General features: G+C 44.5%; 2 protein-coding genes across 4 annotated transcripts; one reads left to right on the top strand and one right to left on the bottom strand.

The window, feature by feature from the left end:
- Nucleotides 1–1,713: 1,713 nt before the first annotated feature.
- NELFA (negative elongation factor complex member A) lies at nt 1,714–31,201 on the bottom strand. Of its 2 annotated transcripts, XR_013986400.1 has the most exons (12): nt 30,857–31,201; nt 20,639–20,810; nt 18,466–18,627; nt 17,734–17,823; nt 13,786–13,916; nt 13,338–13,407; nt 11,512–11,600; nt 11,248–11,362; nt 8,240–8,469; nt 6,651–6,750; nt 4,371–5,797; nt 1,714–2,388 (listed from the first exon to the last, which is right to left on the bottom strand). XR_013986400.1 is itself a non-coding variant. In XM_081005573.1 (11 exons), the coding sequence occupies exons 1-11, from the start codon at nt 31,109–31,111 to the stop codon at nt 5,613–5,615; spliced, it is 1,599 nt and encodes a 532-aa protein (XP_080861699.1). In that variant the 5' UTR covers nt 31,112–31,201; the 3' UTR covers nt 1,714–5,612. The 2 variants fall into 2 exon arrangements, 1 of the variants encoding a protein (XP_080861699.1); XM_081005573.1 differs by having other exon boundaries at nt 1,714–5,797.
- A 5,607-nt stretch (nt 31,202–36,808) lies between these two features.
- On the top strand, nt 36,809–51,221 carry NICOL1 (NELL2 interacting cell ontogeny regulator 1). Of its 2 annotated transcripts, none has more exons than XM_081005792.1 (4): nt 36,809–36,915; nt 39,170–39,316; nt 46,031–46,119; nt 51,071–51,221. In XM_081005792.1, exons 1-4 carry the CDS (start codon nt 36,852–36,854, stop codon nt 51,140–51,142), a joined length of 372 nt encoding a protein of 123 aa, XP_080861918.1. In that variant the 5' UTR covers nt 36,809–36,851; the 3' UTR covers nt 51,143–51,221. The 2 variants fall into 2 exon arrangements, with proteins under 2 accessions (XP_080861918.1, XP_080861919.1); XM_081005793.1 differs by having other exon boundaries at nt 36,850–36,899; nt 39,175–39,316.
- The last annotated feature ends 10,896 nt before the right edge of the window (nt 51,222–62,117 follow it).

Here is a 62,117-nt window from a genome sequence, read left to right as displayed (position 1 = left end):
ACCGTATTTTTCGTTCTATAAGACGCACCAGACCACAAGACGCACCTAGTTTTTGGAGGAGGAAAACAAGAAAAAAAATATTCTGAATCTCAGAAGCCAGAACAGCATGAGGGATCGCTGCGCAGTGAAAGCAGCAATCCCTCTTGCTGTTCTGGCTTTTGGGATAGCTGTGCAGCCTGCATTCGCTCCATAAGACGCACACACATTTTCCCTTACTTTTTAGGAGGGAAAAAGCGAGTCTAATTGAGCAAAAAATACGGTATAGATGATACCTAACACCATGGAAGCTGGCACAGATACACCCAGAAACTTCCATCTAAATGCTGGAGAGATTGAAACACAATAGGCACATAACGTACCTCCACATGTGGGAATGGCCCCAAATCCAATCCTTCTGGATATTGGTGCTGCAGGAAATTTCCAAAATAGCAAAACAGACAATAGAAGCCACTCCAGAACTTGCCCGATTAAATATCTTCCAGGACAACAACACAAGTACAGTACAAGGAACTCGTAAGTCACTCTCGGCAGCTAGAAATATCATAACTACATGCTGGAAGGACCTATCGGGAGTGAACACTGGTACCAAAACGTATGAGAAACCGCTGTACAGTGGTACCTCGGGTTAAGAACTTAATTCGTTCTGGAGGTCCGTTCTTAACCTGAAACTGTTCTTAACCAGAAGCACCACTTTAGCTAATGGGGCCTCCTGCTACCGCCGCCACGCAATTTCTGTTCTTATCCTGAAGCAAAGTTCTTAACCCGTGGTACTATTTCTGGGTTAGAGGAGTCTGTAACCTGAAGCGTCTGTAACCCAAGGTACCACTGTACTAGAAAAGTTAACCAACAAACTCAAACTAGCACGGGGACAAGCTACAGAGGATGCCTTCACCCCAGTGGTAAAGGGAAAGGGACCCCTGACCATTAGGTCCAGTCATGGCTGACTCTGGGGTTGCGGCGCTCATCTCGCTTTATTGGCCGAGAGAGCCGGCGTACAGCTTCCGGGTCATATGGCCAGCATGACTAAGCCACTTCTGGCGAACCAGAGCAGCGTGCGGAAATGCCGTTTACCTTCCCGCTGGAGTGGTACCTATTTATCTACTTGCACTGTGTGCTTTCGAACTGCTAGGTTGGCAGGAGCAGGGACTGAGCAACGGGAGCTCACCCCATCGCAGGATTTGAACTGTCGACCTTCTGATTGGCAAGTCCTAGGGTCTGTGGTTTAACCCACAGCGCCACCCGCGTCCCTCACCCCAGTGAGGTTCCCCTTTATTGCACATGCAGGACAATTACCTACCCCCCCCCCACAACAGCATACAAATCAATATGGCTAACCTGACCCAACAACCCTCACACAAATAAGACACAATGCAATCGACTAAACACAACCAACCAAGCTCGGGAACCCCAACTTCTCACAATATCAATAAAAAATACACAAAGGACACCACCCAGTGATGCTGACAACACGCCCCCTCTAAAGAATAGGCAATAGAACAAAAGAACAATACCCCCCATCTCCCCCTCCCCTTCCCCCAATTGTAAGATATCTATGACAAAAATGTCTCAACAAATGTAAACCGTGAAAAAGACTACGAATTGAAAGTGGAGACAACAAAACAAACAGGTACAGGGAGCAGTGTAACACAAAGAACCCAACAGAATCAAATTAGAAAGAATAGCTGCACATTATCATGCTACAAGAAGGAAAGATTATTAGAAAAATCTGAACTTTATTATACATACTATATTATGCTGAAAATATGTACCCAAGGACATGAGGTTTTGAATTTACATCTGTACAAACACAAAATAGATTAGAAAACATGCAACATTTTACAAAACATTGCTTGTTATAAAGGTACCAGTTTCCCAGAGGGCTCCGACTTAAAACTTTTGCCTGGTCTTAAAACATTTCTCCGATGTCAGATTTTGCTGTGAAAATGCAATTCCAAGCTACAGTATCAAAGTACCTTCGATAAGTTTGGCAAGTGTCACTTCAACATGATCCGTGGGGAAAAGAGTTGTGTGGTTACCAAAGGCAAGAGCCAAAGCTGAATTTTTCAAAGTGCAGTTAACCCTTTAGGGTCAAGGTCTGCATTAAAGCTTTGTCAATGGAACCGGTGGGCTTCAATTGCTCTTGATAACCAGGCAAAAAGAAACTGAAATTTTGTGACAGCCGTTCGCGTCTGGCTTCTTTCATCACTCAGACTGAAGATCCAGGATGGATGAGCAGAACGATCTTGCCAGCGATGAAAGGAGTGGCCTCTTTGTCTTGCTATGTCTGGCAGTGGTGATCTTCGTTGCATCACAACTGGGTCGCACATTTTAGATTGTATTCGCCTGTTGTAGATCTCCCCCTCTGAAGAGACTTAGCAATTTCTCTCCCTAATGAGAGGGTTCATATATTATTTTGAAACCGGCAAGAAGTCTTCCCACGTTAATGATGGGTGACAAAAAAGAATTGGGAATGGTTATCACATGTAAAAAGCATGTTCTCAAGACCCTCTGGAGACACCCCTACCTTCAAATTGTAACATGAATTGGCTTCCTCGTACCACGAAACAAGGTGCTCAGCTTTGGCTACGTATGTCAACAGGTTACAAAAGATGGGAGGTTTCACACAAAAAATCTCTTTACAGAGCATATTGCCTCTTAAGCACCTCAACTGGTGGTGTTTAGCTAATGTAGTTTCACTTCTAGCTTCCTTCCAGCAAATTTAAACATCACCAGACCCCCCAGTAAGCATTTTTGTACCCACTAAATGAACTAAACATCAGAAAAGGGAATGCAAACTTCCATTTGCCAAGATGTGTGGCATATTGTGGCTAATACAATATGCTATCGTGTTGAAACTAGTGTGTGCTTTGCTTACTGTTATTCATTGTCTGCCCTGGCAAGCACACCTGTATTTCAAACATCTGTACTGTTATTTCCAAAATATTCACAGACATTCAAATGCTTACTTTATCCTCACTTCTAGAACTGTCTGATCATGTTCTCAATGTTTAATTATCGTGGCGTGCAGAACTTTTGATCCATTGGTTTATATCATTTTAACCTTTACAAGATTAAACCTGCAACTTGTAGCTTATGTTTTAAACAACATTCCCATCTGAATAATTTGCCATTAACATTCATGCCATACTCAAAACTGACCAAAAAAAAAAGGAACAAGATAAACATGTCAAAATAATTAACATTTTAAAAAACAATCACATTGATTGTGGTAGCTGCTAAACCTTTTTTAAAAATCTTATGTCCTAAACACTTGGCCTTCCTATCATAGCTGAAATTTAGATGTGAGAGAACTAGAATAGAGGTCAGGTCTCTTACATCTTGCCAGCTGCCATTTTAAAACGCTCAACATACTAACCTTTTCGTAGCTTCTAATTTCAAAAATATAAAAACTATAAAAGATTCTGAATTAAAGGCTAGCCAAACTGATAGTTATGTTTTGGGGGTTTTCTGTGAAACCAAAACAAATGGCCAAAAAAACCCCCCACCATCCTGTTTTTAATCCGTATTACTTCATAGTCTAGCATTAAAGGTAAAGGTAAAGGTACCCCTGCCCGTACGGGCCAGTCTTGACAGACTCTAGGGTTGTGCGCCCATCTCACTCAAGAGGCCGGGGGCCAGCGCTGTCCGGAGACACTTCCGGGTCACATGGCCAGCGTGACAAGCTGCATCTGGCGAGCCAGCGCAGCACACGGAAACGCCGTTTACCTTCCCGCTAGTAAGCGGTCCCTATTTATCTACTTGCACCCGGGGGTGCTTTCGAACTGCTAGGTTGGCAGGCGCTGGGACCGAGCAACGGGAGGGCACCCCGCCGTGGGGATTCGAACCGCCGACCTTTCGATCGGCAAGCCCTAGGCGCTGAGGCTTTTACCCACAGCGCCACCCGTGTCCCAGTCTAGCATTAGCTGTTTACAAAATTAAATATGTGACCTTATCTGGAACCCTTCCTGAAACCTTACATTTGCTACTGATCCCTAATAATCGTTTGGCTGAGGAGCAATTTTTTCCCTCCCAGAACAAAGGTTATTCTATTGTCAATACACATTCCCACCCTTCAAGTTCGGGGCAAGTAACATCAAACCAGAGACCACTGAGACACAGCTTGGTTACATCAGGATATAATGTAAAATAAGACCTTGTCTCTTTTCCTAGCTTTAGATTCTCTTAAGTGGATTCTCTGATCAGGTGCAGTTTGATAAATGCCAATATAAGCCTGGCTTAAAAGCTAGCATCTAGTTTGCTCCAATTTAAAGCCCGGGCTGACACAAAGCTCTCTTGTATCTTACACTGCGAATGATCTGTGCCTCTCTTCGACATCGGCTTTATTTATTTTTTAAAAAAACTGTACCCACCATTTCTTGTGGAAATGCCAGTTGTAAGATTCCTTCTATATTATCGTCCAAGCATAAACTGTTGAAATGATCAAGTTGCGAAAGCACGGCAGTTAGGAAACTGCTCCGAAGGCAGTCTCCTCCATTTCTCCCTCTGAGAGTCTTTTGCAACAGGACCGCTGCTAAAAGGTGCTCTCCGGTCTCGCGAAGCTGCAGGTAACATCCGTGTGAATGGGGGGGGGGGGAATTCCGAAGGATGCCATTCCTTGATAAATCCATCTTCAGCAACGGTAGCTAAATTAACCCTGGAAAAATCAGAGGTGTGCCAGCCAATTGCCAATATGACTCGTATTTAACACAATCCAACATGGACACAGGGATGCTGTTCCAAAGTAACTTCATGCCATGACATTCACAGACACTGTTTTGAAGGCCAGTCTTTGGTAGATTCAAAAGGTACCAGCTGGGGGGGGGGGGAAAGCGGGAGGGAGAAGGGCTGGTTCCAACATAAAAGCAACATGCTTCAGTTTCTCAGAACTTAGTTAAGTGACCCTGAAGCAGAGCTGAACCTTTAAAGAGGGCAAATCAAGAGTCCTGCATTTCCACACAGAAGAAATTAGGTGCCATCCAGACCAAAACAAACCCCTTAACCTTTTGGTCTTTAGTGCTACTTTACATTTTTTAAAATGTATACATGTAAAAAAAGGTAGCCCGTTTACAGGACAGATGCATGTAAGTTGACGTATCTGCCATTACGCAGTCCTATGAATCGACTGTGCTGTTGGGCTTTACACAAACAAACAAACAAACAAACAGCGTTACCCTTCATGTTTTCACAATCACTATGGGGGGGGGGGTATCCAACACGTCCTAAGCCAAAGAAGAGAAATGCAGCCGTGCCCATTTTAAACGCAGAACCTAGAGTCAAACTAGGCCTCGCTGCTGCAAAGAATGGTCTCAACTGGAAGGCAATTCCTCTCATGACATTTGAACATAAATCTTTCTGCAAAAGGTAGAAGCATTTCAGCTCTTCAATCTGCTGCAATCGCTGCACACGCTCACACACCCACACACCCGGGACTCTTAGACAAGAATAATAAAGACAAGCATTGCCGTTTTGCTCTTTTTCTTCCTGCTTCCGGAACTGATCGCCGCGAGTACAATGAGGCCTAAACAGGAATGTTGTTCTGCCTAGTCAACACACTATGTACAATGCTGGCTTTTTCTATGGTCTGTTTGGTCTATACTTTATTACTGAATTGTTTAAGAAACGTTAGTTATTGGTTTGTATTTCTTCAGTCTGGTCCACTGGCCAGTGGCGTAGTTCATTTCAAAAACCGTGTCCACCAGCATCGTGGTGCTTCCTGTGCCATCAGCCTTTGGCAGCAGTTCCGTGTGTTCGCTCAGTTTGATCTGAATTATGTCGCCCTGTTCTTGACAAGGGTTTTCTGCGGAAGCAACAAGAGACACACGTCACAGGCGGGAGTTTAGCAAACGGAAAACGGTTCAGGCCAGGAGCAATGCAGAAAACAAGATCTGCCCTGGTACACACCAGCAGCACCCTCATATACTTATTTCCAAGTCTGTGCTGCTATTCTGAAATAATTGCACCTACGACATTCAAGGATAGCTTTGTATCTCAGTGCACACAGATCCCCTACGCCACCCACAAGAGGAAGGTCACTGCAATGCCTCTGGGATCATTAAGCAGCCTTTTGCATCCAAGGCCTCTGCATAAGATGTCTTCATCTGACATTGCCAGTTATTCCTGATCCTGCCAGCCACAATATCTGAGAGATCTGTATTGGCTCCCACTACGTTTCCGAGCACAATTCAAAGTTGGTGCTGACCTTTAAAGCCCTAAACAGCCTCGGTCCTGTATACCTGAAGGAGCATCTCCACCCCCATCGTTCAGCCTGGACACTGAGATCCAGCGCCGAGGGCCTTCTGGCGGTTCCCTCGCTGCGAGGCTATAGGGAACCAGGCAGAGGGCCTTCTCAGCAGTGGCACCTGCCCTGTGGAACGCCCTCCCAGCAGATGTCAAGGCAATAAACAACTATTTTACTTTTAGAAGACAACTGAAGGCAGCCCTCTTTAGGGAAGTTTTTAATGTCTAATGCTTTATTGTTTTTAATATTCAGTTGGAAGCTGCCCAGAGTGGCTGGGGAAACCCAGCCAGATGGGCGGGGTATAAATAAATTATTATTATTATTATTATTATTATTATTATTATTATTATTATTATATCCAGGCACCTGGCTTTGATATTCAAGGCACAGAAATACAGTTCGGAATACATGCCTCTGGATCCAGCCATGAACCCAAGGATGAGAGCCTTCTCTGGCCTCGTGACTTTGTTTGCTGTCTTGAACATTTCTTGCGCTGCGTACATTTGTTCCTTCTGCAAGGAAGAGTCAGTAAGATTTTATTTCAGGAGAGGAAATGATCGGGAGAACAGAAAATAACTTAAGCATCCAGCCTCATTGTTTCTCAATTGGCAAATCCCTTATCTTGTGCTGGAACAGAAAAAGCATCAGCGCCCCTCGATAGAACCTCAGAGCTTTCATTCTAATCTATTTTTCATATAGTCAAGAGCGGTACGTTGGCCAGAGCTCTTCATATTCTTGCAGCTGATATTCTCTCTGTGTGTGTGTGTCTTAAATCTACTATTATATTCCAAGATAGAGGTACAGAGTAGGCCATCACTTGGGTATCTTTCTGGGTTTTTTTGGCCAAGTACCCAAATAGAAAGGTAAATGAATGCAAAGCCCTCTGGGAGATACACGGAAGCCCCAACCATCAGCCAATTGTTGGGGTTTAAAGGGCTCACCGAGAGCACCGAAAATCAGCTGAACTCCCTGGTGTAACCAAGGGGGCCTGGAGGAGTCAACCTGGATTCTAGCTGCTCCCCCCAGTGCTCTAGGAATCCAAGCTGCTTCCTCTGGAGAGTACAAAGTGCCCCACTTCAAAATGTAGTTATTATTTTTCTGGGGGAAGACCCTTGAATCCAAACAGCTCTTTCTGTGGAAGGGAAAATCTCTGCTTTTTAAGAGCATGCCCCCCCGCCCCAAAGAGACTTCAAAGGAGTTGCAGCATCTTTGATGGCACATCTTCAAAGGAGCTTGCTGCAACCACCACTCAGCTGAAGGGCTGTTGCAGCAACCTCTCCTTCAAGCCCTTGGCAGGTCTCAATGACCTGAAGCCATTATGACATCTGGTAACTGACAGGTGAGCGGTCTCACCCACTTCTCAAAACTGGCTCATGGGCACGGGTGGAAGATGGGTTGTCACAACATAAAAACACAAAGTACGTAATAAAAATAAAAACTAGAACAACCCAATAACCCCACCAACACATTTCAAAGACCTTGTTAAAGAAGAACATTTTTGCCTGGCGTCTAAAGGTGTATAATGAAGGTGCCACCTGAACCTCCTTAGTGGGTCAGAAGTTGTACAGGCAGGGCACACATCAGTTCTCATCAGTATTGAGGTCTATTTGTAATCAAAGAAAATCCTGAAAGTGTTCTTAAAGAGCTACAAGGTAGGGCTGCCATACATTCGGATTTTCCCAGACATTACCAGGATTTCAAAGGCAGAATTGACATTGGGGAGGGGGTGGATTTCCGAAAGGCGGTGCTTTGCTCTGGATCTTAGGCAAGTCAATTGAAAAATCAACAACTTTCAGGGCATCATGGTTTTTACTTTTTGAAATGTGGCAGCAAGGTTATTAGCATCCATACCCTGGAATGTTAGCGGTCTTATGGTTTAGTACTACCCAGATCTGCATATTCATAAACAAGATTGCAAACGCCTGGCTATTTCTGTAGAAGCAACGGAAAGGATCCAAGCGAATCGTCTATATACATGGTGAGAGAGTTCTCTTAGCTTACTGTTAGAGAGAGGTTCTTCTTGGGCGGCGCTTGCTGAGGAGGAGCTGCCGGTGGCGCCTGCACGGCTGGAGGGGCGGCGGGAGGAGTCACAGGAGAGGTAGGCGTCGCTGCAGCTGTGTTTGCGTTGCTGTTATACATGGGTGTCCTTTGCTTAAACTGAGTCGGGACAGCAGTGCCAGGGGGCGTCGCAGGCTCTTCTTTCGCTTGCAAGGGTTCCCGGACAGAGCCAGCTGTTTGCAGCAAAAGATGTCATCAGCAACAACAAAATGGCGTTCGTACCGTTTACTCTCATTACAAATTTTAACGCCTCCCTACTTTTCACTAAAGGATAACATGTAGCTTAGCAAAAAGGTCCCCCTCCGACAGGCAGTGACAGTCTCTCAACCTTCTTCCTGATGCCCTGCCTTCATTACCTAAAGCCTCGCTTTTGCTTGTCTGCTTTTCTGTCTTCCTTGCTTGCCGCCACAGCACAGGGAAAACAGGTGATTGCAGAAACCCAGAATTCCTCAGGCCAAACGTGAAATTAAAATCCTGAGTGCTGCGGGGGCTTGAAAGACACCATTTGGGTACAAACTGAGATTATTCAACTGAAGCCTTTCCCCAGAAAGAGAAACAGCGCACCTGCTTCCTGTCAGATATGAACTCGCCAATCGCTGCTTGAAGCTTATGTTTGTTTCTCTCAGATCTGAAACCTTTTCTCACATCCCTCCCTACACACACTCACAACTCTAATTTCAAAAAGGTAGATTCTAAATATTACAAAGGCAAAAATGGATGCACAAAGGTTATGCACAGAGGGTAACGTGAAGAACTTGGGATACCACGCCATGCTTCCCAGATACAGGGGGAAATGTTCTCATGACACTTCCTCTGGGTAAAAAAAAGATATATATATAAAATAGCACCACACAAAGGGAAGATCCTATAAAATTAATGTTACGTGCTTCAGTCCAGTCATGGGACACGAGCAGGGGAGGAAGGCATGACCCCAAAGGAAAGCCACATTTGGGCAACTTACAGCCCTCAGCTACTCTTCCAAAGCCCCACAAGCCCAGTCACTTTCCAGGAACACCCATCAGCCATCAAGTGGGCAGCAGCGAAAAGATGCCTCGACTAAGCAGGATGGAGGCAGAGATGTTGTCTGGTTGGGAGCCCTGTGAAGTGGAGGTTTCAACCTTCTCCTCCCCTCCATGCTCCTGAGGCAGCTACCCAGTAACATCTGTGCTGAGGGTGTGCTGGAAGAAGCTGAGGTGAGAGAGAGGGTGTGCAAGTGTGGAATCACCCTGCCCATTGTGCCGTAAAGGTAAAGGGACCCCTGACCGTTAGGTCCAGTCGTGGACGACTCTGGGGTTGCGGCGCTCATCTCGCTTTATTGGCCAAGGGAGCCGGCGTACAGCTTCCGGGTCATGTGGCCAGCATGACTAAGCCGCTTCTGGCGAACCAGAGCAGCGCACGGAAACGCCGTTTACCTTCCCACCGCAGCGGTACCTATATATCTACTTGCACTCTGATGTGCTTTCGAACTGCTAGGTTGGCAGGGGCAGGGACTGAGCAACGGGAGCTCACTCCGTCGCAGGGATTCGAACCGCCGACCTTCTGATTGGCAAGTCCTAGGCTCTGTGGTTTAGACCACAGCGCCACCCATGTCCTATACAGCGCCACATTGTGCCATGCAGCCACCAAATGCCTCCCCACCGCCAGATGTGGATTTTGAGGACAAAAACGTTAACACCCCTCCTTTATGCCATCTGGTATCTGTTTCCTCTGAAATGCTTATATTCTGGTTTGCTTCAGAAGTTTCTGCAGGATCTGGTTTAAACGTGACACCCGAAACCCGGTAATCTTTGAGATTCTCCCAGGAGTTCTGACAACTGCCTGGAGTTGAAATATCAACAGCCACATCCCTCTTTTTTACTCAATCCTTTATGAAACTGCTTTGAGGTTTTATTACAATCAAGCAGCCTAATAAATGCTGCGAAATGTAATAAATAAAGAAGCACAAAGTGACCAAGTGTACTTCGTTGCTACACAAATTTCCTCAGTGCTTTTCCAAGAAGCTTTGAGGAGCCTGATTTTTGCATCCTGGGATGTTAACTGAGAGAAGCCTGTCATTTTACAGAAATGAGTGGATGTGGCAATTAGGGCAGAAGCTGACATAACTAACCTAAAGGAAGATGAAACTTCCTCCATCCATCACTGGCCAAGCAAGGTCTCTACATGATAGCACACAAACCATGCCCAGAAAGGATTCAAGGTCTCAGTAAGTATTATTCACAACAAGTTTGATACTGCTTCATACATTTGCATTGTAACTTTAGTACAGACTAGGGAATCTCCAGTTTGCAGGCCTAATCTGGCACACCAGGCCTCCCCATTTGGCCCAGGGAGGATGCTTCTAGCAAGCCATGCCCATCTGCCCTACACCTGATGTCATACATGTGGGTCAGGTGGTGGGGCCTCCCTCGAAGTGGCTTAGCAGGCACGGCTGAGAACCACCTGCAACCCTATGCACAGGGCTTCCCAGCGGCTTGCAAGGCCTTTGCGCAGGGCTTCTGGAGCACCAGGCAACCAGCTGGTTGGGAAACACTGACGAACTGACTCTGACAGGTGCCAATCAACTGCTGTTGGATGATTGGCAGGTGAGTTGTTCCTTCCACCTGCCGGTGTGTGTGTGTGTGTGTAGATAAGGATTGCGCTTACTGAGCCAAAAATGTTTCCCACCTCAGCTCCAGGCAATATTGTTATTATCTTTGGGCTTATTATAGAAACCGAAGCCCTGCACATCTTCCTTGAATTCAGGTATTTTTGGCTGTTTGAATGCAGAACAGATTCAAAGCTTGTTGCAGGCGATGTGTCCTCATTTGACTTGCCCCCTGCGCACTGTTTTAAAACATTATTCTGATGAAAGTACTTGCCATAGCCTTTTGAGTGTCGCCGTTTTTACAATGTGGAACATATCAGTAACAAACATATTCAGAAGTGTAGTAATGGGAAACTGTGTCACTTACTGGGCTGCGTGGTGTCGGAACTTGGAACATAAGAGGAAGATGGAACGACACTGGGTGCTGCGGGCAGATAGCTTGTAGAAGCTAGGGCAGGGTCATTGTTCAAAGAGGCAATTTTCTGTAAAACAGCACATGCATCCTTAAACTATTTCAAAAATAATTTTGACAATTCAGGGTACATTGTTTGTGCCTGTGATTGGAGAGCAGAGACCTGCATGGATGAGGCTTAGAAAGCAGCCCAAAATACAATACCGTTCTAAGTCCTACCTGAGTAGATACGAGACCAGCGGCATAGTCCGGAGTAGCATTTTCGACGACTGTCTCTTCTTTTGCTTGCTTTTCCACCACTTCTGTATCTACACCAATAACAAACATAGAAGCTACTTAGCCATAACTGCTACCTTGTTTTGGTTACCCAAATAAAGAATTTTTAAAAATACTTCCGAATCTTGAATTCTCTTTACAAGCACCGATTCCACAGGGGAATGGTACAAGAAACAGCTGGAAGTCAAGTCTGGGCTGCAGGAACTCAGAACGGACATAACCGCTCTCACGTCCTCAAGAACCAACAAAATGATTAACGTGTGCAAAATGACAGCATCAATATGAAATAATATCCATTATGTCTCATGACAATAGAAATTCAGAAAGCTTTTACTCTATTGGCATCTGTCTCGAGAGACAATGGAATGTGCCTCCAGGGGTGAAGTCAAACTGCTGCGTTTGTAGCACCAAAGTAACTTCCTTGGGGTGCAAGCCTGGGCAGTGTGTATGGAGGTCCTGGACTGCCCAGACAAAATATTAATAATAATAATAATAATAATAATAATAATAATAATAATAATATTTGTACCCCTCCCACCACCTGGCTAATAATAATAATAATAATAATAATAATAATAATAATAATAATATTTGTACCCCTCCCACCATCTGGCTAATAATAATAATAATAATATTTGTACTCCTCCCATCTGGCTGGGTTTTGCAGCCACTCTGGGTGGCTTCCAACAAAATATTAAAATACAATAGACCATCAAACATGAAAAGCTTCCCTAAACAGATGTCTTCTAAAAGTCTGGTAGTTGTTTTTCTCTTTGACATCTGGTGGGAGGGCGTTCCACAGGGCAGGTGCCACTACCGAGAAGGCCCTCTGCCTGGTTCCCTTGCACTTGGCTTCTCGCAGTGAGGGAACCGCCAGAAGGCCCTTGGTGCCGGGCTGAATAATAGGGGTGGAGACGCTCCTTCAGGTATACTGGGCCGAGGCCATTTAGGGCTTAAAAGGTCAGCACCAACACTTTGAATTGTGCCCGGAAATGTACTGGGAGCCAATGTAGGTCTTTCAAGACTGGTGTTATGTGGTTTCGGCGGCCCTCCTCACTGATGTGGTCCAAAGGAAAGCAGACAAATAATGCTGGGCACCAGCTCAGCTGCAGTTGCCGGAAAGAGGCGTACTAGGCACCATTCACTCTGGATTTGTGCAGGGTTAGCCTTTCCTATTTCATGTACTGTATTCATTCTCATGTACTAATCTTAACTACCACCTGTGCACCTTTATGGAAATTTTAATGTTCTGTATGTTGTTTTATTCTGCTGTGGCCCATGGCTATTCTATTCTATTCATTTTGCTAACTCTCAGATCCAGCCAAATTTGTGTACAAATACAACAGAACAATTCAATTTGCCTCCCTAGGTGAGTCCAAGCGCATGGCAGCCTTCATATAGTAGTTTTTCTTTATTAATGAAAACAGATTTAGATAGATGAATCACTAATGATTTAAATATTCCCTTTTGTTTCCCTGCATATATTTTTCAAATTATGTGTGTTACTATTTTCCAAACCTCTCCACTGGTCCGCAAGCAGGTGCCCGATTGTGAATTGTTCACTCTCTCAAGCCTATCACAAGTTAACACAGACAATTATTCCATATTATCAAATCTCAACTCCCTATAATTCCACAGCAGCTTTAATAAGTGGCAAATGAACAGGGAAGCAAACAATTATCCTTTAGCTCTAAATTTAATTTGACAGATTAAGTACAAAAGACTTTGTACTTAACCCTATATACCAGTTTGTAACCCTATATACTAACCTAAGGTCTTTCTTCTCCTTTTGGCTTCCCGGCCAGCACCAACCGTATCCAATTCCGAGATGTCGAGTAACTACAAATACACCAAACGAACACTTACTTTCACATTTATTGCAGAGTTTACTAGCTTCTGATGCATGGATTGCCCTGTCTACCTTTTACATACATGCATCATGTTAGAGCTACTTCCCTTATACAATATTAACAGGGGGGAAGCGAATTTAGTATATGTATCCATACTGTGCCTCACAATACCAAAGAGTACTGTGTGATTTTTTTAATTAAAAATCAAAACAAAACTGCGTAAACACAACAGGAATGAAATAATGAAATAACACCCAAGCTAGTTGGACAAATACACAGGGCTGTTGTTTTTTAACTTTGAAAAGACTGAATATTCAGAAGGCAAGGGAGAGTGTCAAGGAAAGAACACTTGAAACTGCATAAATACCTTTACTCCTCTCTCTTTGCGCAGAGGAGTTCTCGAGGGTGGAATCGGAGTTCTGTTTCCGGCAGGGCTAAATACACTCGGGGTAGTGGGATTCCTGAAAGGTGCTTGTTTAGGTATCCCTTTGAGTGGAGCTATACAAAAACAAAAGGGGGAAAAATCACCAAACTGAACACAGCGGTAAGACTCCTACTGAAGACGAAAACATTTCAAAACAATACTGATTATACATACAGATGAATTCACAAATGTAGTCCAGAGGACATTAGTGCTGTGAAGCAACACATACAAGATGCGTGCCTTTTTAAATGTCCTTTTCCCCTTTGCTTACTTCCATAATCTGACTTCAGTCAACACAGTACTCATTCTACTCCATTAATTCTCAAACACTGTTAACGCACTTCTGTAAAAATTGGGAAAATATGGCTATTACTTTGGCAACCCATGAATGCTTAGGGGAAGGAAGGCATTTTTAAGACACCAAGTATGGAAATGGGCGATTCCTCACTATTAGAAGTTAACATATAAACGAAGTAGCTCTCAGAAGGTATCGGAGTACACAACATTACCAAATTTTACCATCTCTTATGGGAGGCAGCAGGTGGGGTGCTATAGTGGTTAGAGTGTCAGACCTAAGGGGACAAGGGTTCAGATTCCCCAGCCATGAATTTTACTGGGTGACCTTGGGCCAGTCACTGCATCTCAACCTAACCTACCTCAGAGGGCTGTTGTGGAGCATGGGTAGGCAAACTAAGGCCCGGGGACCAGATCCGGCCCAATCGCCTTCTCAATCCGGCCTGCGGACGGTCCAGGAATCAGTGTGTTTTTACGTGAGTAGAATGTGTCCTTTTATTTAAAATGCATCTCTGGGTTATTTGTGGGGCATAGGAATTCGTTCATTTATTTCTTTTTCAAAATATAGTCCGGCCCCCCACAAGGTCTGAGGGACAGTGGATCGGCCCCCTGCTGAAAAAGCTTGCTGACCCCTGTTGTGGAGATTAAATGAGGAGAGGGAGAACCATGTACACTACTTGGAGCTCCTTGGAGGAAAGCTGAGGTATAAATGGACTGAATGAATGAATGAATGAACAAAGCAACTTTGCTTTTTCCTGGAATCAACACAGCCAGTGCCTATTCCATTTGGAGAGCCCAAGTATAAAGAGATCTGAGAAGAATGCACCCTGCAACCCCTTGAGGCAATACAACAATATATTCCAGCATGTGGATAGGCTACTTCGTTCAAAAAGAGAGGATGTGGCAGGATTCTCTGTAATGCAGCCTTCAGTACAGCTATAAGCATCTACAGTGCCCAGAGATCATGGTAGCTGGGCAAAGGGGAGGCAGGATGCTTGGAAGCAGATTACCTGTAGTTGTACAGTGGTACCTTGGCTCTCAAACACCTTGGTTCTCAAACACCTTGGAACCCAAACACTGCAAACCCAGAAGTAAATGTTCCGGTGTGCGAACGTTTTTCGGAAGGCAAACTTGCTCCGATTTGAGTGCCACACTTCCGTTTGGAGTGTTACGCTGACAATTTGAGTGCCATACTTCCATTTTGAGTGCCACACTTTCGTTTGGAGTGTTATGCTGAGGTTTGTCTGTTTTTGCTATTTATTTTGTGTTTTTGTGGCTCTTTTTTGGTGTGTGACAGCAGTACATTGTTTATTGCTTTCATTTTATGGACCAATGGTCTTGTTAGATAGGAAAATTCATGTGGAATTGCTGCTTTAGGGGTTGTTTTTAAAAGTCTGGAACGGATGGATCCATTTTGCATTACTTTCTATGGGAAAGCGCCCCTTGGTTTTGGAACGCTTTGGTTTTGGAACGGACTTCTGGAATGGATTAAGTTTGAGAACAAGGTACCATTGTAATGGCAATGCTTGCTCATTATTCTGTATACGTAAGAGTGAAATATGCTCATCAGTGAAGGGGGGGGTATGACTGTGCCCTAGATATCAAGATCTCAGAAAGTTCAGTCCCCAGTATAGAGACAGGACAGTCAGTATTCAGACTGTTATTACTGAAATCACAACATGCAGCTGTGAGCCAAATCCCAGGCAACCAGAGATAGGCTGAGCGATCATGGCTGGCTTAATTAAGCAAGTGAAATGGTCCATAAAGGAAAGATGACATTTCACCTCTAGTGGAGTTGCTGGCTAATCTTGTCTATGGGGAAAAATTCTTCCCAGGTTGTAACACTGCAGCTTATGGCTGGAATTGTTCTTCTGTGAGAGAAGCAGCAGCAATAGTAATTTCTGCTGCAGTAAAAGAAGAGTTAGAGAGAGAGAGAGAGAGAGAGAGAGAGAGAGAGAGAAAGGGGCAAGAATCACAGAGGAACCGCAGCAATGAAAATACATGGACTGAGTATGGGGAGAAAGGAATAAGCTGCAGAGATACAGAGCACCTGTCTAGGTAAATATGGTTGATGCCTGGATTGCATGAAAAGATGTTGCCATGAAATATAAAACAGAAAAATTCAGAAAGAAAAGGTAACAGAAGGCAAGGAAATGTGAAAAGAGGAATTCCTTTTCTGGGAATAGCCAATTACACTTAATACTATTGCCAGAACCACAAAAGCACAAGTAGGATTCCTGAACATTAACTTGCATGAAAAGCTTTCACCAAGCTACATTCCTCATCCTCCCCTCCCATACTTTTAGACAACCCAACTTTTATTTTAAATCTACTTTTAGGACAGCATTTAATCTGAGTAGCCGGACAGTTAATTGCTCTTTCACCTTTGGAGATAAAAACGCTAAAACCTCCAATTGCATGTTTGCCTACAGTACCTTCTAGGAGACAGGATATGATTCTTGAAAAGAAGCATATGTGATTTATTTCAATATTCTGTGGAACACTTGTAGAACGCTAATGCAGAACTTGGTTTTCCAGTATTCCAAAACCTCACATGGCTATTTATCTCTCTTAATAACAGAGAGCCAGTGTGGTGTAGTGGTTAAGAGCGGTAGTCTCGTAATCTGGGTAACCGGGTTCGCGTCTCCGCTCCTCCACATGCAGCTGCTGGGTGACCTTGGGCTAGTCACACTTCTCTGAAGTCTCTCAGCCCCACTCACCTCACAGAGTGTTTGTTGTGGGGGAGGAAGGGAAAGGAGAATGTTAGCCGCTTTGAGACTCCTTAAAGGGAGTGAAAGGCGGGATATCAAATCCAAACTCTTCTTCTTCTTCTTCTTCTTCTAATATACCACTGAATGACAAAATGCTACTGAAAAACCCAATTTGGTGACACTATCAACACCCAGAGGCAGCAACATTTTTCACAGGGGGCCCCCAAGAAAGTTTGTTAACCATTTTCAGGCTTACCTGCAAGGCCTAGAAACAGTGCTTGGCAAATTACCCTTCTTGAAAAAGGTATCTCAGACGCCAAAAGTATCTCTTTGCTATCAGAATTCTTCTATGAATATTGAGGCACAAGATCGCTTGGTGCCACCAATATATGCAAACTTCTGGCTCATCTAAGACTTTATAGAACTTAATATTCAATAATGATTTAACTCACATGTGGAGAATACTTTTATTTTTTATATATCTTTATTATTTTATAAGGGAATCTTTGAATGACTTAATACTTTATTATCCCTGTGCTGTATCTTTGCACTTTTGTCCTTCTAGACTGCAAAGTTTTATGTTTTCGCATTTTTTTATTCTTTATCTTCTTTCTTTTTGTTATCTTTGCACTTTTTAAAAATAAGTCAATAAAATATTTTAGAAGAACAAGAAATACCTAGCATTGATTAAATAAAAATGTGGGAATTTCAATGTTCTAAGATAACACAAAGGTATTATTCAAGAAAGGGGGGGTGTGTGACTGCAAGATTAAATACTCATTCTATCTATCTATCTATCTCTTTATATATATATCCTTCAAAATAGCTGTTTCATGCTTTGCATATATACGTGTCTCTTAGATCTAAAAGAAAATTAAAATCCTACTTGTTGTATCGATCTTTTTGACTAGCCCTCTTCCTTTGGCATGGAAAGGCACTCCAGCTGTCTTCTTGAGCTGCTGTGCAGTTTCAGTAGCTACAAAAAATAATTCTAATTAATACTCCACCAGGAAAACATATCAAGTCATTCTTAAACAGGGCTCTTCATGGAACAATTAAAACTTGACCCTCTCCGGAAAGAAATCATACCGCTCAATAGTGCACAGACTGGATTTACATACAGACCTTCCCCCTTTTTAGTGCTATACCTGGAACTGGAAGAACCCCTGGTCCTAGGGTACCTGCACACTTTTCATTCTAAAATATGTTGATATTGATCAATGCCACCAGCTCTCAGCCCACCCATTCCAAAGGACCTTTTGTATTGTGCATGCCTGCCTTTTCCCTTCACACACATGACATGATTCTTGCCCCTTTAAACAACTCTGTAGAACAAAGGGAAATTTTAAGGTGTGCAGCCTGAAAATCAGAAGCGAAAGAAGAAAAACGTAAAGCTGTCAAAATTCACTGTTCTACATTTATCTTTTTTAAAGAGAGAGAGATTGGGTAGGGGGAGAATGGTGGGGCTCAAAGTTCTAGACTACAAAGCATCAAGACTTCCTCCAAGACTGGTTTCAGCATCTCAAATTCTACTGTGCATGTTGCATCTTTTTCAAATACTGTACAATATTGAGGCTATTCCTCTGGTGTTTTTCTTAACAGGTGCCTTGATACTTACACTTCTGCAGCAGCTCTGCTCGGAGAGTAGCGCTTTTTGGTTTACGTTTCAGCTGGAAGTGCTTCACCGGAGGAGTAAGTGGTCCAGCCAACGTGGTCAAGGCGTTCTTATTTAAGTACTGGCACTCCAGCGGCAGCATAGCTGACGATTCACATTCACTCACTATGTAATCAGAAAACACACAGGAAATGAGTTCCTGTAAGAACCAACATTAAGAAAAGCGTTGGTCCTTTGGGCAGACAACTACATCTTCCTCCCAACTTGGAAGACCAAACGTTTTCTCCATTTCCTCAAGTTATTTTGCCCATCACGTTCCCCATGGGGAGCTCACTTGCACAGCTAATCCAGCAGGCATGGACTACTGATGGCCCATGACTTCATCCCAGCTTTCTCCAGAGATCGGCTGAGTTCCCCACGTGTAATTCAGCTGTGCAGCTGAGCCGGCTTTGTCTTGCACCAGAGGTCACATATAGGGACAGGAGTGCATGGCTTGGGGAAAACGGCTTCCTGTGATACTTGCGCTGGGTGAACTTTGGACCATGGGGCAGAGGCTCCCTACCCTGATTTACACTCATCAATTCAGGCAACTTGTTGTGCAAAGAGATTTATATTTTGGAACAGCCCTCCCCCAATGTGTAAGCTGCAGGAGAGGCTCATCAAGCAGTGAAACAGAACTGTGCTGCCCCCCTGCCAGCAATGGGCTTCTCTCACCTGTGTTGTGGCAGCGCCCCCAAAGCACTGGCTTCCAGTGGGATCTCACTGAAATCTCGTGATATTTCAGTGCTGCTGCCAACGCCCCTTTTCCACTGGCGGGTCTCTCACCTTGCCTCGTAAGTGGGCCAGGTCTGATAAGCTGACCAGGTATGGGGTTTTAGCCTCCTTTTCAGTCTCAAGGAAAAGTGGCAAGCGCACAGGCTATATTAATAAATAATAATAATAATTTTTATTTATACCCCGCCCTCCCAGCCAAGGCTGGGCTCAGGGCGGCTAACAAGCAATAATAAAAACAAGTTGAATGAATACAACTTAAAAACAAGATTAAAATACAACATTAAAATATTAAAATGCAGCCTCATCACAGGAGGAGAAAGGAAAAAGGAAAAAGAAAAAAGAAAGAGGGGGAGGGAATCAAATTGGCTCCAAGCCAAAGGCCAGGCGGAAAGAAATCAGATCCTGCAGGGCCCTGGTCTCATGAGGCAGAGCGTTCCACCAGGCTGGAGCCAGTTTTGAAAAGGCCCTGGCTCTGGTTGAAGCTAATCTAACTTCCTTAGGGCCCGGGACCTCTAGGGCGTTGCTATTTATGGACCTTGAGGCTCTCCGTGGGGCATACCGGGAGAGGCGGTCCCATAGGTATGAGGGTCCTAGGCCGTGAAGGGCTTTAAAGGTCAAAACCAGCACCTTAAATTTGACCCTTAAATATTAGCACCATCTCACATCCCTTGGGCTTTACCCGTCAGACATATCTTGAGGCATAACTGAGCCAGCAGAACATGAGACCCTTAATCTCAGGGTTGTGGGTTCGAACCCCACGTTGGGTGAAATATTCCTGCATTGCAGGGGGTTGGACTAGATCAGGGGTCGGCAAGGTTTACCTCGCCTGGGCCAGTTCACTCCGGCGGAGATCCTTCTGTGGCCGGATTGCGCGTGCGTGTGCGTGTGCGTGAGCGTACGCGTCCGCAATTTCCGATGTCTGCATCTGCGCAGATGCAATTTACGGCGTCTGCGCAGACGCGATTTCCAGCGCCGCAGAAGAAAGTCCCCACGCCACACCGTGCCGGTTTAGCGCAGCACGCAGCGACTCAGCAAGCAGGTGACTCAGTTCAGGGGCGGCTTGTGGGCCAGTTAAACAACTCCCGTGGGCTGCTTCTGGCCCATGGGCCTTAGGTTGCCTACTCCTGGACTAGATGATACTCATGGTCCCTTCCAACTCTGCAATCATGCTCTGCCCCTCGGGTGGGTGACATTTTCTGTCAAATGCTCCCTTTGAACTCCCCTAAGGTTCCACCTCCAAAAATCTTTCCTCTGAGCCTCAGACCCAGAACACCTGGCAATCCTACTCCTACAGCCTGAGAAACACAGGATTAATCTATTAATCTAAACATAGCCCAATCCACAATTTACCAAGCAAACGCAATACAACAATTTCACAGGAATTTACATGAAATTTACCTACCTTTTTCTCGCAGTTCTCCTAAAATATCCTGAACATTGGGATTCTGCTCTTCCAGATCAAGGTTCAGGGAACCTATATCGGGAAATGATTTCAAGATATCGGCCACCATTAAGACCCAGGGGTCCGGATCCAAGGTCGCAAGCTGGATGATTTCTGTCAGCGCATTTTTCATCTAACAAAAATGAAGAGAGAAGGCAAATCAAGAGTGGAATGTTCAAAGCACATTAAGAGCTGCTTTCTCAAAACTTTACTGAATAGACCAAACCTGTAGCTCACATTCGCTGGGGTAAAAGATGTAGAGTAAGGAGTAGGGAATACAGAGGCAAATTTGCCCATCCCTACATCTGTACACTGACCACTGAAGGAAAATGGGTGGCAGCACTTCTACAGCCCTCTGTCCAAGGCAGATGCCCTTCCTTACAGCGAGGCTGCCCCCCAAATGTGCCTGTTTAAAATTTAGTACGAGTAAACTGTGAAACTTTAAACAGTATTTGTCACAAATGGCAAAGGCACAGGTGCTCTCTGGTCATCTCACCCACAATTTCTCTCCCTGTGAAGAAGGACACTTCCTCACAAGTAAGAGAGTCTCAAAGAGTCTAGGAATGCCCACGCTGCTGCCCCAAATGCAGTGGCAAAATTTTTCTATAGCAGGTCTCAGAAGCAGGCATGAGTGCACAGGGGGAGGTCTCAGATAGCAAAACGTTTTGAGCCAGCCCCAGCCACACCCTGATATCACTTAAATAGCAATGAGGTCTTCTATTTTTTTCTGAACAACAGAGGTTAAATAATACTTTGTTGCACAGTGAGGAACGATTTTCCTCTACTTAAACAGAATACAAACCATTTAAACTAAATGTTACTCCAACACGGTCCATTTTATAAAAAATAAAAAAAACACGGTCCATTATACAGTCATACCTCGGGTTAAAGTAGCTTCGGGTTGAGCGTTTTCAGGTTGTATTCCGTAGGCGACCCAGAAGTAACAGAACGGGTTACTTCTGGGTTCTGCCGCTCGCGCATGCACAGACGCTCAAAATGACGTCACGTGCATGCGCAGAAGCGGTGAATCGTGACCCGCGCATGCGCAGACACCGGTTGCATTCTGCTCAGGATGCGAACGGGGCTCCAGAACGGATTCCGTTCGCATCCAGAGGTACCACTGTACAGCGATACCTAGGGTTAAGTACTTAATTCATTCCGGAGGTCCGTTCTTAACCTGAAACTGTTCTTAACCTGAAGCACCACTTTAGCTAATGGGGCCTCCCGCTGCAGCACGATTTCTGTTCTCATCCTGAAGCAAAGTTCTTAACCCGAGGTACTATTTCTGGGTTAGCGGAGTCTGTAACCTGAAGCGTATGTAACCTGAGGTACCACTGTATAGGGTACTGCGATGACAGATATTTGTGGGTTTTTTTTTAATGATATTTATTAAAATTTCAAAAACAAAAAATTACATAATTAAAGAAAAAAGATACAAGGAAAAATATATAAAAAAGAGAGAAAAACATACAAAATACAAAGTACAGAAAAAATGTAAGAAAGAAAGACTTAAAAACAAATTAATCCTTCCGTATCTTACATTTCATTTCCTTGCTTCTCTGACCTCCTCTCACCTCCCTTTTTTGTATTCCAGTTCAATTGGTTAATTCAGCAATTCCTTTCCCTCTTTGTTTATATCTTAGTCCTTTAACTTAATATTTTATAACTTTAGATTCTCACCAGTAACCCCATTTTTACATACACCTTTATGACATTGCTACTAGAACCACTTAATTTCATTCTAGCATCATCTAACATTCATTAATTTTACAATATTTCTGTAAATAGTCTTTAAATTTCTTCCAATCTTCTTCCACCGACTCTTCTCCCTGGTCTCGGATTCTGCCAGTCATTTCCGCCAATTCCATGTAGTCCATCACCTTCATCTGCCATTCTTCCAGAGTGGGTAGATCTTGTGTCTTCCAATACTTTGCAATAAGTATTCTTGCTGCTGTTGTGGCATACATAAAGAAAGTTCTATCCTTCTTTAACACCAATTGGCCGACTATGCCCAGGAGAAAGGCCTCTGGTTTCTTCAAGAAGGTATATTTAAATACCTTTTTCAATTCATTATAGATCATCTCCCAGAAAGCCTTAATCCTTGGGCACGTCCACCAAAGGTGAAAGAATGTACCTTCTGTTTCTTTACATTTCCAACATTTATTATCGGGCAAATGATAGATTTTTGCAAGCTTGACTGGTGTCATGTACCACCTGTATATCATTTTCATAATATTCTCTCTTAAGGCATTGCATGCCGTAAACTTCATACCTGTGGTCCATATCTGTTCCCAGTCAGCCATCATTATGTTATGTCCAACGTCTTGTGCCCATTTAATCATAACAGATTTCACCGTTTCATCCTGAGTATTCCATTTCAACAGCAAGTTATACATCTTTGATAAAGTCTTAGTTTTGGGTTCTAACAGTTCTGTTTCTAATTTTGATTTTTCCACCCGGAAGCCAATTTTCTTGTCGGAATTATATGCCTCCATTATCTGATAATAATGAAACCAATCTCGCACTTTGTTTTTTAGTTTCTCAAAACTCTGCAGTTTCAATCTGTCTCCCTCTTGTTCCAGAATTTCCCAATATTTCGGCCATTTGGCCTCCATATTGAGCTTTTTCAGTGCTTTCGCTTCCATCGGTGACAACCACCTTGGGGTTTTATTTTCCAATAAATCCTTATATCTTATCCAGACATTAAACAATGCTTTCCTGACAATATGATTCTTAAATGCTTTATGTGCTTTGACTTTGTCATACCACAAATATGCATGCCATCCAAATACATTATTGAAACCTTCTAAGTCCAAAATGTCTGTGTTTTCAAGAAGCAGCCATTCTTTCAGCCAGCAAAAAGCTGCTGATTCATAATAGAGTTTAAGGTCTGGCAGGGCAAATCCACCTCTTTCCTTTGCATCCGTTAATATTTTGAATTTTATTCTGGGCTTCTTGCCCTGCCAGACAAATCTAGAAATATCTCTCTGCCACTTCTTGAAACAGTCCATTTTGTCCAAAACTTGCAATGTTTGAAACAAAAACAACATTCTAGGCAATACATTCATTTTTATCGCAGCAATACGGCCTAACAGTGAAAGCTTCAGGTTTGACCAAATTTCTAAATCTTTTTTCACTTCAGCCCAACATTTTTCATAATTGTCTTTAAATAGATTCCCATTTTTAGCTGTCATGTTAATCCCCAGGTATTTCACTTTCTGCAATGACAGATATTTGAAAGACACATTAAAAAAAAAAAAGCTACGGATTTGCTTTTTAAAAGTCAGAGCAGGAAGAATCACAATTATTACAACATAGCTCCAATTTAGAACAAAAACAAGCTTGATTAGAAAAATGAAATATATGATAAAATCCTGTTAAGGACAAACAATTTAAAGCAATCATACAGTATAAGCTGAAAAATTGGGAGATGTGTTAATGAAAAGTTACATAAATATTCTTAAACTGTGGATAGTATTAACAAATGCATTGTTATCAAGTCCAAGGAGAGTCACATGGTTGTAGAGAAGATCTATGATGCCATACTTAAGATTACTATATTCAGCTTTTGACACAAAGAAGTATGACCAGTATTGGAAAAGTTCAGAAGCTTTACACAAATGAAAAATAGACTTTGAAGCAAAATGGAGTGCTAAGGGAGTTAGGTGATCTATATAAAATGAAAGCATTACAGAGAAGAAACAATTCTCCCTCTCTTCTGAGGATAGGGCAAGGAACAGTGTATAAATTAGATCAATATAAGGTGACTAGGGATACCTGTGAACCTTTCTTTGCAGATAGATGCCTGCTCATCTAACCTTAACAGACTATGCAGCAGGCAACCTGTTCCAGACTAAGGCACTGGATCTGATGATCCACTGGATTCTACGCACACATTTTCTAAGAATGGGGAATCCTTAGGTTCAAGTTCCTGCTCAAAAAAGCTCAGCAGGTGGCAATACAGTTTCAGCTTGAGGGATTGTTTTGAGATTCAGCAATAAAAAATGTTGGGAATTAGAATTAGGACCTTTCTTGCATATTTTGGTATTACACATGTGGCATATGTTGGGAGCATTACTGGAGATGTCAAAGTGCAGGTGCCAAGTTGTCACATGTCAAGCTGTAGGACAGAGACCAGTTTTACTGAATCCAGAAAGTTCCTAAGTGCATTGAAATGAAATGAAATTTATTACGGTCCCAGACCAGATTCACATACCGTTTCCTATGTGCATTTACTCCAAAGAGAGGCCCAGTTGTTTCAGTGGTTCATGCACACGTATTTGAAAGTAAGTGCATGGGCGACTTCCGGGGTGGCGCCATCGGTAATGGCGGATTCCCTCTGATCCGGAGGGACTGGCTCCACGGAAAACGGGTCTTTCCCACTACGGCGAAGCGGGGACCCTTTGAAAAATCACAGGCGGATGAAGCCTGTGACCATGGGACTCAGCGGGCACCTTTCGCGCCCCCCCCAACTTGTAAAGGAACCCAGTTACGGGCTCCGGAACGAAGAGGGGCTAGTGGCGCGGTGCTGAGAGTCAACTGCTTCTTACGTGGAGCGAAGCCGCACAGCCGTTGCCGGAGAGCGCTGCCTTTTTCCTGGGACAATTTGGCTACTAAAACAACTACCCGTGAGTAGCTTAATTTCGGACAATTGGACTTTAAACAACGACTTGTGAGTAGAAAGGAAAATTGGACTAAGAAATTCTTTTTAATTTGGCACTGAAACGGGAAGGTCTAAACAGGAAGTCAGCCTTCCGTTTCTTGTAGATAGATTAAAGCAAAGACATGGCAAACTAGAGTTCAGAAAATCGTTTGTAAAGGATTAACTTTCATCATCTAAAATTGTTGAACCCCCTTCGGAAGCAGGAGAAGAGGGGGGATTTTTTCCAGACTGTTTAAACCTGCAGAAGAGAGTGTAAGAAAAGTAATTTCCCACCGTCTTGAACCTGGGAGCAGGGTGTCAGGACTGACATTTTTGGGAAGTTCATTGACTATAGACTAACGTCTTTGACAGACAGTTAAAAGAAGAGCAACATAGTGGTTCCATTGTTCTCCTTCGCATTTTAAAGGAACAAATATTGACAAAATATCTGAAAAAGGAAACTTTGTTGTTAGATCTGCTTTTAAAAGAAAAAGAAAAAAGAAAAGAGATGGATACAAATAGAAGTTATTCCCCTAGAGGGAGCCTGTGAAACTGTTACTAAATCCAAATCGGGGAGCTCTGCAGCTGCAACAGATTAAGATCGTGGGAACAGACTTCTGACCTTGTATAACAATGTATTCAGAAGCTCTGTTGCGTGCTTTCTGTAAAACAAGTGCCTTATTGGAACAGTTACATGAGAAGACGGACTTGATGACTGTTGCGATCAGAAATTTTGGACAGGTAGTGGGTAACTATTTAGAACCCACCCAGGAATCAACCCAGGAGTGTGCTCTGACAGATCAGATGAGGGAGGAGGATGTTGCTGGACCTCGGGTGGCAGAGATGGAGGGAGCTGTGGCCCAGCAGGAACATGAGTTGTTGGATCTGACAAATGAACTTGGAAAAAGCCAGATTTGGAGAGATAGAGTTTTGTTTGGTTTGGAAATGGGGGGTTGGATAGACCCCCCTATGCAGGGATGTTTTGACTCTTCAAGTCTGGCAATGGGCCGTGAGATGTTTGGGGTTGTGGAGGTTCTTAACACTGGAGGGACTTTGAAACATGTTTTTAAATACCACATGGAGTTTAGTGTGGACTATGGAAAAGGGGCTGATTTGTCAAGAAGGGACAAAAATACTGTCAAGTTGGAGTTTCCACGAGTGAAAGGAGCAGGAGACAAAGTAAAGTACAGGTATAAATATGAAGAAGATCTGCGGAAGGGACATGGAAGAGACTTAAGGGCCTCGGACATAAGATTACCAGGTTAATGAGCTAGATGGATGGGATAGAAAGGACTGACAAAACCCGGGACCAGGAGGAAGAGACGTTGGATGAAGATTGGAAGAAAGTTTTAAAAAATTTTATTAGGATTGTTTTATAAAATTGATGAATGTTAGAAAGATGTTGGAACGGAATTATTTGGCTTTAGCAGAAACGTTAAAAGAATTACCGTATTTTTCGCTCCATAAGACGCACCTTTTCCCTCCTAAAAAGTATGGGGAAATGTGTGTGCGTCTTATGGAGTGAATGCAGGGGGGGAGGCAGGCAGGAAAACCCACCAGAGCTGCACACAAGCTCCATGCAGCTCTTGCGGGCTTTTCCCCAGGAGGGAGAAGGGACTGACGCGGCCAGTCAGTCCCTTCTACCTCCTCGTAGAAAAGCCCGCAGGAGCCACACGCTCCTTAAAGGGTGCGTGGCTCCTGTGGGCTTTTGCGGGAGGTGGGGGTATTGCCATAGCCGCGTGCAACCCCTCCGGCCGGGAGAGGCAGCACGCGGCTTTGGCTTCTTTAGCCGCGTGCAGCCTCTTCCAGCTGGAGAGGTTGCACACGGCTAAAGAGGAAGCCAAGACAGCGAGCAGGATCCATCCCGCTTGCTGTCTTGCCTTCTCCCATAGCTGCGTGCAGCCCCTCCGGCCGGGAGAGGCTGCGCGTGGCTATGGCAGAAGGCAAGACAGCAAGCGCATGGATCCCGCTCGCTGTCTTGGCTTCTTTGCTCTTTGGGGCTGGGGGGGGGGGCCAGGCTTCCCCCGGCAGCTGCAGAAACTCTGGGAGACGCCTGTCTGCTGCTCTTTGGGACTGGGGGGGGGAAATAAGATTTTTTTTATTGATTTCCCCCTCTAAAAACTAGGTGCGCCTTATGGTCCGGTGTGCCTTATGGAGCGAAAAATACGGTATGTAAGAATGTTATGGTTATGAGAAATTGGTATAAATAAGATCTAAGTTTTAAAGTTTTAGGGTCTTTTATAGTAAGATAAGGTTAAAATAGATTAAGGTAATTTAATGACAGAATACTATGAAAAATGGAAAGGATTTGCTGTGATAATTAACAACTAGAATACAAAAAAGGGAGGAGTGAGGAGGTCGATGAAATAAGGTAATGACAGTTAAGGATTTGGGAATATTGGATTTGTTTTTAAATTTTTGTGGTTTATTTTTGCTTTTTGATTGTGATGTGTTACGTGATTTGTTGTTGTTTTTTGATTTTGATTTTTATCAATTTGTATTGTTTGATTGTGGTTTGTTTTTCTCCTGTTTTTTTTTTGTTTTTGTTTTTCCCCCTTCTTTTTCTCTTTGTTTTTCCTGTAATTTTAAAATTCTTAATAAATATCATTTTTTTAAAAAAAATGAAAGTAAGTGCATGAAACTGCAGCCTTAAAAGTGATGCTGCTTAGACAGAAATCTGCCTTTTGCTTCTGAGACGTAACTGCAGTGCAAAAGACATGCAACTGCAAAACCAAAGGTTTTGGATTCTGCTTCTAGATTGTGGAAAAGCTCTATTTAGTTGCAAATCAGTATGCTTTCACTGCTCTAGCAACTATTTAGTACCATTTAGCATGTTTCCCCAGGTGCATTCATGCACCTGGAAAGGATGCTAGCAATATCTCTAGCTCACAAAAACTGGGATGCTCAAATCAGTTACTACGGCTGCCAGTAACTGCAGTTGACTGAGGCACATCACCACTAGTATTTACTTCCAGCTTTCCTCTGAATGGTTACCTATCTATTTTCTGGACCTATCAATATATCTGATAGTTTGTTTTCCCCATGGAAACAATCACCAATGCCCTAACAGCAGAAATGGTAATGCATATCCATACTAGTAGAGCAATGCTTCAAAATGATCTTGCATAAACCTAAAAGTACAATACTACGTAGAGTAAGAATGCTGGAACCCACTGAAACAAACCATTAGGTTTGGAAGTTCACATAATCCTGGGATGTGGCTCATAAGCCATTTGGAAATCACACCCTGTAGCACTAGACCTTACTTCCCAGTTACGACCAGCAAATCAATACTAGCTAAAAATGGGAATTCCTCTCTAAAGCAGTCATAAAGACTTTAATAAATATTACACTCCCAAGCCAGTATTAAATAAATGTACTGCCAGATCCCATGCCTACAAACAATAGCAGTTTTCTAGTGGGCCTTTGCAAATTTAAAGATGCCTGTGTTGCCATACATAAATTAGTCATAACATTGCACTATGTGATTTATGTGCTTTTATTCTTTAGTTTCAATAAACCAAGGTTTCTTTTTCCAAAATTTGGTTTGTTGCACACACGCACACTTCAGAAAAGTGCCTACTGCTTTCAGCAAAAGGGTGTGCTCCTCTCTGGAAGGGAGACGTTTGGAGGGTTGAGTGAGAAGCAGATGCTCATGGGATCAATTCAGACATTTGTATGGAGTCTTTCCCTGAAGCTGTATGAAAAGTACCGTATTTTTCGCTCTGTAAGATGCAGCAGACCATAAGACGCACTTAGTTTTTGGAAGAGAAAAACAAGAAAAAAGATATTCTGAATCCCATAAGCCAGGACAGCAAGCGGGATCGCTGCGCAGCAATCCTGCTGGCAGTCCTGGCTTCTGACTTAGCCGTGCGCAGCCTCTCCCGGACAAGTGGAGCCTTCATCCCCTGCCCGGGAGAGGCTGCGCGCGGCTAAGGCTCCCCCAAGAGCCGCGCTCCCTTTAAAGAGCCACACACACGCTCCACGCGGCTCTTTAAAGGGAGTGCTGAGCAGAGCCTCCCGCCTGCATTCGCTCCATAAGACGCACAAACATTTCCCCTTGCTTTTTAGGAGGGGAAAAGTGTGTCTTATAGAGCGAAAAATACGGTAAACCAACGCCTTTCTGTGGTCTTAAGCAGAACAGCCCAAGTAAAGCACTAGCACTCAGCTCCACTGCATGCATAAACCAAGTCTGGGATGAAGTTGGGAAGGGATCTTGCTTCAAACTCTTGCAAGAGATGGGCTGGGCCAGACTGAACGTACATCGGTGATGTGATATGGCAGAAGCAGGCAGTGATTTCTGTTGAATCACCTAGTGCCTACTGGCTACTAATATTCCCCCCCCCCCAAAGAATTAAGCACATCTCCATCCGATTTCCCCTCCCCCAAAAGCACTTGTAAAAAATTCGGAAACAAGAGTGCATTCTCTCAGGGTATCGTCCAGAGTTTAATATTTTGCCTTATCTGATTAAAAGGTCACAACTTATGGAGCCTTGCTTTGGAAAAGGGGGTAAAAAAACCCAGCCAGGTGGACCTCAGGAATATTGTGAGTATTTGTGTGTTTGTGGGTGTGTATAAATAAGAGATCGGTCAATGAGGAATTGCAACCCACCCCTGTGAACAAGGAAAACCCATATTGCAGGTTTGCTGCAATGGACCTTGGGAATAGTTTTGAGTATTTGTGTGTGTTTTTGTGTATGTGTATAAATAAAAAATCACTCTATGAGGAAGTGCAGCCCACCCCTTCGAAAGTGCACCTCAAAGTAAGCAAAGGACCTCGCGAAAAGTTTGAGTATTTGTGTGTTTGGGTGTCTATATATCAATGTGTGTGTTTGTGTGTGTAAATAAATAAAAGATCACTCAATTAGGAACTGCAGCCCAGCCCTTTGAAAGTGCACCTTTGGGTAAGCAAAGGACCTCGCAAAAAGTTTGAGCATTTGTGTGTTTGGTTGTGTATATATATATATATGTGTGTGTGTGTGTGTGTGTGTAAATAAATAAAAGATCACTCAGTTAGGAAGTGCAGCCCACCCCTTCGAAAGTGAACCTTAGGGTGAGCAAAGGACCTAGGGAAAAGTGTGTGTGTGTGTGTGTGTGTGTGTGTAAATAAAAGATCACTCAATTAGGAAGTGCAGCCCACCCGGGTGAAGGAGGAAAACCCACCTCGCAGGTCTGGCTGCAACGGACCTATATGTGTCTATATGTGTGTCTCTATGGGTGTGTGTCTTGTTGTCGTTGGCCCCCGTCTGCCTCGGCGGGAGACGATGCAGGACTGTCACCTTTTCCCTACGGCGCGTGTGTGCGGCGATGGGATGTGCCTCCCCCCGAGCCCCCTGTCCCACCCCTGGGGCGGAGAAGGGGACCCCCCTTCCCCAATGGGCCTCGGGGGGCAGGAGGAAGCGGCGCCCACCCGGGGGGGGGGCCGAAGCGACGACTGAGGGGCGCCGGGGCCCGTCCCGGGGGGGGGGTGTCCAGGCTTCCCTCATGGCTGTTTGGGGGGTGGGCGGCCTCCTCGGGGGTCTCTCCCTTCGCCTCACCTCGTCCACCGCGCGGCGGGGCAGGTGCAGCATCCCCAGCAGGAGCTTGAGCTTGACGGGCGACGAGAGGCCGTGGAAGCAGAGGCGGATGTTGTCCACCACCGAGGCCGTGAGCAGCGAGGCGATGCTGGGCGGCGCCCACAGCTCGTCCGCCGAGCCCAGCTTGTTGTGCAGCCACAGGCCGGTGTCGCTCTCCCGCATCGACGCCATCTTGGAGCGGGGGGGGGGAGGGGAGACGAGGCGCGCGGCGGGCATTTTATGAAGACACCTAAAAAAAAAAAAAAAATGGAGGGAAGGAAGGAAGGAGTACGGCCGCAAGGCCCCGCGGCCCCTTTTCCCGCCTCTCTCCGTCCGTAACGCAAAATGGCGCCGCCCACGCGCCGGGGAGAAAAAGCTGACGAGGGCTTAAGAGCCGGGCGGCGCAAGGTCGCCGTGCAAAATGGCGGCGCCCGCGTCAAGAGCGAGCGAGCTTCCTTCCGGGCAGCAAAATGGAGCTTTTTCCGTACGGGAAGATGGTGCCTCCTAGGCAGGATGGGCTTATGCGGAGGTCGAAGAGCGGCTGTTTCTTTTTATATACTGTATATAATCACACACACACATATTTATGATACGTAAAATGAACCGTGGAAATAGAAGAAAGGAAGTCATTGATATTTTAAGGATGTAAAAATGAGTACTTTAAATTGTAAAACAAAATTTAATTTATAAAAATTATATATATATATATATATATATATATATATTTATAATATGTTCTGTTTTACAATTTAAAGTGCTCATTTTACATCCTTAAAATATCAATGACTTTCTTCTATTTCCATGGTTCATTTTACATATCATAAACCCCTGCATATTTTACAGAAACTATACCATTCAGGCGTATTGCATCCATCAAAACGTATTTACACTTGCATTTATCTTAATGCTGCCTGTGTTTTCGGCTGTACCCAATTATTTCCCATAAATTCAATAAACGTTTTCCAATCTTCTCTAAACGTATGTTCTTCTTGTTCTCTGAGTCTATATGTTAAGTCTGCGAGTTGTGCATCTTTTGTCAACTTAAGTTGCCATTCTTGTTTAGTTGGGACCTTGCTCATTTCCCATTTTGAGGCTAACGAAACACGAGCCGCTGTAGTAGCATACATAAGTCACCTTTTTTGACACCTGGGAATTTCGGTCTGAATTATTCCCAACAGAAAGGACTCTGGGTTTGGGGGGGGGGGAAATACTTTTAAACATTTTTTTCAATTCATTATGGATCATTTCCCAATTCTCTCTTGCCCTTCTACTGAAGAGCGGCTGTTTCCACGGGACGGAGCAACCGTTTTTCACTTTGCTGCTTCAGAAATCTTTTGATAGGTAATGCCCTCAGTGGCTCTTCCATTTACCAATATGTCAAATACAGCAGTGCTGTTGTTATCAGTGCTGTTTTTTCTACAGAAAAAAGGTCTGGTACTCATCATGAAATTATTACAGTGAGTGCCACACTTTTAACACCTGGGGGGGAAAGGTGCTGGTATGGCATGTCCCCTGAGTACCCCCAGAAAAAAGCACTGATAATTATATTTATGTATGTATTATATTTATGTACTGAAGTTCTCACCCTGGGCCAGCAGGGGGGGATAACTGTAGATAGTTTTCACTCAGGTCCACATATGCAAATAACGGATTGAAAGTGACGTTCAGTGATTGGATAGTTACAGAAAATGGTTACTGTTGCGTTCTGGCCTGTGAATAAACAAGAGCTGTTTGAAGAATCGCTGTGTCGTCTGATATGGTCACTCACAACTTAACAGGTACTCTGAAGCATGGTTGCTTCCAGATGTAGAGGCAGAGCATAGCCATCACAGCTAGTAAACGTTGATAGAGAACTTCGTGGAGGAGAGGGCTAATTCTTTTTTAAAGCCATTCAGGTTGGTAGCCAGGTTGCAAAGTTCAGGCCCTAAGAGGCCATGGCAAACTTGTTTTTAAAGCAGTATTAGTAAAAATAAAAAAGAAGTAAATTTATTTACTAAGCAACAGTATTAATAAAATAATACAGGACGTAATGCATCCGTAATATAAAATTTCATAATATAGAAAAGGCTTTGCGAAGTTCCTGGGCATTAAAACACAGTTTCCCTTGTGCATCTCGGACAGCTCCGATTGTAATATTTTCATAGAATCATAGAGTTGGAAGAGACCACAAGGGCCATCGAGTCCAACCCCCTGCCAAGCAGGAAACACCATCAGAGCACTCCTGACATATGGTTGTCAAGCCTCTGCTTCAAGACCTCCAAAGAAGGAGACTCCGCCACACTCCTTGGCAGCAAATTCCACTGTCGAACTGCTCTTACTGTCAGGAAGTTCTTCCTAATGTTTAGGTGGAATCTTCTTTCTTGTAGTTTGGATCCATTGCTCCGTGTCCGCTTCTCTGGAGCAGCAGAAAACAACCTTTCTCCCTCCTCTATGTGACATCCTTTTATATATTTGAACATGGCTATCATATCACCCCTTAACCTCCTCTTCTCCAGGCTAAACATGCCCAGCTCCCTTAGCCGTTCCTCATTTTGCCCTTTTAAAATCCAGAGAGAGAAAGCAGAGACACCTACAAACGCAAATCCAGATTGATTTGATATTAAACCTCTGAATCGCCACAAGAATTTACAGGGATTTTATATAACTCCTTTTTGTTGCTTTTTTTTTTTTTTTTTTTTTTTGCAGGCAGTTCACAGAGGGCTACTCTGTGTTACAAAGCTAATAATGTCACTCAAAAGAAACTGAACCATTTGTGCCAGGGAAATGCAAAAAAACAACAACAATCTCTTGGGTCTCTATATAAGCGGCAGACTAACAGATAATGAGTTGTATCTTCCACCTGAGGTTGACCACAAATACAAAGTCTGTCTGCATATGGGACCTTGTAGCAGCCATCTAAGCCTTCAGTGGGCATCACTCAGAAACACAGCTTAATAAAGGCATTTCTTAAGGAAGCTGATGAGGGTTTGGTCCGATAACTAGCTCTAAAATGCTCTGTTCTCAAAAGTGGATTCCAAGGGGGAAATTAGCATTTCTAATTAGTTGAGGTCCCTTCTGGATTCTATCTGCAATAGCCAGTCTCTTGGTTGACACTTACTCAAGGTCAAAACACTTCTGCAAAGGTCAGTTCTGGAAAATAATAACAGCCTAAAACATATTGTCAAGTATGGGAAACAAGGAAGATTAACTGGAGCTTTTAATACAGGATGGCAAATATGACCTGTAGGCATTACTGAAATTTGGTGGAATGACTAATGACTGGAATGTAGGAAATAGGGGGTATAACCTGTTCAAAAGGAACAGACCAAACAGGAATTGGCAAGGAGGAGCATTATACATAAAAGATGTGTATACTTGTGAAGAAATCCATGACCTGGAGCATGGAATGACCTTAACAGACTGGAGAACTAGGCGCAAGCTAACGAAATGAATTTCAACGGGGACAAATGTAAGGTTTTGCACTTAGGCAGGAAGAACCAGGTGCACAAATATAGGATGGGGGACACCTGGCTGTACGAGCTGCGCACGCGAAATGGATTTAGGGGTCTTGGTGGACCACAAGCTTATTATGAGTCAACAGGGGGTGATGATGCAGTAAAAAAGGAGAATGCTATTCTAGGTTGCATCAAGCATAGTGTCCAGATCAAGGAAAGTAATAGTACCGCTCTATTCTGCCTTGGTCAGACCATATTGTGTCCAGATCTGGGTGCCACAATTTAGGAAGGATGTTGACAAGCTGGAAAATGCTCAGAGGAGGATGAGTAAGATGATCAAGGGTCTAGAAACCAAGCCTTATAAGAGTGGTTGAGGGAGCTGGGTATGTTTATCCTGGAAAAGAGGAGACTGGCATAAGAAATGCTTCTGGCCTACCTTATATGGTTCTCCAATGCCTCAGTCAAATAAAAGGTGATTAACGAATTTCACACACTACATACACCATTTACCTACCTCAAGAGAGCTTTCCACTCTCTAAGCCAGTGTGATGTAGTGGTTAAGAGCGGTGGACTCATAATCTGGTGAACAGGGTTCGCTTCCCCGCTCCTCCATATGCAGCTGCTGGGTGACCTTGGGCCGGTCACACTTCTCTGAAGTCTCTCAGCCCCACTCACCTCACAGAGTGTTTGTTGGGGGGGGGGGAGGAAGGGAAAAGGAGATTGTTAGCCGCTTTGAGGCTCCTTAGGGTAGTGATAAAGCGGGATATCAAATCCAAACAACTCTTCTTCTTCTTCTTCTTCTTCTTCTTCTTCTTCTTCTTCTTCTTCTTCTTCATGTCCTGAGGGAACTCTACATTTGGAACAGTGTCACTTGTTTCTGCAACTGTACATTACACCATGTGCATGCCCCCCCCAACTTATATGCGACAGACTTGCGTGCGACTGCACATACGCGCGGTCCTGGGAAATAAATAAAAAATTCAATTCAAACCTGGAATGGCAGGAGAGAATTGGAAAGTCCTGGTAGCTCACGAAGAGACCCTCCCCAAAACCCAAAGAGGACGTCAGTGAGGGCAGAGGAAGCCCCAAAGATACTGGAGGAGCCCTAGGGCTTTGTTTAGGCTGCTCAGCCTCCCTGCCTAGCCGCTAATGTGCAGGGTGGCAGCTGGTCCCAGAGCTTCAATTCTAGTTGTGGATATTTTTGGATACAGTATTTTTTGTCTGGATTGGAGAGAGAACGGCAGAGAGGGTGTTTTGAGGGTGCTCCCTATTTACGTGATTTTCACTTAATGCTCACGTAAGTGGGGGAAAGACTGTACTGTAACCTGCTTTGATTCATTATGGCAAAAGGCTTAAATAAAATTAAGCTTTTTAAAAAAAAAAAACACCACCACACAGACAATTTGATCCATTATTTGACTGGCGCTGTGGGTTAAACCACAGAGCCTAGGACTTGCCAATCAGAAGGTTGGCGGTTCAAATCCCCGCGATGGGGTGAGCTCCCGTTGCTCGGTCCCTGCTCCTGCTAACCTAGCAGTTCGAAAGCACATCAAAGTGCAAGTTTCCCGCTCCGGCGGGAAGGTAAACGGCATTTCCGTGCACTGCTCTGGTTTCGCCATGCTGGCCACATGACCCGGAATCTGTACGCCGGCTCCCTCGGCCAATAAAGTGAGATGAGTGCCGCAACCCCAGAGTCGGTCACGACTGGACCTAATGGTCAGGGGTCCCTTTACCTTTACCTTTATTAGCATAAACTTTCTACCCTTGTAACTCCCCCTGTTTTCTTAAATCTGAGTTCCCAATACATGGGTGCGTCTTATAGATGGAAAAATACGGTATATTTCTGCCTCTGTACATGTATGGGAAGCAACATATACGCTTTGGGGCCAGGATCAGATGGCCAATGTGGAGGCTTCATGAAATCCAGAGGGTTCTCTTACAATTTGTAATGCTTTATTTTATTTTATTTTATTTTTGCAATTGCTGACTCTTTCATCAATCACACCCAGAGGTTGGGGGTGTAATTGTGTAAAAAAAAAGCATTCTGAATATTGGATTTGATTGGTTAAGAGACTGGTGGCAAGAAAAGATAGCTAAACTGAATTTATTCCTCCGTTCCAGTTGTGACTCATTACCTCTTGGATGCTCCATCTCAAAAGCAGCAAACTTAGGGATAAAATCCCTCCCCCTATTTTCTCTTCCATCCTTGGGTGGGGGTGAGGAGGTTCAGCATCTTGCCTGATAAAGAGTTCTGGAGAACTTGGGGGGGGGGATGTTCATGATTCTGCCATATTTTAGATAGTCCTGGTAGAGATATTACAGTACTGCGGCTTTGGGATTAAAACTAAGGCAAGTCTTGGTTGACTTTTCCACTGGGGTGTTGCTTCCCTCTATAAAGTGATACCATTCATAATAAAGCAGCAATACCCAGCCCATTGTTCTTGAAGCCTCTCCTTGAGTAGAGCGCTGTGCAGTGGCGTTGCCATGGTAGATTCTCTCCCCTTTCAGGGAAGGATAAAGAGAGCCAGTGCACATGCTCAGAGATGCTCACTAGCAGTTTGCTGCAGCCATTCAAAGAGACCATCACAAAGGCAAGTGAGACACCAGGTACTTCTATTTTATGATTTGCTGCAAAGGGGTTTCCCCCCCTGTTTTATAAAACTGAAAAGATGTCGTGCACTGGCTCATCGTATGCTATAATTTGTCCCTGAATAGCTATCGCTGGCTGTGCAAAAAATAAACGGCAAGGTAACTGGCAGGAAACAGGTGATTTCTTCTTGCCATTTTTCCTTGCCGGAGCTCTTGGGATAAGCCGGCCTGCTGGGGCTGAGACCAAACAAGCAAGAGCTTCTTTGGGAAAATAGAGACAATGTTTGTTTTACGGGTGCAGTGAGAAGGCTTTTTCATCATTCCAGACAACAAAGACTTCCATGAAGCTCAAGTCACTTCTAGGCAGTGATCATCATTCCTAATATATACGGGTAGGAGAGATCCCTGCCTTTGCAGAGAATTATACGTAGTGAGGATTAAAATGTAATATATTGGCAAATGGCTGGTTTTAAAATGCCCTCAGGTTTTCAGTCAATATTATTTAAAGAATGAAAACTATGCGGAGTAATATGTTTGTGTTAAGCAATTTTATTCGGAATTGCAAAATTGGTATTCTTTACTTAGGGCTTTTGCAGGTAGCCGTACCCCTGATGGTCGTGTGGTTTCATGCAGCAGCTGTGGTTCAGAAGCCACATTTTGGAAGAACTGCCTTTGCAGTTGTTTAACGGCATCTTTGCTCTCGATATAAAATGGGGGAAATTCCAGCATTGCCCTCTGTGCATGTCAAATGAGCATTCTTATATAACATCATCATGTATAGATGCTGCCTTCCCTCACAGTACTTCTTCATGGCTTTTGACTGTGAGACCCACCCACCCCCCATGGCAACACGTTCCATCGTTTTGCTTTGAACATTTGTGCCTGAAGAACATTCTAAGAACCTTTGAAAGTTTGTGAGATTTTAAAATGACTAGCTGTTGTAGTAAACAATGTCACTTCACATACCGCAAGAACTTCATGTATAATGTTTTGGTAACTTTAAAACTGTGGTTTGATTTTGTCATTTGTCACCTTGAGTTTTTTATGAGGAAAGGGGGGGGGTTAATAGGGTGTTAAGAAATAACTAAATAGTAGCACACTGTTGATATTCTGGGTTTGTAAATAAATAATTGCTCAAGTATCTCAGGTGTCAAGACGTTTAGAGTTTGTGTGAGTTGCCATAGTGGTATTTTGCTACATCATGTGTCTGTCACAATTCCTTTCTAAAATGTTGAAAGCAAATACTGTACATGCAGATTTCCGTGGCTGTAGGCTGGCTAAAAAAAAGTTAGGATAGTTTGCAGCAGAGATTATTATCCTCAAGCCCACCTGATGTTTGGGTGTCATGAAACAATTGTGCAACACTGAAACACATTTTCAGCTGTGTGATACTTGTACCTGTGAAATATAACAGTTCAATTAAAAATAAATAAAATTGCACAGTGAAGTTTGTAAGACTTGAAGTTTCACAGCTTCTCAGGTAATAATTTGGACACCTGTAACAAACCCTTATGGAACGCGGGTGGCGCTGTGGGTTAAACCACAGAGCCTAGGACTTGTTGATCAGAAGGTCGGCTGTTCGAAACCCGCGATGGGGTGAGCTCCCGTTGCTCAGTCCCTGCTCCTGCCAACCTAGCAGTTCGAAAGCACGTCAAAGTGCAAGTAGATAAATAGGTACCGCTCTGGTGGGAAGGTAAACGGCGTTTCCGTGCGCTGTTCTGGTTCACCAGAAGCGGCTTAGTCATGCTGGCCACGTGACCCGGAAGCTGTACGCCGGCTCCCTCGGCCAATAAATCGAGATGATCGCCGCAACCCCAGAGTCGGTCACGACTGGACCTAACGGTCAGGGGTCCCTTTACCTTTACTAACAAACCCTTAAGAGATTTATATCTTCAGACCTAATGGTCAGGGGTTCCTTTACCTTTACTAACAAACCCTTAAGAGATTTACATCTTCAGGCACATCCATGCAACTGTAGACAAAGTAGCAAATAGTATAGGGCTAGACATAATTGTAGTATTGTATTTTGGCTAAGAAACCATATGATATTTGCTTGGCCCTGTGTCAGTTATTAATTTGTTTGCAGTTTCAAGGATGTGACTAGAGAGGGGGCTAATTAAGATGTTTGGAATTACCTGGGGATTTTGATGTGTTCCTGATGCTGCTCTGGATATTCGGTAGATAAAAACTTAGGTTTGCTTACCAGGATGGCCATCCAAATAATATACTACTTCAAAATGCTGCTTTGTCTCTGAATTCCTGTTTTCCCTAGTGAAGGAGGAAGACGCCACTAGCGAAATGGTGAAGCCCTGCATAAGCAAAGTGATCGTTTTAGTGCCTTTAATGCTTGTAGTTGGGCTCTTTTCTACCAAGCCAGCTACAGCCGAAGAAGAATCAGGAACAACAATCCCTGCTGAAAGTACGTACTGCGTTCTACCTAGTCTCTCACGCCAATACCCCAAGGGTCGTTTCACACAAATCACAGTTTGCCACTGGCTGCAGTTCCTTGCTTGAATATCCACTCAATTATGATTCCTATATGTATGTTCCTTATGTGTGTGTCTATAGTACACATGTTCGCATGCAGCTCCTAATTTATTCTGTTGCTGCCAATACAACACTGCCCAAATCCTTCAGAAGAAGAATCAGTACGCAAACAAATTTGTGAACTCTGGATAAGCCATTAAGCCATAATAATAGCAATAATAATAATAATTGTTTGTTTGTTTGTTTGTTTCTACCCTGCCCATCTGACTGGGTTGCCCCAGCCACTCTGGGCAGCTTCCAACATATATAAAAACATAATAAAACATTACACATTAAAAAGCTTCCCTAAACAGGGCTGCCTTCAGATGTCTTCTAAAAGTCAGATAGTTGTTTATTTCCTTGACATCAGATGGGAGGGCGTTCCACAGGGCGGGCGCCACCACCGAGAAGACCCTCTCCCTGGTTCCCTGTAACCTCACTTCTCACAGGGAGGGAACTGCCAGAAGGCCCTTGGAATTGGAGGTTGTTTCTGTCAGTGCAAATTATATTACACAGACACACACATGCAGTGCTTTTTTTGGGGGGGGGGAACGCATAGAATCATAGAATCATAGAATCATAGAGTTGGAAGAGACCACAAGGACCATCGAGTCCAACCCCCTGCCAAGCAGGAAACACCATCAGAGCACTCCTGACATATGGTTGTCAAGCCTCTGCTTAAAGACCTCCAAAGAAGGAGACTCCACCATGCGTATGTGTACGCATACCCCTAAACATTTTGTGAATCTAAGTTTGGCCTCATTGAGGGGCAGTATTTCAATATGAGTAGGAAAGTGAGAGTACCCCTTAAACATTTTTTTAGAAAAAAGCACTGCAGACATGCATATATATCTCAAGTTATATACGAATTATTTCAATTGATTTGTATTCTTCTGTAGTAGAAGAATATCTATGGTGCCACACTCCCATGTGATGTGAAAACATCATCCATAGTCCGAGTGTTGTCAGAAATGCGATTTGCATAAGCTACAAATCGTGATCGAACCCACCACACATCCTTATAGGCTTTCCATGTGTTTCAGTGCAAGACTCCACTGTTCTCCTGCTTGTTTTTGTTTCCCATCTATTGGCATGAAATGTGGAGGCCTTCTGCTATCCTTCCCAAGTGTCGGAATGGTCTGAAGATGAGGACTGGGGAATGCATTCTATGGCAGGCCAGCTTCTGTCTGGTGGAGAGCTGGAGGAGGAAGAGTTGCCCCCCTTGTCCACGGCATGTTCAGAAGCAGAGAGAGAGAGAGAGAGAGAGAGAGAGAGAGAGAGGAGATGAACAGCTTAGGAGGGAGTTACCCAGTTATGAGATAATGACAACAGAACCAGGAGGGAGGGGCAGCTAGTTGAGACGTCACTTGAGAGTATGGGGGACCCCCCTCACCACGGACTCGGAAGTCTGAACGTATCAGAGAGCAAAGGGGTCAGAGGGAGCGAGGAACGTCCATTTGGCACCCAAAATGCCGCAGAAGCCGGAAGGAGGATTAGACTAGACAGCTGCCCTCCTTTCCTTTTTTTTTTTTTTTTTTTTTTGGAATGGGATTTTTTTTAAAAAAATAAATTTTTATTAATTTTTCCACCGTAATAACACAAACCACAAAGCAGAATGATACACAAAAACAGAAAAGGAAAAAGAGAAGGGGGGGGGGAGAAAAAAGAAAAAAGGGAGGGGGGAAGGGGGGAACAATAAACAAATAGACAATAATAACAAACTTAATTCTTCACAAATCCAACTTTTTAAACATCTTAATTGACTTCCTCAAATCCCTCCCTTCTGAGTTTCCTTGTAATTTAAAAGTAACAGCTTTCCAATATCATTATTAAACTAAAACAATTTCCAATTATAGTCATCTTATTCACTTTTCTTGACATTCTGAATCCCATTTATTTAATTATAACTTAATTTGTCCTAGGCCTATTTGTTTCTTTCAAGTAATTTCTAATTTTTTATATTACAATATTTGTTCAAATAGTCCTTGAATTTCCTCCAGTCCTCTTGAAACTCCTCTTCTTTCTGGTCGCGGATTCTTCCAGTCAGGTCAGCTAGCTCCGAAAAGTCCATCATCTTCATCTGCCAATCTTCCACTGTTGGTAGTTCTTGTGTTTTCCAGTTTTTAGCAAGTAATATTCAAGTGCCCTCCTTTCCTTGCGGAGAGCTGTGTGCTTCTGCTTGCAACACGATGCTGTAATAAAAGGACTATAAATCTATCAACTGCTTGTTAATTCTTATCTGTGCAGTTCCTACAGGGAGGGGAGGACTGACACCAAGCAAACCACTGAATTTCAGATAGGCAGACCCCTGGTTCCAGCTAATAAGAGGAGAAGTCCGGTCCTCCTGTGGATCAGGAACTGGCTAAGTTGCAGGAAGCAAAGGGTAACAATAAAGGGACAGTTATCCAAATGGAATAAAGTGGAGTCCCTCACAAGGATTGGTGTTTGGACCTCTGCTTTTTAACTTGTTCATTAATGATCTGGAGTTAGGACCGAGCAGTGAGTTGACCAAGTTTGCGGATGTGTTCAGAGTTATCGAAACAAAAATGAGATTGCGAAGATCTCTGAAAGGACCTCTCCAGACTGAGTGTGTTAAGTTGTGGGTGAACATATCAGACAACACAGTGATACTTCAAACAGCTCTTGTTTATTCACAGGCCAGAACAGAACTGAACTGAAGGGTTCAGCCAGCCTGCTTATATAGCGCTCCACTAGAACGTAACAGTAACCATTTTCTGTAGCTAGCCAATCACTGAACATCACTTTTGATCCCTTATTTGCATATGTGGGCCTGAATTATCTACAGTATCCCCCTGCTGGCCCAGGGTGAGAACTTCAGTACATAACAGAGTGAATGGGCAATAAAATGGCAAATGCAACCAACAAGATAACAACAACAACAATAATTTTATTATTTACACCCTGCCCATTTGGCTGGGTTTCCCCAGCCACTGTGGGTGGCTTTCAGCATAGATCTAGGGAGATGGTGCGACTTCGCTGCGGGAAAAGGTTGCAGCGTTTGGGACGTTTTAGTTTAGAGGAAAGGCAAGTCAGAAACACGATAGAAGTTTATGAAGTTCTCCACGCAAGGCATGGAGAAAGTGGAGCCAGAGAGAAAGGTCCCGCCGCCTCCTCTCTCATAACGCTAGAACTCTTAGACATCCAACGAGCCTGCATGGTGTAGTGGTTAAGAGCGGTGGACTCGTAATCTGGTGAACCGGGTTCGATTCCCCGCTCCTCCACATGCAGCTGCTGGGTGACCTTGGGCTAGTCACACTTCTCTGAAGTCTCTCAGCCCCACTCACCTCACAGAGTGTTTATTGTGGGGGAGGAAGGGAAAGGAGAATGTTAGCCGCTTTGAGACTCCTTCGGGTAGTGATAAAGCGGGATATCAAATCCAACGAAGCTTCACGTTGAAAGGTTCAGGGCAGATAAAACAAAGTTTCTTTTCATGCAGAGTGCAGTTAAATGATGGAACTTGCTCCCACAGAAGGTACTAATGACCACTAATCTAGATGTCTTTGAAAAAGGATTAGACAAATTCACATGGAGGAGAGGGCTATTGAAGGCTACTTCGCCATAATGGCTAGGCTCTGCCTCCATAGCTGGAGAATACGAGTTGCTGGAGACCAGAGGAGGGAATAATACTCCCGTGCTTGAATCCTGCACGTGGGTTGCCCAAAGGCAGAAACTTGCATGCACTACTTTGGGGAGCTTATCTGAACTCAGGGTGGCGAAAGGGCATGCGGCACTGGGTATGTCTGCCTGTTTGACCAGCTTTTGTGTTTCCCGGTGACTTTTATATATAGCTAATTTTTGTTTCAAGGCGAGATTTTTGCATGTATGCACACTTAACTCCCAGGCACAGGACAGCTTCCCAAGAACATCCTTTGGATGTGCATGTATCCCATCGGCAAATCACAAGGAACGTCCTAATGGTAGCAAAAATGAGGGTGGAGGGGAGAGTCTGTGTGGGAGGTGTTGGAAATCATCACCGTGGAAGGAAATGGAGTGAAAGTACTGCCCAAAACACTTCATTTGCACTGTTATTGGAAGTTTATCCAAAAATCGTGAAGCATAGCTCTGAATATATTTTACGGTTAATATTTGCTTTAAATATTAGTGGTTTTTTTGTAAAGAGGTATAAACTTGCCCTCTTGCTCTGTACATAAGAATTTTGCAGCATTCGGCTTTGATCATATCTCTCTCTTCCCATCTCTGTGCTGGTGCCATTCTCCAGACCGCAGCGCTCAAATTCAGTTGCTAAAAACTCCCAATTATCTAACTTTTGCTGGTACAGTGGTACCTCGGGTTACATACGCTTCAGGTTACAGACTTCGCTAACCCAGAAATAGTGCTTCGGGTTAAGAACTTTGCTTCAGGATAAGAACAGAAATCATGCTCCGGCAGCGTGGCAGCAGTGGGAGGCCCCATTGGCTAAAGTGGTGCTTCAGGTTAAGAACAGTTTCAGGTTAGGAATGGATCTCTGAAACGAATTAAGTATTTAACCTGAGGTACCACTGTACTCATTTAGTTTGCATGCTCAATTTTGGTTTTGATATTTGGGTAGACTGTTTATATTTTGCAATTCAGCTAGAGGTAGCAATTTAATCGGGCGTTTGAGGCACGTGCTGTTTCTCAGATTGTGAGCCAGGGACTCCTTCCCAAATCTGAGCGGAACCAGGATGTTATTTTGTGCAAAGTCATGACCCAGTGGCAAAATTGCTATGTCAGGATAGTTCACGCTGAGCCCTTTGCAGACATTCTTGGGCACTGTGCAATTTTCTGCTGTGTCACAGGGACTTAAAAACAAAAGCTGAAATTGCAATGAGTATGGAAAAGCTATCGGACTCATGCTGTCTTAGGCAGATTGCCCTATATTGATACACTACATATTTCTATGTGTGCTTTGGTTATTTGACTAAAACAGTTGTTCCCCAGCCTGGACCCCTGCCAGCTCTGCTGGTTGGGGCAAGTGAGAGAGGTAGTTCAGAACATCTGTAAGGCAGCAAGTTAGGGAAAGCTGTTTTCGTCAAATCAGTGAAGTCATGAATAGAAACTGGGTATATAGAGTGCTTTTCTCCATCTGTCCAAATACTAGGAAGTCATTCTGTGAAGTCATCCTGTGAATGTTGGAAGACTCAGGAGGTACTTCTTCAGTGCATAATTAAAACAACAGAATCTGCTGCCAATTTTAGATGGCTTCAAATTAGACACAAACTTGGATGGCTTAAAAGGAGGTTTAGACAAATTCGCTGAGAATAACGCTACCAAGCCTACTAGCCCAGACCCTATTTTACAGAGACAGTTCTGGTTTTACAGAAGCCGTCCCAGTTTCTGATCTGGTCCCAGAATGCCCCGCTTTTCCTTAAAAAGGTAAAGGTAAAGGAGCCCTGACAGTTAAGTCCAGTCGCAAACGACTCTGGGGTTGCGGCGCTCATCTCGCTTTACTGGCCAAGGGAGCCGGCGTTTGTCTGCAGACTGTTTTTCCATGTCATGTGGGCAGCATGACTAGGCCGCTTCTGGCAAAACCAGAGCAGCGCACGGAAATGCCGTTTACCTTCCCGCCGGAGTGGTACCTATTTATCTACTTGCACTTTGAGGTGCTTTCGAACTGCTAGGTTGGCAGGAGCTGGGACCGAGCAATGGGAGCACACCCCGGCGCTGGGATTCGAACCACCGACCTTCTGATCGGCAAGCCCAAGAGGCTCAGTGGTTTAGACCACAGCGCCACCCGCGTCCTCCGCTTTTCCTTAGTACGTCCCTATTTTCGTTGGAGGGTTTGGAGTTAGCCGATCCCCCAGACATCTGAAGGCAGCCCTGTATAGGGAAGTTTTTTAAATGTTTAATGTTATATTATGTTTTTATTTATGTTGGAATCTACCCAGAGTGACTGGGGCAACCCAGTCAGATGAGGGGTATTATTATTGTTGTTGTTGTTGACTAGGACATCCCTATTTTTATCAGAAAAATGTTGGAGGGTATAGTAGCCAGAATTGCTATATTCTACCTGCACTGGGGACGCAGGTGGCGCTGTTGGTTAAACCACAGAGCCTAGGACTTGCCGATCAGAAGGTTGGCGGTTCGAATCCCCGCGACGGGGTGAGCTCCCATTGCTCGGTCCCTGCTCCTGCCAACCTAGCAGTTCGAAAGCACATCAAAGTGCAAGTAGATAAATAGGTACCGCTCTGGTAGGAAGGTAAACGGCATTTCCGTGCGCTGCTCTGGTTCGCCAGAAGCGGCTTAGTCATGCTGGCCACATGACCCGGAAGCTGTACGCCGGCTCCCTCGGCCAATAAAGCGAGATGAGCGCCGCAACCCCAGAGTCGGCCACCACTGGACCTAATGGTCAGGGGTCCTTTTACCTTTACCTGCACTGTCAGAAGTGATGCGACTCAGAGAGCCATTTGCCAGGCAACACAAGTAGGGTGAGTGATGTTGTGCTGTGGTTCCGCATGTGGACTTTTCATAGGCATCTGGTTGGTCCCTGTGAGAAGAACAGGATGGATTATGCTTGAGCTTTGGTTTGGCCCAGCAGGCTCTTATGCCGTTGTTTTCATTTCCATTAATATTTCGTGCTTGTCTGCTAACATTTCTCCACCCTTAGGTCGCCCATGTGTTGACTGCCACGCATTTGAGTTCATGCAGAGAGCTTTGCAAGATTTAAAGAAAACGGCATACAACTTAGACTCACGGGTAAGGCTTGTAACTTAATATGGGCACAACATGTTTTTGTTTCTTTTAATGCTCTTCCAAAAGAGAGCAATTGTGTGTGGGGTGTGTGTGTGTGTGTGTGATCTTTTCCCCTGTCCTCTTTATCTCTCTCTCTCTGTCCCCACGTTAATCGTTTGTCTCTACCCTTGTTGGTGCCCATTTCTTGCTCTCTTGCCCCATTGTGTGTGAACTCTTGCCCATGCCCAGAAATCAGTGAACCATCCAAAAGGTTTTAATAGTTTGCAAACCGGCACACAACGCCAGCTCCAGGAAAAGCAAAATGTTTTAAAGACTGGTTTGGAATTTAAAGTGTTTGGAATTGAATGTGGAACAAAGATTGGGTCATCTAACGTGGAAGTGCAGAGGCTCGCAATATCAGAAAAGCAAAAATTCTTAGTGAGTTCCAGTGTGTTCCTCAAGACCCACTTACTTACCCAGCCAAAAAGAAAACCTGCGTTGGGGGATTATTGGCTTATTTATTTATTATGCGTGTTCATGTTCTGCACCTTCAGGCAAGCATGACTTTTTCTTAAACTATGTGCTTCGGTTCAACTGTTTAATATTCAGAGAAAGCAGAAGCTGAGGAAGCCCTTTGTGAAATCTGAGCAGGGAGAAAGTATGAACTCATCAACAATCTGCATGCAGCCTGTTTTGAAGCCAGTTTCCAAATAATTTAACCTGACGTGACTTTCCTGAAAGAACCTAGGGGGCATGGCTTGCTGAGGATGCCGAGAATTATTATTTGATAGCTTTGGCTGCTGCATAAAAAATAGAACCCCAAACGTTCTACAACCAGACGCCGTAAGAATTAAACAGATATAAAATGTCCATATAGCACCAACACACTGCTCTGAAAACAATAAGTACAGTAGTTCTCACAGAATGGGGGTTTCGTCCAACTCTCTGATTTCAGTATTGGTTCCCAAGCTGCTTTCAAGTACATACTCAATTAAGCAGAACAGCAATGGTTACTATAGTTGTTAACTGGATTCAAAGTTTGCCTGGCAACAGCAGAGGCTGCAAACACACCCTCCATTGGCTGAGTGGATTACCACAGATCCCACATTTCAGCTCCCACAAATTCTGCTGGTTAGATCTTTTCAGCTGGATTTTCACTCTTTTCCGTCCCTAAGATCAGGGCCCTGGGAATTTAATTTGTTGACTGGATGAGACCCAGAATGTGCTGCTAAGCTGAGATCTGGAATACGTGCACTAATAATTTAGAATATTGCCAACACATGTGCAAAGTACCTTTTTGGTCACCAGAGTTAAAGAACAGGAATTCCAGGGCAGATAGCAACTTTATTTTGTGAGGGAAGAGGAAATCAGTTCCTCATTTCAACCACTGCTCCAAGCCACTTTGGTCCTTTTTTCTGGACCTGACTAAAGTGTCCTAAGAGAGGATTTTCTTTTTTTAAAAATTAGCCATGAAAAACCTGGCCATTAGTGTAGAGCCAGGAAATCAGGCATAGGCAAACTCGGCCCCCCAGATGTTTTGGGACTACAACTCCCATCATCCCTGACCACTGGTCCTGTTAACTAGGGATGATGGGAGTTGTAGTCCCAAAACATCTGGAGGGCCAAGTTTGGCTATGCCTGCAGTAAGTGAAAGAAGCTTCAGTCAACGCAGCACCTCCCTTTTTCTCTCCTAGAGAGCAATCCTGATCTATTCCCACTTCCTTTGCACACTAACCGAAAAGGTTTTCATCTGCAACACAGGATGCTATCAAGAGTTCAAAACAACGCCTTTCATGGCGTCTCCTTTCACTTAAATCAAGTGATATCTCTCCGTAAATGCTGTTCCTTGCAGGGACACTACAAGGTTCTCAAAAGGTCTGGGCCCAGGGACATAAAATCGCCTAGCATTTGCATATGCGGTATTTTGTAGAATTTGAATTTTAACCAGAGTTGTGGCTCTCGCTGGAAAATAACCACAGGTTACTGGAAAGATGACGGAAATGGACATTGTTTTCTGGTCAGGGGTGCCAACTTTAATAAAATATTGGGGAAGTGTCATGTAAGCCCTGCCCCCACATAACTGATCACAGTTTGAATGGCAATGCTCATCAAATTTGGGAGTGGTCTGGCTCTCTCAAAAAAAATTTTAAGGGGGCCAAAGGGATCTCAGCCCCTAGGAGTTGGCTCCTATGTTCCTATGCCTTCTTAAACGGTTCATTTTTCACGATTTCTATCAATAGGTTTAATATTAGGAGGATAAAAGTACAGTCATCTAAAATAAAGATCTGGGCCTTAAATTCCACAAATGTTTAAAGAAAGAAACTATACACACAGCTTATCCGATGAACTTTGTGCCCTTGTCATAATTCAGTTCAGTTCACAGCAGAACCTTATTTAAGGTAGCAAAGGTGACATTTTATTTTATTTTATTGGTTGCATCCAACTACTGTATTTTTCGCTCTATAAGACGCACTTTTTCCCCTTCAAAAATTAAGGGGAAATGTGTGTGTGTCTTATGGAGTGAATGCAGGCTCCTTGGCTTCAGCGATAGCTCCCCCTGTGCTCCAGAGGCTTCGCGTTGCTTTCACTGAAGCCGCCGGAGCACAGCGCGAACTCCCGCTGTGCTCCGGAGGCTTCAGGCAGCTATCGGCAAGCTTTCGGAGCGCAGCGGGAACTCCTGCTGCGCTCCGAAGGCTTGCCGATAGCTGCCTGAAGCCTGGAGAGCTAGAGGGGCCGGTGCACACCGATCCCTCTTGCTCTCCAGGCTTCGCTTCACTAGAGAGGCACTGCACAGTTTTCCCTCTCTGCGCAGCGCCCCTTCAGTGAAGCGGGAGGAGAAATGGAAGGGGTTCCGTTTCTCCTGCTGCTTCACTGAAGGGGCGTTGAGCAGAGAGGGGGAGAATTTTTTTTTTTTCTGTTCTCCCCCTCCTATGGTCCGGTGCGTCCTATGGTCCGGTGCGTCCTATAGAGCGAAAAATACAGTAAGTTTTACTCAGACGATTGATATTAGTGGACCTAGCAGTCACATCCATTCATTTCAGCCAGTCCTCTCTGTGTGAAACTTCATTGAACACCACCCTAGATGTCCTTTGTGTTGGCTGTCCGCAAGATGGGCAAACAAGACAAGCGTGTTTGCCTCAATTTTAACTCCTGCAACAAAATTGCTGACACATTCTTGGAGCTCATTTACATGACAGCTAAAGAGCAAGGGGTGCTGAGTCAAGATTTGCTGCTTCTGTTATGCCACTGAGATGGTAACTTGAGGACTTCACCTTGCCTGCATTTCAAAGGAGCACATTTAGTGGGAAAAAGAGAGATCTGCCTTATCCTTGTGTCAGGCCAAGGCTCCATCGTTGCAGTAACCTTACTGTGCCCTTCAATTCAGCTTCATCTTGATTAAATAATCAGGCAAGTGCTTAGAAGACAGGGAGAGACCCAGAAGCAGACACATACTGTTAGCATCACAGCGTATTTGAGGAAAGCTGCATTCCTATACAGATTTTGGGGATTATTTCTGAGTAGATTTGAATAGGTTTGTGCTGCAATGCAGTTGCTTTCAGGGCTGAAATCTCCTCTGCAACCACACCTGGAGCCAGCAGGAGACCCATAAACTTGATCTTCTTCCCCTATAGCAAAACCCTGAAATAACCCCCTCCCCACAGCTGAAAATGAACAGGGTTTGTGGGCAGGGGCAGATCTCTCATTCAGCAAACTGAAACAGGGCCAGGACACCAAAATGGAAGCTCAAGGAAAATGTCATCTTTTGAGTTTACAGAAACGAAAGGATTGAACTATAGGGAAAATGCCACAATTCTGTTCAGAATTATTTTGGTCTCTAAATCCACAAGGACCGTCCTCCTGTCTGGTTTGGTACTTGCTGCTAGCTGATTCCTTCTCGTTAAGAGTCTGTCTGGACTAGATGGGGTGATTCAGTCTGCAACTCCCTGTTGTTGTTGTTTAGTCGTTTAGTCGTGTCCGACTCTTTGTGACCCCATGGACCAGAGCACGCCATTGTCCAACCATCTCGTCCTCTGTCGTCCCCTTCTCCTTGTGCCCTCCATCTTTCCCAACATCAGGGTCTTTTCCAGGGAGTCTTCTCTTCTCATGAGGTGGCCAAAGTATTGGAGCCTCAGCTTCAGGATCTGTCCTTCCAGTGAGCACTCAGGGCTGATTTCCTTAAGAATGGATAGGTTTGGTCTTCTAGCAGTCCATAGGACTCTCAAGAGTTTCCTCCAGCACCATAATTAAAAAGCATAAATTCTTTGGCGATCAGCCTTCTTTATGGTCCAGCTCTCACTTCCATACATCACTACTGGGAAACCATAGCTTTAACTATACGGACCTTTGTTGGCAAGGTGATGTCTCTGCTTTTTAAGATGCTGTCTAGGTCTGTCATTGCTTTTCTCCCAAGAAGCAGGCGTCTTTTAATTTCGTGGCTGCTGTCACCATCTGCAGTGATCATGGAGCCCAGGAAAGTAAAATCTCTCACTGCCTCCATTTCTTCCCCTTCTATTTGCCACAACTGTAGCAAGCATCTCCCTCCTCTCAATCTCCTCTCAACTCTTTCCAAGCGCACACACGCGCGCACACATGCGCGCACACACAGAGCGAGTGGCTGGCCAAAGCTCGTAAGGCTGAATGCTGACTTCTCTAATTGTCTGCTCAGCTCTTCTGCTTGCTGTTGTGTTGATAAACTCAGTTGCGTTGTACACAGTGCACATTGAGCTCCATGCAACTTGAGAAATGAAGTGAGATGAGCGCCGCAACCCCAGAGTCGGTCACGACTGGACCTAATGGTCAGGGGTCCCTGTACCTTTACCTTACCACTCGGATCCATGAATGACAAGTTTGGTTCCTTTTCTCCAGCTTCCTCGTTTGTGACAAAATGCAGGAGATTGTGATGCAATCGGTTTATGCTAAGTTTGACCCCCCCCAACGTTTATTCCTCTCTCCCCTCCCCTTTCTATTCCTACAGACGGAGACCTTGCTTTTTAAAGTGGAGAAGAGAACTCTGTGTGACTGTTTAACTGCAAATGCATTGAACTGAATACTGGAGACCCACCTAGCAGCCGCTGTTTGGTCAACAACTTTTAAGATGCTGCTGTTAATGCAGACAGATTTAGGAAATAAAATACTGCAAACATGTAAGCCTCAGGGCACTTACGCAACTAGGTGGAGGATTTGGGTGTGATATTGATGTGTCTCTCCTGTCTAAATGCTTGTGTAATTCTTTGTCTTCACCTGTGTTGATGTCATCATGAGCTCTAAGATATTTTCCAAAGAAAGGGAAAAGCTGGAAGGGGCACGGTTCTAATTTATTGCAAAAATATTAAAATATTATTTGGGGAAGCTCTGGGGTTTTTTAACTTTACATTTCCCTCCGCACACGAAAAGCAAAACACAGAGCACATCATTATTCCTGGGATTTCTTCCCCTAACAGACACACACACATTTCCCTCTAATGTTTTAGGAAAGTCTTTTTTCCTCTCTCACATGCAAGATGGGGACTCCCGACCATAGGACGCACCTTGTTTTAGAGGGGGAGAATGGGGGGGGGGGAAATCTCTCCCTCTCTGCTCAGCGCTCCTTCAGTGAAGCGGCAGGAGAAATGGAGCCCCTTCCATTTCTCCTCCCGCTTCGGTGAAGGGGCGCTGTGCAGAGAAGGAAAGCTGCGCAGCGCCTCTCCAGCGAAGTGAAGCCAGGAGAGCAAGAGGGATCGGTGCGTACCGACCCCTCTCGCTCTCAAGGCTTCGCGGCTATCCCTGAAACCTGGAGAGCGAGAGAGTTCCTGCTGCGCTCCGGAGGCTTCAGGCGGCTATCCCTGAAGCCTGGAGAGCGAGAGGGGTTGGTGCGCACCGACCCCTCTCGCTCTCCAGGCTTCAGCAAAAGCAACGCGAATGCAGGCTCCATGCTTCAGCAAAAGGAGCGCTCCCACTGCGCTTCGGAGGCTTCGCGTTGCTATCGCTGAAGCCATGGAGCCTGCATTCACTCCATAATATGCACACACATTTCCCCTTAATTTTTGGAGGGGAAATAGTGCGTCTTATAGAGCGAAAAATACAGTATGTCGTCTAACATGGTGGTTTCAAAAATGCTGGTTGTTTCAAAAATATTGTTTATACTCATGAGCAAATTATAGATAGATTAATTGATCAAAATAGTAAAACTCATATGATTAATCGATTCCAATAAGTTTGAACTTTTTTTGTTCAAAAAAAACACCTCCAGGTATAGGGTGGTATATCAATTCAGTAAATAATAATCATAATAATAAAATAAGGAATTGATGCTCTGAGTCACTACATTGTACCAAATATCTGCTGCTCCTCCCAGGGAAGGTGTTACTGTCATAGTGGCGCAGAAGAGAGAAAAAACCCCAAAACCCCAGATCCTTTATGACTGCACTAATATAAAGAAATGTAACCCAACAGTAATGAGTCAGATTTCTCAATAAAAAAATAATATTTGCCACTTCAGTAACCATTGATATTCTGTTGAAAGTCTTTAGGGTCCTACTTGCTAGCAAGAACAGCTGTAGAAACTAAAAATCCTAAAACAGTAGTTCTTGGCTTGAGGGTATTTTGAGAATCCTCCAGAATCACAAGAAAGTGAATGTTAAAACAACTGGTGGGTCTTCAGGAATTGAGCAGCCTACAGCCTTTCATGAGTTATTGGGGATGGTCCTCTAGGCAGTTTCCCAAACTTGGGTCTCCAACTGTTTTGGGACTACAGTTAACATCATCCCTGACCACTGGTCCTGCTAGCTAGGGATGATGGGAGTTGTAGTCCAACAACAGGTGGAGACCCAAGTTTGGGAAAGCTTGCTCTGGAAGACCATCTCCACCATCTCATCACAGATGTATGGAAGTCCCCTTGTAACCACATTGTTGCTAATATTTGTGTACCTGGATATATGGTGTACTCTGCCGTCCTGATGTTGTATAGTCTCCTAATCACTTCGTTGGTTAACTTTCACAGATTTACACAGATGGACTTAAAGAGTTTGACTGACCTGATGTTCTACCACTAGTTGCGTATCGCTTATTTTCAAACATTACTTCCCAGTTTGAGTTTCCAAAATGAAAGAACATGAGCCCTCCAGAAATGGAGAGCTAATACTTCTTAAAATCCAGTTCATTGATTATTATTTTTTGTTTCTACAAGAAACTCACACCATTTCTGGAGTATATAATGTCTTCCTCTCGAGTCTTGCTAGAAGCAAGCCAGGTCTCTAGCTCATAGTTCCCCCTGTCCTCAGCACCTTGCTGTGACGTATATTGCCTGAATTCCCCGTGATAATGACCTTGCAATTGCCTGATCCTGTTTCTGGATTATGTTTAGACCTAGATCGATATGCTGTACTTGACCTTGGCTTGTTGGGACTGTGCCACCTCTTCAACCCTGGCTGTATTGGCAGGTACCTGCTAGGATTGAGAGACTAGCCCCTGAGAGCACCTCCTGGAGTGTTATAGCTGATTTAAATTATTACCGTATTTTTCGCTCCATAAGTCACACTTTTTTCTTCCTAAAATGTAAGGGGAAATGTCTGTGCATCTTATGGAGCAAATGTGTGGTCCCTGGAGCCGAATTGCCCAGGGGCAAAAGGCAGATCATGCTTCTTCTTTTTCTTTGAAAGAAGGAAGTGGGTGTTGAAACAAAGCTGCTGATCGTTTGCCAATCGGGGAGAGAGATAAGGGACGCTAGAGATAAAGGAGGCTGCCTGGGAGGGGGGAGGTAAAGACAGCAAACTTGCAAAGGGGGGAAACAAGAAGACTAAAGTAATAAGGAGAGAAATTAGAAGAAGAGGAGCAAAAAACTTATCCAGCTAAGGAAAAGACACTAAGGCAAACAAGAGGGAAGGGAGTGTTGAAAGGAAGCAGCTGATCGGTGGGATCAGAAGAGAGATAAGGGACGCTAGCGGAGGCTGCCTAGGAGGGGGAGGTAAAAGCCCATGGATCCTCAGGATTTTTACATTGGGTCACCCCAAATTCACCATCAGATCGCATAGCATGTCCATGGCTACAGCCTGCACCCAAAAAATCATGCACCCACTGTTGCGTGGGGCCGCAATGGTGCAAAAACGTGGTTACAAAGCATGGCTCCACATGGATCCTCAGGATTTTTGCATTGGGTCACCCCAAATTCACCATCAGGCCACATGTCTGTGGCCACAGCATGAACCACAAAAATCATACACCGTTTCATTCAGAATATATATTTTTTTGTTTTCCTCCTCTAAAAACTAGGTGCGTCTTATGGTCAGGTGCGTCTTATGGAGCGAAAAATACGGGACTTTGTTCATTTAAATCGCCTTGCTTTACGTCAATCCGCTCTGACATGCTGCTGTCATACAGCAGATACTGTAATTGTAAATTCTGGTCTGGGCCCAACTTCAACCTTCAAGTCGGCCAGTTAGTGTTATTCCGAGTCTCGCCTTCTATTGCTTATCCTATCCCATATTGTCAGTCTAGGATAGTCAATACACTCCAGACACTTTCCCCACAAGCTTTGTACTTATTCTGATGGTTTCCCCCTCCTTTGGTTTTGCTACGTATGACCCTTTCAAATCTAAATTCCATCAGAAAGTACTTTTGATGCAGCTGCCCAAGTTTGGGCTCATGAGGCTGTATTCCTGAACCACCCGCCCCACACCTGATATCCTATGTGACGTCAGGAGTGGGGCAGGTAGGGCAGATCTGCTGCGTGACAAAAGTTCTCCACGATTCCTGCAAAAATCAGCTTTGCCAGCCCCGGGCTTGGCTGTTGGCCTCTTGGGACAACTGGCCTGTCCATTGATTTCATGTATTTCCTTGCATGTGAACACATCTGTTGTATATAATGCAACTCCCTTCTTGTTTGGTCTGTTCCCTTTCAATAAATTGTAACTTCCAAACCCTACATTCACATAACGTGTCTTCTTTCACTAGGTTTTGGTAATGCCTGTTAAATCTTATTCACCTTTCTCTATTAAGAGTTTAAGTTCATCCGGGTGGCGCTGTGGGTTAAACCACAGAACCTAGAACTTGCTGATCAGAAGGTTTGCGGTTCGAATCCCCGTGACGGGGTGAGCTCCCGTTGCTCAGTCTCTGCTCCTGCCAACCTAGCAGTTCGAAAGCACGTCAAAGTGCAAGTAGATAAATAGGTGCCACTCCGGCAGGAAGGTAAATGGCGTTTCCGTGTGCTGCTCTGGTTCGCCAGAAGCGGCTTAGTCATGCTGGCCACATGACCTGGAAGCTGTACGCCGGCTCCCTTGGCCAATAAAGCGAGATGAGCGCCGCAACCCCAGAGTCGGTCACGACTGGACCTAATGGTCAGGGGTCCCTTTACCTTTACCTTACTGTGTGAATTATAGAGGAATTGATAACCCTAGATTGAACAAAACCAGACCACATGCTTACTCTTTTTCTTGCACAGTCGCCCCCCCTTTTACCCATGCTCCTCTAAGTAACCAAAGAACTGAACAAAACTACCCCAAATGATTGCAGCCTCTGATGTTTGTGCTGAAGTGTCGCTCACCAATTCATTGTAATGAGATTGGAGTTGAACTTCATGGGGTTTAGGGGTCCTCCAGCCCTGCAAACCTGTTCGTAAAACAAAGGTTCTTCTCTTCTTTCCCCCATTATTATTCCCTCCTGCATCTGAGCCTTCTCTCGCCTCCTCCCCGTTCAATCTAATGAGGTCAAACTGGAGGGTAACCATAGCCTGGCAGATTCTCTTTGGTTGCATAACTAAAGAGAGGGTCAAGTACAGGTGATGTTCTGCCACAGAAACTAAAAAAAACCTGGAGATCCTTCTGGAAGGCTGAATGCTTTCCTTCTCTCCCAACGCCTGCCAAGCTCGAGGTGATGTCATTAAAATGCCGCATGTGCAGTAGACCAGCAGTCTTGGAACTGGGTCTGAGAGGTAGAGAGGTCTGATTTGCGGTCAGTGAAAATCCAATACCATGGCATTAGTAGCCCCTGGAAACCTAATAGGGCGGCCCTATCTATTGGAGGTTAATGCGGTGAAGTTTTCATCTTATGCTCAAACCAGTGTACGTGCAAATCATAATCATAATAATTATTTATTATTTATACCCCGCCCACCTGGCTGCGTTTCCCCAGCCACTCTGGGCGGCTCTCAACAGAATATTAAAAGCACAATAAAACGTCAAAGATTAAAAGCTTCCCTAAACAGGGCTGCCTTCAAACGTCTTCTAAAAGGCAGATTGTTGTTTATTTCCTTGACATCTGGTGGGAGGGTGTTCCACAGGTGGGTGCCACCACTGAAAAGGCCCTCTGCCTGGTTCCCTGTAACCTCATTTCCCACAGGGAGGGAACCGCCAGAAGGCCCACGGAGCTGGACCTCAGTGTCCAGGCTGAACGATGGAGGTGGAGACGCTCCTTCAGGTATACTGAGCTTTCTCTGGTGACCTTCAAAGGAAACCAAACTCAAGGTATGTGCAGGAACCCCTTAAACCATGGGTCAGCAACCTTTTTCAGCTGTGGGCCGGTCCACCATCCCTCAGACCATGTGGTGGGCCGGACTATATTTTGAAAGAATGAATTCCTATGCCCCACAAATAACCCAGAGATGCATTTTAAATAAAAGGAAACATTCTACTCATGTAAAAACACACTGATTCCCAGACCGTCCGCAGGCCAGATTGAGAAGGTGATTGGGCCACATCCAGTCTCCAGGCCTTAGGTTGCCTAAAGGTAAAGGTAAAGGGACTCCTGACCATTAGGTCCAGTCATGACTGACTCTGGGGTTGCGGCGCTCATCTCGCTTTATTGGCCAAGGGAGCCGGCGTATAGCTTCCGGGTCATGTGGCCAGCATGACTAAGCCACTTCTGGCAAACCAGAGCAGCGCACGGAAACGCCGTTTACCTTCTCGCCAGAGCAGTACCTATTTATCCACTTGCACTTTGACGTGCTTTCGAGCTGCTAGGTTGGCAGGAGCAGGGGCCGAGCAACAGGAGCTCACCCCGTCACGGGGATTCGAACTGCTGACCTTCTGATCGGCAAATCCTAGGCTCTGTGGTTTAACCCACAGCGCCACCCGCGTCCCTTTAGGTTGCCTACCCCTGTCTTAAACATTTCACTGCTCAGAGAGCGGCGTATAACATGTATAAGTTGAAACATTATTAACATTAGGAAACGTGACATTGCCAGACGGCAACACTGTGATTGATGGGTGATGGCAGGCTTCCTGCTCTAGAGGTGGCCATTAGCTCTGCTATTTCTTCTTTTTACTGGTATTGTTTTGGTTTTTACATTGGTGTCATCGGTGCATAAACTGATGACTCCGTTTTGCTCATGTAGTGGGGTGTCTGAAAATCACCCTTTTCCGTCTCCCTAAAACACAGAGCCACAGGACTTTCTGCTTCTCCTTCTTGGGACTTCATTCCTAGCACTCCCATGGCATTTCTTAATCCAAGGCTATCGTTCTCTCTCTTGGAAGGCAGCAGTGACTGCAACGCCAAACCATGGTTTTGGAAAGGAAGACTCCTCCATGTCTTTGGATCTTATTTCTCCTAGGAAACTAATGCCCCCCTGCTGGTATTCCAGATGCCTTTTAGGGGTATCCTCTCGCAGTCTGAACGCCTGGGGTCTGGGGAATGAGATAGCTCAGCAAAAGTTCAAAAGAAGTCGGGCAGAGAGTTAAAAAAAAACAACCACGGTCCAAAGCCTTGCATATGCTGACACAGGCAGCCCGTGAAAGGTTACCCTTCTCCCAAATGCTGAATGGAAACAAATGGAACGGCAGATGACATTTTTCATCCAAGCCAGTTGACATTCTTCTAGCAATCTCTGTCTTAAATAAAAAGCCAATGCAGGCATATCCCTTTCCCGACAAGGTATCAAGTATCGCTTGCATTCCAAGGCGTGGTGAAAAGAGCGGCATCGCCCAGCACCACAACTTTGTGGGCTGCCCGTCAAAGCTTTTCAACGCTTCTAACAATGCGCTCGCTGTTCTACACCCACATTCTAGTGGAATATAAGCCTGGCTTCTGCGAGAGTCCGAAGTCCCTATAATTATGCTATCTGTTGTCCATTTAACTGAAGTGGGTTAATGAGTGAAGAACAATTTGCCCCTGGCTGGGATGTAATTCACATTTTGTCACCTCCCCCCAAAAAAACAATGACATCTGTAATCATGAATGGTGATGGCAAATGTGAATCTTTGTATCTTTTTCCCCAAATTTTTTTTATTGGTTTTCACAATATTACAAACAAACAAACAAACAAACAAACAAACACATAAGACAAACATAAATCATAGCCTTATTGAAACTTACACTTATTAACTTTGTTAAGTGACTTCCTCGCTTCCCCTTGGTTGAATTTCAATGCATATCCTTTTAACGGTTTTCCAAATCACAATTCTTATAAAATTTAACTTAAACATTAACATCCTTTAAAAAAATGTGAAGCAAGAAAGGCTGAATCATAGAATCATAGAGTTAGAAGGGACCCTGAGGATCATCTAGTCCAACCCCCTGGAAGTCAGGAATATGCAGCTGTCCCAGACAGGGATCAAACCTCCAACCTTGGCATTATCAGCACCATGCTCTAACTAATTGAGCTATCCAGGCACAGAGTTGGGTGATAAGCAACTCTGGAAAGCAGCTTCATAAAATCAGAGTTGTAGGGTTGGAAGGGGGCCTGAGGGTCATCTGCTTTTTAAGGTGATGTCTCTGCTTTTTCATAGTCCTATGAAACCACTAACCTACGGAGTCCCGCTCAAGAGCTGTGCTGCATGTGCAGTTGTCCCTGACAGGCAAGCTCACAGCTTTGCAAGAGAGCAGCGTCCGTCTCCAGCAGGGACACCATGGTGCAAAGGCGAGAGAGAGCTCAGTTGGTAGAATGGAAAGGGGGGGCAAGGAAGGGAGGTGAGATGAGCACCCTATCACCACCACAGTTCCCTCTCTCCACCCATAGACACATTACAGTCAGTAAAAATGCGGCAGCTAGACTGGTGACTGGGGGCGGCCACCAAGACGACATTGAAAGACCTACATTGGCTCCCAGTACATTTCCAAGAACAATTCAAAGTGTTGGTGTTGACCTTTAAAGCCCTAAATGGCCTCGGTCCAGTATACCTGAAGGAGCGTCTCCACCCCCATTGTTCTGCCCGGACGCTGAGGACCAGTGCTGAGGGCCTTCTGGTGGTTCCCTCATTGCGAGAAGTAAAGCTACAGGGAACCAGGCAGAGGGCCTTCTCAGTAGTGGCACCCGCCCCGTGGAATGCCCTCCCATCAGATGTCAAAGAGATAAACAACTACCTGACATTCAGAAGACATCTTAAGGCAGGCCTGTTCAGGGAAGTTTTTAATGTGTGTATTTTTGGTCTTTGTGGAAGCCGCCCAGAGTGGCTGGGGAAACCCAGCCAGATGGGCGGGGTACAAATAATAAATTATTAATATTATATTATTATTATAAAAAAACCAAAAAACAACCCACCTCAAGGAGGGTGCAAAGCAGGATGGTCTAAACCCCAACAGAGAGGTTTGGAGGGCTGGATTTGGTCTCTGAGTCTGATATTCCCTATCCAGCCCCCTTAACAAACTACAATTCCCGGGGGGGGGGGGGGAGACACACAACGTTTTCTGGTTCTCCTCAGGCAGCAAAATGTCTTGCGCTGGCCCTGTTCAGTGCCTTTTGCACTTTGCCACAAAACATAGTTTGGCTCTTTTAGGAAAGGGAAATATCTGTTATGTACTGAAATTCTCACCCTGGGCCAGCAGGGGGATACTGTAGATAGTTATGCAAATGAAGGATCAAGAGTGACATTCAGTGATTGGATAGTTTGTATGCAAATGAAGGTTCAAAAGTGACGTTCAGTGATTGGCTAGTTACAGCAGGGGGATACAGTGGTGCCTCGCAAGACGAAATTAATTCGTTCTGCGAGTTTTTTCGTCTTGCGAGTTTTTTCGTCTTGCGAAGCAGTTTCAATTTTTTCAAAAAAATCTTCAAAAACCTCAAAAAAGGCTACCACACCGCGTGCTATGAGTTGCTCCCCGAAGTCAAGTCGCAACTGCACCTCTTCAAGCAATGCACCCTGTATTACTGTAACGGTTTTAAGAAAAAGGAAACAAACTTGCAAGACGTTTCCGTCTTGCGAAGCAAGCCCATAGGGAAATTCGTCTCGCGAAGCAACTCAAAAAACGAAAAACTCTTTCGTCTTGCGAGTTTTTCGTCTTGAGAGGCATTCGTCTTGCGAGGTACCACTGTACTGTAGATAGTTATGCAAATGAAGGCTCAAAAGTGACATTCAGTGATTGGATAGTTTGTATGCAAATGAAGGATCGAAAGTGACGTTCAGTGATTGGCTAGTTACAGAAAATGGTTACTGTTGCATTCTAGTGGAGCTCTATATAAGCAGGCTGACTGAGCTCCTCAGTTCAGTTCTGTTCCAGCTTACAAATAAAGAGCTGCTTTGGAAGAATCGCTGTGTTGTCTGATATGTTTGCCCACAACTTAACAATATCGAAATCACACCACCAGTTGCATGCATACGTAGGAAAGTGAAGAGTAAGATCATTGAGAGGCCAGAATTATGTTTCGTTGAGATTCAGTTAGAGGAAGTGACATAAGAGAAGAGATAGTACAGAGAAAATTAGAGACTTTAGTTGAGTGCAATTGTGAAACAGAGGGAAGAGAAAGATAAATGTTCAGCACAGATCTTATGAGACAAACTAAAGAAAGGTATGAGTCAGAGAACTTTGAAGAAGATTAAGGAGAGAGAATAGATGGGGGGGGGGGTGCAAAGAACAGATTTTGATGAAGTGCAATGACCAAAGAATGAGAAAAGAAAATAATCGAGGGAAAGAGGGGATATATATTGTAAATGCACATGTAAGAGTTGAACCAAGGATGGACACCACCCCTGCCCAGCCCCCCCCAAAAGACCCTCAGCTTTTTGCCCATGAAACAGCTAAAGGCCAGAGGAAATCAGGCAGATATGGTGTCAGAAAGCAAGAGACCATTGGTGAAGAATATATTTATGGGGTGTGGGAAGGGCAAAATGTAAGTTGAAAAGGGTCTAGGTGGGAGTTGACAGAATTGGATTGTAAACATACTTTTGAGGAGTTTATGCTGCCCTGAGCTCTCTGGAGGAAGGACAAGATAATGAGAGAGATGGAATCAACCGAGGGAAGATAGCTGCAAAGGTAGGCTGGAAACCATAAGGGTGAAAGTAGGTGAAAGCTCATCAGCTGGAGAGTGAATAAAATTTTCATTGGTCTTGGTGGAGGGCAGCAAAAGCAGAAAACTGTGTATGCAAACTTCTTTGACTGGCATAATTTGTACAGGCTGCAGAATTCAGTTTTTCTTAGTGTAAAGGTAAAGGGACCCCTGTCCATTAGGTCCAGTTGTGGCCGACTCTGGGGTTGCGGCGCTCATCTCGCTTTATTGGCCGAGGGAGCCGGCCTACAGCTTCTGGGTCATGTGGCCAGCATGACTAAGCCACTTCTGGCAAACCAGAGCAGCGTACGGAAACCCCGTTTACCTTCCCGCTGGAGTGGTACCTATTTATCTACTTGCACTTTGACGTGCTTTCCAACTGCTAGGTTGGCAGGAGCAGGGACCGAGCAACGGGAGCTCACCCCGTCACGGGGATTTGAACCGCCGACCTTCTGACTGGCAAGTCCTAGGCTCTGTGATTTAACCCACAGCGCCACCAATTTGGTGCAGAATTACTCATCATTTTCCCTGCAAGGACAAGGGTAGGGAATAGGACACTCAGGTCAAAGTGGACGTGACTTGGGAAGGCTGGAGAGTCTCCAGGAGATGACGGCTCTGGGGAAAATGACAGTGTGGGGTAGGGGACAGTGTGGGAATAAACAAGGCTCCTGTTAACATATAAGGATTGCCTTTACTCCTATCCCTTATTAACAAAAACCAGAGCCAACAAAAACAGAAGCCAGCATGGTGTAGTGGTTAAGAGCGGTGGACTCATAATCTGGTGAACCGGGTTCACTTCCCAGCTCCTCCTTGGGCCAGTCACACTTCTCTGAAGTCTCTCAGCCTCACTCAC

Source organism: Podarcis pityusensis (genome assembly GCF_964106645.2).
Source record: "Podarcis pityusensis genome assembly, chromosome: 5".
Taxonomy (NCBI): Eukaryota; Metazoa; Chordata; class Lepidosauria; order Squamata; family Lacertidae; genus Podarcis; species Podarcis pityusensis.
This window is presented reverse-complemented; position numbering and strand designations above follow the sequence as displayed.

What these genes read in the sequence shown, in the direction of transcription:
- NELFA (XM_081005573.1), bottom strand. Translation starts at nt 31,111, where the DNA reads ATGCCCGCCGCGCGCCTCGTCTCCCCTCCCCCCCCCCGCTCCAAGATG. An exon ending in GCAAAGAGAGAGGAGTAAAG is followed by an intron (nt 13,408 to 13,785) that starts GTATTTATGCAG and finishes GTGTATTTGTAG; the next exon opens with TTACTCGACATCTCGGAATT. An exon ending in GTTCATGGCTGGATCCAGAG is followed by an intron (nt 5,798 to 6,650) that starts GCATGTATTCCG and finishes TTGCTTCCGCAG; the next exon opens with AAAACCCTTGTCAAGAACAG.
- NICOL1 (XM_081005792.1), top strand. Translation starts at nt 36,852, where the DNA reads ATGCTCACTAGCAGTTTGCTGCAGCCATTCAAAGAGACCATCACAAAG. An exon ending in AACAACAATCCCTGCTGAAA is followed by an intron (nt 39,317 to 46,030) that starts GTACGTACTGCG and finishes CTCCACCCTTAG; the next exon opens with GTCGCCCATGTGTTGACTGC. An exon ending in CATACAACTTAGACTCACGG is followed by an intron (nt 46,120 to 51,070) that starts GTAAGGCTTGTA and finishes CTATTCCTACAG; the next exon opens with ACGGAGACCTTGCTTTTTAA.